Here is a 72,089-nt window from a genome sequence, read left to right as displayed (position 1 = left end):
GATGTTGGGACCTCTATATTGAGAGGTAGTCTTTTGTGATCTCCATATAGAACGTTAGGATTTTGGGACCACAATATTGATCGGTATTATTTTGGGACCACAATATTGAACGGTAGGATTTTGGGACCACAATATTGAACGGTAGGATTTTGGGACCATATTAGTTTGGGACCAAAATATTGAACGTTAGGATTTTGGGACCACAATATTAAACGGTATTATTTTTGGACCACAATATTGAACGGTAGGATTGTGGGACCACAATAGTTAACAGTAGGATTTTGGGACCACGATATTGAACGGTATTATTGTGGGACCACAATATTGAAGAGTAATATTATGGGACCACAATATTGAACGGTAGGATTTTGGGAGCGTATTAGTTTGGGACCACAATATTGAACGTTAGTATTTTGGGATCACAATATTGATCGGTAATGTTTTGGGACCACCATATTGAACGTTAGGATTTTGGGACTACAATATTGAACGGTATTATTTTGGGACCACCATATTTGTAGGATTTTGGGACCACAATATTGAACGTTTTTTTTGGGATTTTTAACGGCAGGACTTTGGGACCACAATATTGAAAGGTAGGATTTATGGACCAGCATATTGAACGTAAGGATTTTAGGACCACAATATTGAACGTAAGGATTTTAGGACCACAATATTGAACAGTATTATTTTTGGACCACAATATTGAACGGTAGAATTCTGGGACCACAATATTGAACGGTAGAATTTTGGGACCACAATATTGAACGGTATTATTTTGGGACCACAATATTGAATTGTAGGATTCTGGGACCACAATAGTGAATTTTAGGATTTTGGGACAACCATATTGAACGGTAGTATTTTGGGAACACAATATTGAACGGTAGGATTTTGGGACCATATTAGTTTGGGACAAAAATATTGCACGTTAGGATTTTGGGACCACAATATTGAACGGTATTATTTTGGGACCACAATATTGAACGGTAGGATTTTGGGACTACCATATTGGACGTTAGGATTTTGGGACCAAAATATTGAACGTGGTAGTCTTGGGAACACAGTGTTGAACGGTAGGATTTTGGGACTACAATATTGAACGGTATTATTTTAGGAACAACCATATTTAACAGTAGGATTTTGGGACCACAATATTGAACGGTAGGATTTTGGGACCTCAATATTGAACGGGATTATTTTGGACCACCATATTAGACGGTAGGAATTTTGTTACCTCCATATAAAACGTGGGGATTCTAGGACCTCTATATTGATAAGTAGTCTTTTTTTACCTCCATATTGAACGGTAGGACCACAATAATCAACGTTGGGATTTTGGGACCACAATATTGAACGGTAGGACTTTGGGACCACAATATTGAACGTTAGGATTTTGGGACCACAATATTGAACGGTATTGTTTTGGGACAACAATATTGAACGGTAGGATTTTGGGACCACAATAAAGAACGTTAGGATTTTGGAACCACAATATTGGACGGTATTCTTTGGGACAACAATATTGAACGTTAGGATTTTGGGACCACAATATAGCAGGGTAGGATTTTTGGACCACAATATTGAACTGTATGATTTTTGGACCACAATATTGAACGGTAGGATTTTGGGTACACCAAATTGAACGGTATTATTTTGGGACCACAATATTGAACGGTATTATTTTGGGACCACAATATTGAACGGTCGGATTTGTGGAGCACAATATTGAACGTTAGGATTTTAGGACCACAGTATTGAACGGTATTATATTGGAACCACAATATTGAACGGTAGGATTCTGGGACCAAAATAGTGAACGATAGAATTTTTGGACCACCATATTGAACGGTATTATTTTGGGACTAAAAAATTGAACGGTAGGATTTTGGGAGTATATCAGTTTGGGACCAAAATATTGAACTGTAGGATTTGGGGACCATATTAGTTTGGGACCACAATATTGAACGTTAGGATTTTGAGAACACAATATTGAACGGTATTATCTTGGGACAACTATATTGAACAGTAGGATTTTAGGACCACAATATTGAACGGTAGGATTTTGGGACTATAATATTGAACGTAAGGATTTTGGGACCTCTATATTGAGAGGTAGTCTTTTGGAACCTCCATATAGAAAGGTAGGATTTAAGGACCTCTATATTGAGAGGTTGTCTTTTGGGACCTCCATATAGAACGGAAGGATTTTGGACCACAATATTGAACATTCGAATTTTGAGAGCACAATATTGAACGGTAGGATTGTGGGACCACAATACTGAACTGTATTAGTTTGGGACCACAATATTGAACGGTAGGATTTTGGGACCACAATATCAAACGGTATTATTTTTTGACCACAATATTGAACGGTATGATTTTTGGACCACAATAGTGAACGTTAGGATTTTGGCACCACCATATTGAACGGTAAGATTTTAGGACCACAATATTGAACGTAAGGATTTTGGGACAACAATATTGAACGGTAATATTTTGGGACCACAATATTGAACGGTAGAATTTTGGGACCATAATATTGAGCGGTATTATTTTGGGACCACAACATAATATTGAGCGGTATTATTTTGGAACAACCATAATGGTAAGATTTTTGGACCACAATATTGAATGTTTTGATTTTCGGACCATAATATTGAACATAAGGATTTTGGGACCACAATATTGAACGGTATTATTTTGGGACCACAATATGCACGGTAGGATATTGGGACCACAATATTGAACATTCGGATTTTGGGACTACAATAGTTTTCGTTGGGATTTTGGGACCACAATATTGAACGGTATTATTTTGGGACCACAATATTGAACGTTAGGATTTTGGGACCACAATGTTGACTGGTATTTTTTAGAGACCACCATATTGAACGGTAGTATTTTGGGACCACAGTATTGAACATAAGGATTTTGGGACCACAATATTTAACGGTAGAATTTTGGGACCACAATATTGAACGGTATTATTTTAAGACCACCATATTGAACAGTATTATTTTGGGACCACAATATTTAACGGTATGATTTTCGGACCACATTAGTTTTGAACCACAATATTGAACGGTAGGATTTTGGGACCACAATATTGTTCGGTATTATTTAGGGACCACCATATTGAACTGTAGGATTTTGGGACCACAATATTGAACGTGAGGAGTTTGGGACCACAATATGGAACGTAAAGATTTTGGGACCACAATATTGATCGGTATTATTTTGGGACCACAATATTGATCTGTATTATTTTGGGACCACAATTTTGAATGGTAGGATTTTTGGACCACAATATTCAACGGCATTATATTGGGACAACAATATGAACGGTAGCATTTTGGGACCACAATATTGAACGGTAGTATTTTGGGAACACAATATTGAACGGTAGGATTTTGGGACCACAATATTGAACGTTAGGATTTTGGGACCACAATATTAAACAGTATTATTTTGGGACCACAATATTGAACGGTAGAATTGTGGGACCACAATATTGAACGGTATTATTTTGGGACCACAATATTGAACGGTATTATTTTGGGACCACAATATTTAACGGAAGGATTTTGGGACCACATTAGTTTGGAACCACAATATTGAACGGTAGAATTTTGGGACCATAATATTGAACGGTATTATTTTGGGACCAGCATATTGAACGGTAGGATTTTGGGACAACAATATTGAACGGTATTAGTTTGGGACCAAAATATGAACGGGCGGATTTATGGACCACAATATTGAACGGTAGGATTTGGGGACCATATTAGTTTGGGACCACAATATTGAACGTTAGGATTTTGGGACCTCTATATTGAGAGGTAGTCTTTTGGGACCTCCATATAGAACGTTAGAATTTTGGGATCACAATATTGATCGGTATTATTTTGGGACCACCATATTTATGGTAGAATTTTGTGACCACAATATTGAACGGTAGGATTTGGGGACCATATTAGTTTGGGACCAAAATATTGAACGTTAGTATTTTGGGAACACAATATTGAACGGTATTTTTGTGGGACAACAATATTGAACGGTAGCATTTTAGGACCACAGTATTGAACGGTAGGATTTTGGGACCATATTAGTTTGGGACCACAATATTGAATATAAGGATTTTTGGACCTCTATATATAAAGGTAGTCTTTTGGAACCTCCATATAGAACGGTAGGATTTAAGGACCTCTATATTGAAAGGTAGTCATTTGGGACCTCCATATAGAACGGTAGGATTTTGGGACCACAATATTGAATATTTGTATTTTGGGACCACAATATTGAACGGTAGGATTTTGGGACCACAATATGTAACTGTATTAGTTTTGGATCACAATATTGAACGGTAGGATTTTGGGACCATATTAGTTTGGGACCAAAATCTTGAACGTTAGGATTTTGGGACCACAATATTAAATGGTATTATTTTTTGACCACAATATTGAACGGTAGTATTGTGGGACCACAATAGTGAGTGTGAGGATTTTGGGACCACAATATTGAATGGTATTATTTTGGGACCACAATATTGGTGTAGAATTTTGGGACCACAATATTGAGCGGTATTTTTTTGGGACCACAATATTGAACGTTTGATTTTGGGACCACAATATTGAACATTAGAATTTTGGGACCTCAATATTGAACGTTAGGATTTTGGCACCACAATACGGATCGGTATTATTTTGGGACCACAATATTGATCGGTATTTTTTGGGGACCGCAATATTTTTTATGGTGGGATTTTGAGACCACAATATTGAACGGTATTATTTTGGGACCACAATGTGAACGATAGGATTTTGGGACCACAAAAGTGAACGGTATTTTTTTGGGACTACCATATTGAACTGTAGGATTTTGGGACCACAATATTAAACCGTAGGATTTTGGGACCACGTTATTGAACGGTATTCGTTTCAGCCCACAATAGTGAACGTTAGGATTTTGGGACCACAATATTGAACGGTATTATTTTGGGACCACAATATTGAACGATATAAGTTTCGGACCACAATATTGAACGTTAGGATTTTTTGACCACGGTATTGAACATTATTATTTTGGGACCACAATATTAAACGGTAAGATTTTGGGACCACAATATTGAACTGTATTAGTTTGGGACCACAATATTGAACGGTAGGATTTTGGGACCATATTAGTTTGAGACCGAGATATTGAACGTTAGGATTTTGGAACCACAATATTAAACCACAATTGGACCACAATATTGAACTGTAGGATTGTGGGACCACAATATTAACGTAAGGACCACAATATTGAACAGTAATATTATGGGGCCACAATATTGAACTGTAGGATTTTGGGAGCGTATTAGTTTGGGACCACAATATTGAACGTTAGTATTTTGGGACCACAATATTGATCGGTATTATTTTGGGACCACCATATTGAACGTTAGGATTTTGGGACCACAATATTGAACGGTATTATTTGTGACCACCATATTTGTAGGATTTTGGGACCACAATATTGAACGGTATTATTTTGGGACCACCATATTGAACGGCAGGATTTTGGGACCACAATATAGAACGGTAGGATTTTGGGACCACAATATTTCACGTGAATTGTAGGATTTTGGGACTACAATATTGAACGGTATTATTTTGGGATCACAATATGAACGGTAGGATTTTGGGACCACAATATTGAACGGTATTATTTTGGGACCACCATATTGAACGGTAGGATGTTGGGACAACAATATTGAACGTTTGGATTTTTGGACCACGAACGTTTGTGATTTTGTGACCACAATATTGAACAGTAGGATTTTTGGACCACTATGTTGAACGGTATTAGTTTCGGACCACAATAGTGAATGGTATCTTTTTTGGACCACTATTGAACGGTAGGATTTGGGGACCACAATATTGAACGGTATTATTTTGGGACCACAATAGTTAACGGTAGGATTTTGGGACCACATTAGTTATAAACTACAATATTGAACGTATGGATTTTGGGACCATAATTTTCAACGGTATTATTTTGTGCCCAGCATATTGAATGGTAGGATTTTGGGACCACAAATGGAACGGTAGGATGTGGATACCATATCAGTTTGGGACCACAATATTGAACAGTAGGATTTTAGGACCTCTATATTGAGAGGTAGTCTTTTGGGACCTCCATATAGAATGGTAGGATTTTGGGACCACAATATTGAACAGTAGGATTTTGGGACCACTATATTGAACAGTAGGATTTTAGCACCATATTAGTTTGGGACCACAATATTGAACGTATGGATTTTGGGGCCACAATATTTCACGGTAGGATATTGGGACAAGTTTAGTTCGGGACTAAAATATTGAACGCTAGGATTTTGGGACCACAATATTGAACAGTAGGATTTTTAGACCACAATATTTAACGGTATTGTTTTCGGACCACAATATTGAACTTTAGGATTTTGGGACCACAATAGTGAACGGTATCTTTTTTGGACCACAATATTGAATGGTAGGATTTGGGGACCACAATATTGAACGGTATTATTTTGGGACCACAATAGTAAACGGTAGGATTTTGGGACCACATTAGTTTGGAACTACAATATTGAACGTATGAATTTTGGGACCATAATTTTCAACGGTATGATTTTGGGCCCAGCATATTGAACGGTAGGATGTAGGGACCATATTAGTTTGGGAACGGATATTGAACGGTATTATTTAGGGACCACTATATTGAACAGTAGGATTTTAGGACCTCTATATTGAGAGGTAGTCTTTTGGGACCTCCATATAGAATGGTAGGATTGGGACCACAATATTGAACATGAGGGTTTTGGGACCATAATATTGAACGGTAGTATTTTGGGACCACAATAGTGAACGGCATCTTTTTTGGACCACAATATTGAACGGTAGGATTTGGGGACCACAATATTGTACGGTAGGATTTTAGCACCATATTAGTTTGGGACCACAATATTGAACATATGGATTTTGGGGCCACAATATTTAACGGTAGGATTTTGGGACCATATTAGTTTGGGACCAAAATATTGAACATTAGGATTTTGGGACCACAATATTGAACGTAAGGATTTTGGGACCACAATATTGAACGGTATTATTTTGGGACCACAATATTGAACGGTAGGATTTTGGGAGCACAATATTGAACGTTTGGATTTTACGACCACAATATTGAACATTAGGATTTTGGGACCACAATATGAAACGGTAGGATTTTGGGACCATATTAGTTTGGAACCACAATATTGAACGTATTTATTTTTGGACCACAAAATGTTGTGGTCCAAAAATAAATACGTTCACTATTGTGATTCCAAATATTGAACGTATGGATTTTGGGACCATAATTTTCAACGGTATTATTTTGGGCCCAGCATATTGAACGGTAGGATGTGTGGACCATATTAGTTTGGGAACGGTATTATTTTGTGACCACAATATTTAACGGTAGAATTTTGGGACCACAATATTGACCGGTATTATTTTGGGACCACAATAGGAACGGTAGGATTTTTGGACCACAATATTGAACGGTAGGATTTTGGGACCACAATATTGAACGGTGGGATTTTGAGACCACAATATTGAACTGTATTAGTTTGGGACCACAATATTGAACGGTAGGAATTTGGGATCATATAAGTTTGGGACCACAATATTGAATGTATGGATTTTGGGACCACAATATTGTACGGCAGGATTTTGGGACCATATGACTTTGGGACCAAAATATTGAACGTTAGGATTTTGGGACCACAATATTGAACGGTATTATTTTGGGACAACAATATTGAACCGTAGGATTTTGGGACCACAATAGTTAACGTTAGGATTTTAGGACCACAATGCAGAACGGTATTATTTTGGGACCACAATATTGAACAGTAGGATTTTGGGACAACAATATTGAACGTTAGGATTTTGGGACCACAATATTGAACGGTAGAATTTTGGGACCACACTATTGAACGGTAGGATTTTGAGACCACAATATTGAACGGTAGGTTTCTGGGACCAAAATAGGGAACGTTAGGATTTTGGGACCACCATATTGAACGGTATTATTTTGGGACAACAATATTGAACAGTAGAGTTTTGGGAGTATATTAGTTTGGGACCACAATATTGAACGTTAGGATTCTGGGACCACAATATTGAACGTTAGGATTTGTGGACCACAATATTGAACCGTATTATTTTGGGACCACCATATTGAATGGTAGGATTTTGGGACCACATTATTGAACGGTATTATTTTGGGACCACAATATGTAACAGTAGGATTTAGGGACCACAATATTGAACGGTATTATTTTGGGACAACAATATGACCGGATGGATTTTGGGACCACAATATTGAATGGTGGGATTTGGGGACCATATAAGTTTGGGACCACAATATTGAACGTAAGGATTTTGGGACCACAATATTGAACGTTAGGATTTCGGGACCTCTATATTGAGAGGAAGTCTTTTGTGATCTCCATATAGAACGTAAGGATTTTGGGACCACAATATTGATCGGTATTATTTTGGGACCACAATATTGAACGGTAGGATTTTGGGACCACAATATTGAACGGTAGGATGTTGGGACCATATTAGTTTGGGACCACCATATTGAACGTTAGGATTTTGGGAACACAATATTGAACGGTATTATTTTGGGACAACAATATTGAATGGTAGGATTTTAGGACCACAATATTGAACGGTAGGATTTTGGGACCATATTAGTGTTGGACCACAATATTGAACATTAGGATTTTGGGACCATAATATTGAACGGCAGGATTTTGGGACCTCTATATTGAAAGGTAGGCTTTTGGTATCCATATAGAATGGTAGGATTTTGGGACGACAATATTTAACATTAGTATTATGGGACCACAATATTGAATAGGATTTTGGGACCACAATATTGAACTGTATTAGATTGGGACCACAATATTGAACGGTAGGATTTTGGGACCATATTAGTTTGGGACCAAAATATTGAACGTTAGGATTTTGGGACCACAATATTAAACGGTATTATTATTGGACCACAATATCGAACGGTAGGATTGTGGGACCACAATAGTTAACAGTAGGATTTTGGGACTACCATATTGAACGGTATTATTTTGGGACCACAATATTGATCGGTATTATTTTGGGACCACAATATTGGTCGGTATTATTTTGGGACCACAATATTTTATGGTAGGATTTTTGGACCACAAAATTGAACGGTATTATTTTGGGACATCAATATTGAACGGTAGGATTTTGGGACCAAAATATTGAACGGTATTATTTTGGGACAACAATATTGAACGGTAGTATTTTGGGAACACAATATTGAACGGTAGGATTTTGGGACCATATTAGTTTGGGACCAAAATATTGCACGTTAGGATTTTGGGACCACAATATTGAACGGTATTATTTTGGGACCACAATATTGAACGGTAGGATTTTTGGACCACCATATTGAACGGTATTATTTTGGGACCACCATATTGAACAGTATGATTTTGGGACCACAATATTGAACGGTATTATTTTGGGATTACAATATGTAACAGTAGTATTTTGGGACCACAATATTGAACGGAAGGATTTTGGGACCACAATATTGAATGGTAGGATTTTGGGACCACAATATTGAATGGTAGGATTTGGGGACCATAAAATTGAACGGTAATATTTTGGGACCACAATATTGAACGGTAGGATTTTAGGACCACAATATTGAATGGTAGGATTTTGGGACCATATTGGTTTGGGACCACAATATTGAACATTAGGATTTTGGGGACCATAATATTGAACGTTATGATTTTGGGACCTCTATATTGAGAGGTAGTCTTTTGTGATCGCCATATAGAACGTTAGGATTTTGGGACCACAATATTGATCGGTATTATTTTGGGACCACAATATCGAACGGTATGATTTTGGGACCACAATATTAAACGGTAGGATTTGGGGACCATATTAGTTTGGGACCACAATATTGAACGTTAGGATTTCGGGAACACAATATTGAACGGTATTATTTTGGGACAACAATATTGAACGGTAGGATTTTAGCACCACAATATTGAACGGTAGGATTTTGGGACCATATTAGTGTTGGACCACAATATTGAACATTAGGATTTTGGGACCATAATATTGAACGTTATGATTTTGGGACCTCTATATTGAAAGGTAGTCTTTTGGAACCTCCATATAGAACGGTAGGATTTAAGGACCTCTATATTGAGAGGTAGTCTTGTGGGACCTCCATATAGAACGGTAGGATTTTGGGACCACAATATTGAACATTAGTATTATGGGACCACAATATTGAACAGTAGGATTTTGGGACCACAATATTGAACTGTATTAGTTTGGGACCACAATATTGAACGGTAGGATTTTGGGACCATATTAGTTTGGGACCAAAATATTGAACGTTAGGATTTTGGGACCACAATATTAAACGGTATTATTTTTGGACAACAATATTGAACGGTAGGATTGTGGGACCACAATAGTTAACAGTAGGATTTTGGGACCACCATATTGAACGGTATTATTGTGGGACCACAATATTGAAGAGTAATATTATGGGACCACAATATTGAACGGTAGGATTTTGGTAGCGTATTAGTTTGGGAACACAATATTGAACGTTAGGATTTTGGGACCACAATATTGATCGGTAATGTTTTGGGACCACCATATTTGTAGGATTTTGGGACCACAATATTGAACGGTTTTTTTGGGACCACCATATGGCAGGATTTTGAACGGCAGGACTTTGGGACCACAATATTGAAAGGTAGGATTTATGGACCAGCATATTGAACGTAAGGATTTTAGGACCACAATATTGAACGTAAGGATTTTAGGACCACAATATTGAACAGTATTATTTTGGGACCACAATATTTAAGTGTAGAATTTTGGGACCACAATATTGAACGGTAGAATTTTGGGACCACAATATTGAACGGTATTATTTTGGGACTACAATATTGAATGGTAGGATTCTGGGACCACAATAGTGAACGTTAGGATTTTGGGACCACCATATTGAACGGTAGTATTTTGGGAACACAATATTGAACGGTAGGATTTTGGGACGATATTAGTTTGGGACAAAAATATTGCACGTTAGGATTTTGGGACCACAATATTGAACGGTATTATTTTGGGACCACAATATTGAACGGTAGGATTTTGGGACCACCATATTGAACGTTAGGATTTTGGGACCAAAATATTGAACGTGGTAGTCTTGGGAAAACAGTGTTGAACGGTAGGATTTTGGGACTACAATATTGAACGGTATTATTTTAGGAACAACCATATTGAACAGTAGGATTTTGGGACCACAATATTGAACGGTAGGATTTTGGGACCTCAATATTGAACGGGATTATTTTGGACCACCATATTAGACGGTAGGAATTTTTTTACCTCCATATAAAACGTAGTCTTTTTTTACCTCCATATTGAACGGTAGGACCACAATAATGAACGTTGGGATTTTGGGACCACAATATTGAACGGTAGGACTTTGGGACAACAATATTGAACGTTAGGATTTTGGGACCACAATATTGACCGGTATTGTTTTGGGACCACAATATTGAACGGTAGGATTTTGGGACCACAATAAAGAACGTTAGGATTTTGGAACCACAATATTGGACGGTATTCTTTGGGACAACAATATTGAACGTTAGGATTTTGGGACCACAATATAGCACGGTAGGATTTTGGGACCACAATATTGAACTGTATGATTTTTGGACCACAATATTGAACGGTAGGATTTTGGGTACACCATATTGAACTGTATTATTGTGGGACCACAATATTGAACGGTATTATTTTGGGACCACAATATTGAACGGTAGGATTTGTGGAGCACAATATTGAACGTTAGGATTTTAGGACCACAGTATTGAACGGTATTATATTGGAACCACAATATTGAACGGTAGGATTCTGGGACCAAAATAGTGAACCTTAGAATTTTTGGACCACCATATTGAACGGTATTATTTTGGGACTAAAAAATTGAACGGTAGGATTTTGGGAGTATATTAGTTTGGGACCACAATATTGAACGGTAGGATTTGGGGACCATATTAGTTTGGGACCACAATATTGAACGTAAGGATTTTGAGAACACAATATTGAACGGTATTATCTTGGGATAACTATATTGAACAGTAAGATTTTAGGACCACAATATTGAACGGTATGATTTTGGGACTATAATATTGAACGTAAAGATTTTGGGACCTCTATATTGAGAGGTAGTCTTTTGGAACCTCCATATAGAACGGTAGGATTTAAGGACCTCTATATTGAGAGAGAGTGGGACCACAATACAGAACTGTATTAGTTTGGAACCACAATATTGAACGGTAGGATTTTGGGACCATATTAGTTTGAGACCAAAATATTGAACGTTAGGATTTTGGGACCACAATATCAAACGGTATTATTTTTTGACCACAATATTGAACGGTATGATTTTTGGACCACAATAGTGTACGTTAGGATTTTGGCACCACCATATTTAACGGTAAGATTTTAGGACCACAATATTGAACGTAAGGATTTTGGGACAACAATATTTAACGGTAATATTTTGGGACCACAATATTGAACGGTAGAATTTTGGGACCAGAATATTGAGCGGTATTATTTTGGGACCACAACATTGAACGGTATTATTTTGGAACAACCCTAATGGTAAGATTTTTGGACCACAATATTGAACGTTTTTATTTTGGGACCATAATATTGAACATAAGGATTTTGGGACCACAATATTGAACGGTATTATTTTGGGACCACAATATGCACGGTAGGATTTTGGGACCACAATATTGAACATTCGGATTTTGGGACTACAATAGTGTACGTTGGGATTTTGGGACCACAATATTGAACGGTATTATTTTGGGACCACAATATTGAACGTTAGGATTTTGGGACCACAATGTTGACTGGTATTTTTTAGGGACCACCATATTGAACGGTAGGATTTTGGGACCACAGTATTGAACATAAGGATTTTGGGACCACAATATTTAACGGTAGAATTTTGGGACCACAATATTGAACGGTACTATTTTAAGACCACCATATTGAACAGTATTATTTTGGGACCACAATATTTAACGGTAGGATTTTCGGACCACATTAGTTTTGAACCACAATATTGAACGTTAGGATTTTGGCACCACAATATTTAACCACAATTGGACCACAATATTGAACTGTAGGATTGTGGGACCACAATATTAATTAAAGGATTGTGGGACCACAATATTGAACAGTAATATTATGGGGCCACAATATTGAACTGTAGGATTTTGGGAGCGTATTAGTTTGGGACCAACATATTGAACGTTAGTATTTTGGGACCACAATATTGATCGGTATTATTTTGGGACCACCATATTGAACGTTAGGATTTTGGGACCACAATATTGAACGGTATTATTTTGGACCACCATATTTGTAGGATTTTGGGACCACAATATTGAACGGTATTATTTTGGGACCACCATATTGAACGGCAGGATTTTGGGACCACAATATAGAACGGTAGGATTTTGGGACCACAATATTTCACGTGAATTGTAGGATTTTGTGGACTACAATATTGAACGGTATTATTTTGGCATCACAATATGAACGGTAGGATTTTGGGACCACAATATTGAACGGTATTATTTTGGGACCACCATATTGAACGGTAGGATGTTGGGACCACAATATTGAACGTTTGGATTTTTGGACCACAATATTGAACATTAGGATTTTGGGACCACAATATTGAACAGTAGGATTTTTGGACCACTATGTTGAACGGTATTAATTTCGGACCACAATATTGAACTTTAGGATTTTGGGACCACAAAAGTGAACGGTATCTTTTTTGGACCACTATTGAACGGTAGGATTTGGGGACCACAATATTGAACGGTATTATTTTGGGACCACAATAGTTAACGGTAGGATTTTGGGACCACATTAGTTATAAACTACAATATTGAACGTATGGATTTTGGGACCATAATATTCATCGGTATTATTTTGGGCCCAGCATATTGAATTGTAGGATTTTGGGACCACAAATGGAACGGTAGGATGTGGATACCATATCAGTTTGGGACCACAATATTGAACAGTAGGATTTTAGGACCTCTATATTGAGAGGTAGTCTTTTGGGACCTCCATATAGAATGGTAGGATTTTGGGACCACAATATTGAACAGTAGGATTTTGGGACCACTATATTGAACAGTAGGATTTTAGCACCATATTAGTTTGGGACCACAATATTGAACGTAAGGATTATGGGACCACAATATTGAACGGTATTATTTTGGGACCACCATATTGAACGGTAGGATTTTTGGACCACAATATTTAACGGTATTGTTTTCGGACCACAATATTGAACTTTAGGATTTTGGGACCACAATAGTGAACGGTATCTTTTTTGGACCACAATATTGAATGGTAGGATTTGGGGACCACCATATTGAACGGTATTATTTCGGGACCACAAGAGTAAACGGTAGGATTTTGGGACCACATTAGTTTCGAACTACAATATTGAACGTATGGATTTTGGGACCATAATTTTCAACGGTATTATTTTGGGCCCAGCATATTGAACGGTAGGATGTGGGGACCATATTAGTTTGGGAACGGTAGGATTTTGGGACCACAATATTGAACGGTATTATTTAGGGACCACAATATTGAACAGTAGGATTTTAGGACCTCTATATTGAGAGGTAGTCTTTTGGGACCTCCATATAGAATGGTAGGATATGGACCACAATATTGAACATGAGGGTTTTGGGACCACAATATTGAACGGTAGTATTTTGGGACCACAATATTGAACAGTATTAGTTTGGGACCACAATATTGAACGGTAGGATTTTAGCACCATATTAGTTGTGGACCACAATATTGAACATATGGATTTTGGGGCCACAATATTGAACGGTAGGATTTTGGGACCATATTAGTTTGGGACCAAAATATTGAATATTAGGATTTTGGGAACACAATATTGAACGTAAGGATTTTGGGACCACAATATTGAAGGGTAGAATTTTGGGACCACAATATTGAACGTTTGGATTTTACGACCACAATATTGAACATTAGGATTTTGGGACCACAATATGAAACGGTAGGATTTTGGGACCATATTAGTTTGGAACCACAATATTGAACGTATTTATTTTTGGACCACAAAATATTGTGGTCCAAAAATAAATACGTTCAATATTGTGATTCCAAATATTGAACGGTAGAATGTTGGGACCACAATATTGATCGGTATTATTTGGTGACCACAATATTGAACGGTAGAATTTTGGGACAACAATATTGACCGGTATTATTTTGGGACCACAATAGGAACGGTAGGATTTTTTGACCACAATATTGAACGGTAGGATTTTGGGACCACGATGCAGAACGGTATTATTTTGGGACCACAATATTGAACAGTAGGATTTTGGGACAACAATATTGAACGTTAGGATTTTGGGACCACAATATTGAACGGTAGAATTTTGGGACCACACTATTGAACGGTAGGATTTTGAGACCAAAATATTGAACGGTAGGTTTCTGGGACCACAATAGGGAACGTTAGGATTTTGGGACCACCATATTGAACGGTATTATTTTGGGACAACAATATTGAACGGTAGAGTTTTGGGAGTATATTAGTTTGGGACCACAATATTGAACGTTAGGATTCTGGGACCACAATATTGAACGTTAGGATTTTGGGACCACAATATTGAACCGTATTATTTTGGGACCACCATATTGAATGGTAGGATTTTGGGACCACATTATTGAACGGTATTATTTTGTGACCACAATATGTAACAGTAGGATTTTGGGACCACAATATTGAACGGTATTATTTTGGGACCACAATATGACCGGAAGGATTTTGGGACCACAATATTGAATGGTAGGATTTGGGGACCATATAAGTTTGGGACCACAATATTGAACGTTAGGATTTTGGGACCACAATATTGAACGTTAGGATTTTGGGACCTCTATATTGAGAGGTAGTCTTTTGTAATCTCCATATAGAACGTAAGGATTTTGGGACCACAATATTGATCGGTATTATTTTGGGACCACAATATTGAACGGTAGGATTTTGGGACCACAATATTGAACGGTAGGATTTGGGGACCATATTAGTTTGGGACCACCATATTGAACGTTAGGATTTTGGGAACACAATATTGAACGGTATTATTTTGGGACAACAATATTGAACGGTAGGATTTTAGGACCACAATATTGAACGGTAGGATTTCGGGACCATATTAGTGTTGGACAACAATATTGAACATTAGGATTTTGGGACAATAATATTGAACGGCAGGATTTTGGGACCTCTATATTGAAAGGTAGGCTTTTGGGACCTCCATATAGAATGGTAGGATTTTGGGACCACAATATTTAACATTAGTATTATGGGACCACAATATTGAATAGGATTTTGGGACCACAATATTGAACTGTATTAGATTGGGACCACAATATTGAACGGTAGGATTTTGGGACCATATTAGTTTGGGACCAAAATATTGAACGTTAGGTTTTGGGACCACAATATTAAACGGTATTATTATTGGACCACAATATTGAACGGTAGGATTGTGGGACCACAATAGTTAACAGTAGGATTTGTGGACTACCCTATTGAACGGTATTATTGTGGGACCACAATATTGAAGAGTAATATTATGGGACCACAATATTGAACGGTAGGATTTTGGGAGCATATTAGTTTGGGATCACAATATTGAACGTTAGGATTTTGGGACCACAATATTGATCGGTATTATTTTGGGACCACCATATTGAACGTTATGATTTTGGGATTACAATATATAACGGTATTATTTTGGGACCACCATATTGGTAGGATTTTGGTAGGATTATTGAACGGTTTTTTTGGGGACCACCATATTGAACGGCAGGATTTTGGGACCACAATATTGAACAATAGGATTTTCAGACCACCATATTGAACGTAATTATTTTAGCACCACAATATTGAACGTAAGGATTTTGGGACCACAATATTGAACGGTATTATTTTGAGACCACAATATTGGTAAGATTTTGGGACCACAATATTGAAAGTTTTGATTTTGGGACCACAATATTGAACATTAGGATTTTGGGACCACAATATTGAACGTTAGGATTTTGAGACCACAATATTGATCGGTATTATTTTGGGACCACAATATTGATCGGTATTATTTTGGGACCACAATATTGGTCGGTATTATTTTGGGACCACAATATTGAACGGTAGGATTTTGGGACAACAATAGTGAACGGTATTTTTTTGGGACAACAATATTGAACGGTAGAATTTTGGGACCACAATATTGAACGGTATTATTTTGGGACCACAATATTGAACGGTATTATTTTGGGACCACAATATTTAACGGTAGGATTTTGAGACCACATAAGTTGGAACCACAATATTGAGCGTATGGATGTTGGGACCACAATATTGAACGGTATTATTTTGGGACCACAATATTGAACTGTCGGATTTTGGGACCACAATATTGAACGGTATTATTTTGGGACCACAATTGTGAACGGTAGTATTTTGGGAACACAATTTTGAACGGTAGGATTTTGGGACCATATTAGTTTGGGACCAAAATATTGCACATTAGGATTTTGGGACCACAATATTGAACGGTATTATTTTGGGACCACAATATTGAATGGTAGGATTCTGGGACCACAATAGTGAACGTTAGGATTTTGGACCACCATATTGAACGGTAGTATTTTGGGAACACAATATTGAACGGTAGGATTTTGGGACCATATTAGTTTGGGACCAAAATATTGCACGTTAGGATTTTGGGACCACAATATTGAACGGTATTATTTTGGGACCACAATATTGAACGGTAGGATTTTGGGACCACCATATTGAACGGTATGATTTTGGGACCACAATATTGAACGGTATTATTTTGGGACCACAATATGTAACAGTAGGATTTTGGGACCACAATATTGAACGGAAGGATTTTGGGACCACAATATTGAATGGTAGGATTTTGGGACCATATTAGTTTGGGACAACAATATTGAACATTAGGATTTTGGGGACCATAATATTGAACGTTATGATTTTGGGACCTCTATATTGAGAGGTAGTTTTTAGTGATCTCCATATAGAACGTTAGGATTTTGGGACCACAATATTGATCGGTATTATTTTGGGACCACAATATTTAACGGTAGGATTTTGGGACCACAATATTGAACGGTAGGATTTAGGGACCATATTAGTTTGGGACCACAATATTGAACGTTAGGATTTTGGGAACACAATATTGAACGGTATTTTTTTCGGACAACAATATTGAACGGTAGGATTTTAGGACCACAATATTGAACGGTAGGATTTTGGGACCATATTAGTGTAGGACCACAATATTGAACATGAGAATTTTGGGACCATAATATTGAACGTTAGGATTTTGGGACCTCTATATTGAAAGGTAGTCTTTTGGAACCTCCATATAGAACGGTAGGATTTAAGGACCTCTATATTGAGAGGTAGTCTTTTGGGACCTCCATATAGAACGGTAGGATTTTGGGACCAAAATATTGAACATTAGTATTATGGGACCACAATATTGAACAGTAGGATTTTGGGACCACAATATTGAACTGTATTAGTTTGGGACCACAATATTGAACGGTAGGATTTTGGGACCATATTAGTTTTGGACCAAAATATTGAACGTTAGGATTTTGGGACCACAATATTAAACGGTATTATTTTTGGACCACAATATTGAACGGTAGGATTGTGGGACCACAATAGTTAACAGTAGGATTTTGGGACCACCATATTGAAAGGTATTATTGTGGGACCACAATATTGAAGAGTAATATTATGGGACCACAATATTGAACGGTAGGATTTTGGGAGCGTATTAGTTTGGGACCACAATATTGAACGTTAGGATTTTGGGACCACAATATTGATCGGTATTATTAAGGGACCACCATATTGAACGTTAGGATTTTGGGACTACAATATTGAGCGGTATTATTTTGGGACCACCATATTTGTAGGATTTTGGGACCACAATATTGAACGGTTTTTTTTTGGGACCACCATATGGCAGGATTTTGAACGGCAGGACTTTGGGACCATAATATTGAAAGGTAGGATTTATGGACCAGCATATTGAACGTAAGGATTTTAGGACCACAATATTGAACGAAAGGATTTTGGGACCACAATATTGAACAGTATTATTTTGGGACCACAATATTGAACGGTAGAATTTTGGGACCACAATATTGAACGGTAGAATTTTGGGACCACAATATTGAACGGTATTAATTTGGGACCACAATATTGAATGGTAGGATTCTGGGACCACAATAGTGAACGTTAGGATTTTGGGACCACCATATTGAACGGTAGTATTTTGGGACCACCATATTGAACGGTAGTATTTTGGGAACACAATATTGAACGGTAGGATTTTGGGACCATATTAGTTTGGGACAAAAATATTGCACGTTAGGATTTTGGGACCACAATATTGAACGGTATTATTTTGGGACCACAATATTGAACGGTAGGATTTTGGGACCACCATATTGAACATTAGGATTTTGGGACCAAAATATTGAACGTGGTAGTCTTGGGAACACAGTATTGAACGGTAGGATTTTGGGACTACAATATTCAACGGTATTATTTTAGGAACAACCATATTGAACAGTAGGATTTTGGGACCACAATATTGAACTGTAGGATTTTGGGACCTCAATATTGAACGGGATTATTTTGGACCACCATATTAGACGGTAGGAATTTTGTTACCTCCATATAAAACGTGGGGATTCTAGGACCTCTATATTGATAAGTAGTCTTTTTTTACCTCCATATTGAACGGTAGGACAACAATAATGAACGTTGGAATTTTGGGACCACAATATTGAACGGTAGGACTTTGGGACCACAATATTGAACGTTAGGATTTTGGGACCACAATATTGAACGGTATTGTTTTGGGGCCACAATATTGAACGGTAGGATTTTGGGACCACAATAAAGAACGTTAGGATTTTGGAACCACAATATTGGATGGTATTCTTTGGGACAACAATATTGCACGTTAGGATTTTGGGACCACAATATAGCACGGTAGGATTTTGGGACCACAATATTGAACTGTATGATTTTTGGACCACAATATTGAACGGTAGGATTTTGGGTACACCATATTGAACGGTATTATTTTGGGACCACAATATTGAACGGTATTATTTTGGGACCACAATATTGAACGGTCGGATTTGTGGAGCACAATATTGAACGTTAGGATTTTAGGACCACAGTATTGAACGGTATTATATTGGAACCACAATATTGAACGGTAGGATTCTGGGACCAAAATAGTGAACGTTAGAATTTTTGGACCACCATATTGAACGGTATTATTTTGGGACTAAAAAATTGAACGGTAGGATTTTGGGAGTATATTAGTTTGGGACCACAATATTGAACGGTAGGTTTTGGGGACCATATTAGTTTGGGACCACAATAGTGAACGTTAGGATTTTGAGAACACAATATTGAACGGTATTATTTTGGGACAACTATATTGAACAGTAGGATTTTAGGACCACAATATTGAACGGTAGGATTTTGGGACTATAATATTGAACGTAAGGATTTTGGGACCTCTATATTAAGAGGTAGTCTTTTGAAACCTCCATATAGAAAGGTAGGATTTAAGGAACTCTATATTGAGAGGTTGTCTTTTGGGACCTCCATATAGAACGGAAGGATTTTGGACCACAATATTGAACATTCGAATTTTGAGAGCACAATATTGAACGGTAGGATTGTGGGACCACAATATTGAACTGTATTAGTTTGGGACCACAATATTGAATGGTAGGATTTTGGGACCATATTAGTTTGAGACCAAAATATTGAACGTTAGGATTTTGCGACCACAATATCAAACGGTATTATTTTTTTACCACAATATTGAACGGTATGATTTTTGGACCACAATAGTGAACGTTAGGATTTTAGCACCACCATATTGAACGGTAAGATTTTAGGACCACAATATTGAACGTAAGGATTTTGGGACAACAATATTGAACGGTAATATTTTGGGACCACAATATTGAACGGTAGAATTTTGGGACCATAATATTTAGCGGTATTATTTTGGGACCACAACATTGAACGGTATTATTTTGGAACAACCATAATGGTAAGATTTTTGGACCACAATATTGAACGTTTTGATTTTGGGACCATAATATTGAACATAAGGATTTTGGGACCACAATATTGAACGGTATTATTTTGGGACCACAATATGCACGGTAGGATTTTGGGACCACAATATTGAACATTCGGATTTTGGGACTACAATAGTTTACGTTGGGATTTTGGGACAACAATATTGAACGTTAGGAATTTGGGACCACAATGTTGACTGGTATTTTTTAGGGACATCCATATTGAACGGTAGGATTTTGGGACCACAGTATTGAACATAAGGATTTTGGGACCACAATATTTAACGGTAGAATTTTGGGACCACAATATTGAACGGTATTATTTTAAGACCACCATATTGAACGGTATTATTTTGGGACCACAATATTTAACGGTAGGATTTTCGGACCACATTAGTTTTGAACCACAATATTGAACGGTAGGATTTTGGGACCACAATATTGTTCGGTATTATGTAGGGACCACCATATTGAACTGTAGGATATTGGGACCACAATATTGAACGTGAGGAGTTTGGGACCACAATATGGAACGTAAAGATTTTGGGACCACAATATTGATCGGTATTATTTTGGGACCACAATATTGATCTGTATTATTTTGGGACCACAATTTTGAATGGTAGGATTTTGGGACCACAATATTCAACGGCATTATATTGGGACCACAATATGAACGGTAGCATTTTGGGACCACAATATTGAACGGTATTATTTTGGGACCACAATATTGAACGGTAGGATTTTGGGACCACAATATTGAACGTTAGGATTTTGGGACCACAATATTAAACGGTATTATTTTGGGACCACAATATTGAACGGTAGAATTGTGGGACCACAATATGGAACGGTATTATTTTGGGACCACAATATTGAACGGTATTATTTTGGGACCACAATATTTAACGGTAGGATTTTGGGACCACATTAGTTTGGAACCACATTATTGAACGGTAGAATTTTGGGACCATAATATTGAACGGTATTATTTTGGGACCAGCATATTGAACGGTAGGATTTGTGGGCAACAATATTGAACGGTATTATTTTGGGACCAAAATATGAACGGAAGGATTTATGGACCACAATATTGAACGGTAGGATTTGGGGACCATATTAGTTTGGGACCACAATATTGAACGTTAGGATTTTGGGACCTCTATATTGAGAGGTAGTCTTTTGGGACCTCCATATAGAACGTTAGGATTTTGGGATCACAATATTGATCAGTATTATTTTGGGACCACAATATTGATCGGTATTATTTTGGGACCACAATATTGGTCGGTATTATTTTGGGACCACAATATTTTATGGTAGGATTTTTGGACCACAATATTGAACGGTATTATTTTGGGACTACAATATTAAACGGTAGGATTTTGGGACCACAATAGTGAACGGTATTTTTTTGGAACAACCATATTGAATGGTAGGATTTTGGGACCACAAATGGAACGGTAGGATGTGGATACCATATCAGTTTGGGACCACAATATTGAACAGTAGGATTTTAGGACCTCTATATTGAGAGGTATTCTTTGCAGACCTCCATATAGAAATGTAGGATTTAGGGACCACAATATTGAACAGTAGGATTTTGGGACCACTATATTGAACAGTAGGATTTTAGCACCATATTAGTTTGGGACCACAATATTGAACGTATGGATTTTGGGGCCACAATATTTCACGGTAGGATTTTGGGACAAGTTTAGTTCGGGTCTAAAATATTGAACATTAGGATTTTGGGACCACAATATTGAACGTAAGGATTTTGGGACCACAATATTGAACGGTATTATTTTGGGACCACCATATTGAACGGTAGGATGTTGGGACCACAATATTTAACGGTATTGTTTTCGGAGGACAATATTGAACTTTAGGATTTTGGGACCACAATAGTGAACGGTATCTTTTTTGGACCACAATATTGAATGGTAGGATTTGGGGACCACCATATTGAACGGTATTATTTTGGGACCACAAGAGTAAACGGTAGGATTTTGGGACCACATTAGTTTGGAACTACAATATTGAACGTATGGATTTTGGGACCATAATTTTCAACGGTATTATTTTGAGCCCAGCATATTGAACGGTAGGATGTGGGGACCATATTAGTTTGGGAACGGTTGGATTTTGGGACCACAATATTGAACGGTATTATTTAGGGACCACAATATTGAACAGTAGGATTTTAGGACCTCTATATTGAGAGGTAGTCTTTTGGGACCTCCATATAGAATGGTAGGATTGGGACCACAATATTGAACATGAGGGTTTTGGGACCACAATATTGAACGGTAGTATTTTGGGACCACAATATTGAACAGTATTAGTTTGGGACCACAATATTGAACGGTAGGATTTTAGCACCATATTAGTTGTGGACCACAATATTGAACATATGGATTTTGGGGCCACAATATTTAACGGTAGGATTTTGGGACCCTATTAGTTTGGGACCAAAATATTGAACATTAGGATTTTGGGAACACAATATTGAACGTAAGGATTTTGGGACCACAATATGTAACGGTATTATTTTGGGACCACAATATTGAACGGTAGAATTTTGGGACCACAATATTGAACGTTTGGATTTTACGACCACAATATTGAACATTAGGATTTTGGGACCACAATATGAAACGGTAGGATTTTGGGACCATATTAGTTTTGAACCACAATATTGAACGTATTTATTTTTGGACCACAAAATATTGTGGTCCAAAAATAAATACGTTCACTATTGTGATTCCAAATATTGAACGGTAGAATTTTGGGACCACAATATTGATCGGTATTATTTTGTGACCACAATATTGAACGGTAGAATTTTTGGACCACAATATTGAACGGTATTATTTTGGGACCACAATAGGAACGGTAGGATTTTTGGACCACAATATTGAACGGTAGGATTTTGGGACCACAATGCAGAACGGTATTATTTTGGGACCACAATATTGAACAGTAGGATTTTGGGACAACAATATTGAACGTTAGGATTTTGGGACCACAATATTGAACGGTAGAATTTTGGGACCACACTATTGAACGGTAGGATTTTGAGACCACAATATTGAACGGTAGGTTTCTGGGACCACAATAGGGAACGTTAGGATTTTGGGACCACCATATTGAACGGTATTATTTTGGGACAACAATATTGAACGGTAGAGTTTTGGGAGTATATTAGTTTGGGACCACAATATTGAACGTTAGGATTCTGGGACCACAATATTGAACGTAAGGATTTAGGGACCACAATATTGAACCGTATATTTTTGGGGACCACCATATTGAATGGTAGGATTTTGGGACCACATTATTGAACGGTATTATTTTGGGACCACAATATGTAACAGTAGGATTTTGGGACCACAATATTGAACGGTATTATTTTGGGACCACAATATGACCGGAAGGATTTTGGGACCACAATATTGAATGGTAGGATTTTGGGACCATATAAGTTTGGGACCACAATATTGAACGTTAGGATTTTGGGACCACAATATTGAACGTTAGGATTTTGGGACCTCTATATTGAGAGGTAGTCTTTTGTAATCTCCATATAGAACGTAAGGATTTTGGGACCACAATATTGATCGGTATTATTTTGGGACCACAATATTGAACGGTAGGATTTATGGACCACAATATTGAACGGTAGGATTTGGGGACCATATTAGTTTGGGACCACCATATTGAACGTTAGGATTTTGGGAACACAATATTGAACGGTATTATTTTGGGACAACAATATTGAACGGTAGGATTTTAGGACCACAATATTGAACGGTAGGATTTCGGGACCATATTAGTGTTGGACCACAATATTGAACATTAGGATTTTGGGACAATAATATTGAACGGCAGGATTTTGGGACCTCTATATTGAAAGGTAGGCTTTTGGGACCTCCATATAGAATGGTAGGATTTTGGGACCACAATATTGAATAGGATTTTGGGACCACCATATTGAACGGTAGTATTTTGGGACCACAATATTGAACGGTAGGATTTTGGGACCATATTAGTTTGGGACCAAAATATTGCACGTTAGGATTTTGGGATCACAATATTGAACGGTATTATTTTGGGACCACAATATTGAACGGTAGGATTTTGGGACCACCATATTGAACGGTATTATTTTGGGACCACCATATTGAACAGTATGATTTTGGGACCACAATATTGAACGGTATTATTTTGGGACCACAATATGTAACAGTAGGATTTTGGGACCACAATATTGAACGGAAGGATTTTGGGACCACAATATTGAATGGTAGGATTTTGGGACCACAATATTGAATGGTAGGATTTGGGGACCACAATATTGAACGGTAATATTTTGAGACCACAATATTGAACGGTAGGATTTTAGGACCACAATATTGAATGGTAGAATTTTGGGACCATATTAGTTTGGGCCCACAATATAGAACATAAGTATTTTGGGGACCAAATTATTGAACGTTATGATTTTGGGACCTCTATATTGAGAGGTAGTCTTTTGTGATCTCCATATAGAACGTTAGGATTTTGGGTCCACAATATTGAACGGTAGAATTTTGGGACCACAATATTGAACGGTATTATTTTGGGACCACAATATTGAATGGTAGGATTCTGGGACCACAATAGTGAACGTTAGGATTTTGGGACCACCATATTGAACGGTAGTATTTTGGGAACACAATATTGAACGGTAGGATTATTTTTGACCACCATATTAGACGGTAGGAATTTTGTTACCTCCATATAAAACGTGGGGATTCTAGGACCTCTATATTGATAAGTAGTCTTTTTTTACCTCCATATTGAACGGTAGGACCACAATAATGAACGTTGGAATTTTGGGACCACAATATTGAACGGTAGGACTTTGGGACCACAATATTGAACGTTAGGATTTTAGGACCACAATATTGAACGGTATTGTTTTGGGGCCACAATATTGAACGGTAGGATTTTTGGACCACAATAAAGAACGTTAGGATTTTGGAACCACAATATTGGACGGTATTCTTTGGGACAACAATATTGAACGTTAGGATTATGGGACCACAATATAGCACGGTAGGATTTTGGGACAACAATATTGAACTGTATGATTTTTGGACCACAATATTGAACGTTAGGATTTTGGGTACACCATATTGAACGGTATTATTTTGGGACCACAATATTGAACGGTATTATTTTGGGACCACAATATTGAACGGTAGGATTTGTGGAGCACAATATTGAACGTTAGGATTTTAGGACCACAGTATTGAACGGTATTATATTGGAACCACAATATTGAACGGTAGGATTCTGGGACCAAAATAGTGAACGTTAGAATTTTTTGACCACCATATTGAACGGTATTATTTTGGGACTAAAAAATTGAACGGTAGGATTTTGGGAGTATATTAGTTTGGGACCACAATATTGAACGGTAGGTTTTGGGGACCATATTAGTTTGGGACCACAATATTGAACGTTAGATTTTTTAGAACACAATATTGAACGGTATTATTTTGGGACAACTATATTGAACAGTAGGATTTCAGGACCACAATAGTGAACGGTAGGATTTTGGGACTATAATATTGAACGTAAGGATTTTGGGACCTCTATATTGAGAGGTAGTCTTTTGAAACCTCCATATAGAAAGGTAGGATTTAAGGACCTCTATATTGAGAGGTTGTCTTTTGGGACCTCCATATAGAACGGAAGGATTTTGGACCACAATATTGAACATTCGAATTTTGAGAGCACAATATGTAACGGTAGGATTGTGGGACCACAATATTGAACTGTATTAGTTTGGGACCACAATATTGCACGGTAGGATTTTGGGACCATATTAGTTTGAGACCAAAACATTGAACGTTAGGATTTTGCGACCACAATATCAAACGGTATTATTTTTTTACCACAATATTGAACGGTATGATTTTTGGACCACAATAGTGAACGTTAGGATTTTGGCACCACCATATTGAACGGTAAGATTTTAGGACCACAATATTGAACGTAAGGATTTTGGGACAACAATATTGAACGGTAATATTTTGGGACCACAATATTGAACGGTAGAATTTTGGGACCATAATATTTAGCGGTATTATTTTGGGACCACAACATTGAACGGTATTATTTTGGAACAACCATAATGGTAAGATTTTTGGAAGGATTTTCGGAAGGATTTTGGACCACAATATTGAACATTCGAATTTTGAGAGCACAATATGTAACGGTAGGATTGTGGGACCACAATATTGAACTGTATTAGTTTGGGACCACAATATTGCACGGTAGGATTTTGGGACCATATTAGTTTGAGACCAAAACATTGAACGTTAGGATTTTGCGACCACAATATCAAACGGTATTATTTTTTTACCACAATATTGAACGGTATGATTTTTGGACCACAATAGTGAACGTTAGGATTTTGGCACCACCATATTGAACGGTAAGATTTTAGGACCACAATATTGAACGTAAGGATTTTGGGACAACAATATTGAACGGTAATATTTTGGGACCACAATATTGAACGGTAGAATTTTGGGACCATAATATTTAGCGGTGTTATTTTGGGACCACAACATTGAACGGTATTATTTTGGAACAACCATAATGGTAAGATTTTTGGACCACAATATTGAACGTTTTGATTTTGGGACCATAATATTGAACATAAGGATTTTGGGACCACAATATTGAACGGTATTATTTTGGGACCACAATATGCACGGTAGGATTTTGGGACCACAATATTGAACATTCGGATTTTGGGACTACAATAGTTTACGTTGGGATTTTGGGACCACAATATTGAACGGTATTATTTTGGGACCACAATATTGAACGTTAGGATTTTGGGACCACAATGTTGACTGGTATTTTTTAGGGACCACCATATTGAACGGTAGGATTTTGGGACCACAGTATTGAACATAAGGATTTTGGGACCACAATATTTAACGGTAGAATTTTGGGACCACAATATTGAACGGTATTATTTTAAGACCACCATATTGAACAGTATTATTTTGGGACCACAATATTTAACGGTAGGATTTTCGGACCACATTAGTTTTGAACCACAATATTGAACTGTAGGATTTTGGGACCACAATATTGTTCGGTATTATTTAGGGACCACCATATTGAACTGTAGGATATTGGGACCACAATATTGAACGTGAGGAGTTTGGGACCACAATATGGAACGTAAAGATTTTGGGACCACAATATTGATCGGTATTATTTTAGGACCACAATATTGATCTGTATTATTTTGGGACCACAATTTTGAATGGTAGGATTTTGGGACCACAATATTTAACGGCATTATATTGGGACCACAATATGAACGGTATTATTTTGGGACCACAATATTGAACGGTAGGATTTTGGGACCACAATATTGAACGTTATGATTTTGGGACCACAATATTAAACGGTATTATTTTGGGACAACAATATTGAACGGTAGAATTGTGGGACCACAATATTGAACGGTATTATTTTGGGACCACAATATTGAACGGTATTATTTTGGGACCACAATATTTAACGGTAGGATTTTGGGACCACATTAGTTTGGAACCACAATATTGAACGGTAGAATTTTGGGACCATAATATTGAACGGTATTTTTTTGGGACCAGCATATTGAACGGTAGGATTTGTGGACAACAATATTGAACGGTATTATTTTGGGACAAAATATGAACGGAAGGATTTATGGACAACAATATTGAACGGTAGGATTTGGGGACCATATTAGTTTGGGACCACAATATTGAACGTTAGGATTTTGGGACCTCTATATTGAGAGGTAGTCTTTTGGGACCTCCATATAGAACGTTAGGATTTTGGGATCACAATATTGATCGGTATTATTTTGGGACCACAATATTGATCGGTATTATTTTGGGACCACAATATTGGTCGGTATTATTTTGGGACCACAATATTTTATGGTAGGATTTTTGGACCACAATATTGAACGGTATTATTTTGGGACCACAATATTGAACGGTAGGATTTTGGGACCACAATAGTGAACGGTATTTTTTTGGAACAACTATATTGAACGGTAGGATTTTGGGACCACAATATTGAACGGGGGTATTTTGGGACAACAATATTGAACGGTAGAATTTTGGGACCACAATATTGAACGGTATTATTTTGGGACCACAATATTGAACGGTATTATTTTGGGACCACAATATTTAACGGTAGGATTTTTAGACCACATTAGTTGGAACCACAATATTGAGCGTATGGATGTTGGGACCAAAATATTGAACGGTATTATTTTGGGACCACAATATTGAACTGTCGGATTTTGGGACCACCATATTGAACGGTATTATTTTTGGACCACAATTGTGAACGGTAGTATTTTTGGAACACAATATTGAACGGTAGGATTTTGGAACCATATTAGTTTGGGACCAAAATATTGCACGGTAGGATTTTGGGACCACAATATTGAACGGTATTATTTTGGGACCACAATATTGAACGGTAGGATTTTGGGACCACCATATTGAACGGTATTATTTTGGGACCACCATATTGAACAGTATGATGTTGGGACCACAATATTGAACGGTATTATTTTGGGACCACAATATGTAATGGTAGGATTTTGGGACCACAATATTGAATGGTAGGATTTGGGCACCACAATATTGAACGGTAGGATTTTAGGACCACAATATTGAACGGTAGGATTTTGGGACCATATTAGTGTTGGACCACAATATTGAACATTAGGATTTTGGGACCATAATATTGAACGTTAGGATTTTGGGACCTCTATATTGAAAGGTAGTCTTTTGGGACCTCCATATAGAACGGTAGGATTTTGGGACCACAATATTGAACATTAGTATTATGGGACCACAATATTATGAACAGTAGGATTTTGGGACCACAATATTGAACTGTATTAGTTTGGGACCACAATATCGAACGGTAGGATTTTGGGACCATATTAGTTTGGGACCAAAATATTGAACGTTAGGATTTTAAGACCACAATATTAAACGGTATTATTTTTGGACCACAATATTGAACGGTAGGATTGTGGGACCACAATAGTTAACAGTAGGATTTTGGGACCACCATATTGAACGGTATTATTGTGGGACCACAATATTGAAGAGTAATATTATGGGACCACAATATTGAACGGTAGGATTTTGGGAGCGTATTAGTTTGGGACCACAATATTGAACGTTAGGATTTTGGGACCACAATATTGATCGGTATTATTTTGGGACCACCATATTGAACGTTAGGATTTTGGGACTACAATATTGACCGGTATTATTTTGGGACCACCATATTTGTAGGATTTTGGGACCACAATATTGAACGGTTTTTTTTTGGGACCACCATATGGCAGGATTTTGAACGGCAGGACTTTGGGACCACAATATTGAAAGGTAGGATTTATGGACCAGCATATTGAACGTAAGGATTTTAGGACCACAATATTGAACGTAAGGATTTTGGGACCACAATATTGAACAGTATTATTTTGGGACCACAATATTGAACGGTAGAATTTTGGGACCACAATATTGAACGGTAGAATTTTGGGACCACAATATTGAACGGTATTATTTTGGGACCACAATATTGAACGTTTTGATTTTGGGACCACAATAGTGAACGTTAGGATTTTGGGACCACCATATTGAACGGTAGTATTTTGGGAACACAATATTGAACGGTAAGATTTTGGGACCATATTAGTTTGGGACAAAAATATTGCACGTTAGGATTTTGGGACCACAATATTGAACGGTATTATTTTGGGACCACAATATTGAACGGTAGGATTTTGGGACCACCATATTGAACGTTAGGATTTTGGGACCAAAATATTGAACGTGGTAGTCTTGGGAACACAGTATTGAACGGTAGGATTTTCGGACTACAATATTCAACGGTATTATTTTAGGAACAACCATATTGAACAGTAGGATTTTGGGACTACAATATTGAACGGTAGGATTTTGGGACCTCAATATTGAACGGGATTATTTTGGACCACCATATTAGACGGTAGGAATTTTGTTACCTCCATATAAAACGTGGGGATTCTAGGACCTCTATATTGATAAGTAGTCTTTTTTTACCTCCATATTGAACGGTAGGACCACAATAATGAACGTTGGAATTTTGGGACCACAATATTGAACGGTAGGACTTTGGGACCACAATATTGAACGTTAGGATTTTGGGACCACAATATTGAACGGTATTGTTTTGGGGCCACAATATTGAACGGTAGGATTTTGGGACCACAATAAAGGACGTTAGGATTTTGGGACCACAATATTGAACTGTATGATTTTTGGACCACAATATTGAACGGTAGTATTTTGGGTACACCATATTGAACGGTATTATTTTGGGACCACAATATTGAACGGTATTATTTTGGGACCACAATATTGAACGGTAGGATTTGTGGAGCACAATATTGAACGTTAGAATTTTAGGACCACAGTATTGAACGGTATTATATTGGAACCACAATATTGAACGGTAGGATTCTGGGACCAAAATAGTGAACGTTAGAATTTTTGAACCACCATATTGAACGGTATTATTTTGGGACTAAAAAATTGAACGGTAGGATTTTGGGAGTATATTAGTTTGGGACCACAATATTGAACGGTAGGATTTGGGGACCATATTAGTTTGGGACCACAATATTGAACGTAAGGATTTGGAGAACACAATATTGAACGGTATTATTTTGGGACAACTATATTGAACAGTAGGATTTTAGGACCACAATATTGAACGGTAGGATTTTGGGACTATAATATTGAACGTAAGGATTTTGGGACCTCTATATTGAGAGGTAGTCTTTTGGAACCTCCATATAGAAAGGTAGGATTTAAGGACCTCTATATTGAGAGGTTGTCTTTTGGGACCTCCATATAGAACGGAAGGATTTTGGACCACAATATTGAACATTCGAATTTTGAGAGCACAATATTGAACGGTAGGATTGTGGGACCACAATATTGAACTGTATTAGTTTGGGACCACAATATTGCACGGTAGGATTTTGGGACCATATTAGTTTGAGACCAAAATATTGAACGTTAGGATTTTGCGACCACAATATCAAACGGTATTATTTTTTTACCACAATATTGAACGGTATGATTTTTGGACCACAATAGTGAACGTTAGGATTTTGGCACCACCATATTGAACGGTAAGATTTTAGGACCACAATATTGAACGTAAGGATTTTGGGACAACAATATTGAACGGTAATATTTTGGGACCACAATATTGAACGGTTGAATTTTGGGACCATAATATTGAGCGGTATTATTTTGGGACCACAACATTGAACGGTATTATTTTGGAACAACCATAATGGTAAGAGTTTTGGACCACAATATTGAACGTTTTGATTTTGGGACCATAATATTGAACATAAGGATTTTGGGACCACAATATTGAACATTCGGATTTTGGGACTACAATAGTTTACGTTGGGATTTTGGGACCACAATATTGAACGGTATTATTTTGGGACCACAATATTGAACGTTAGGATTTTGGGACCACAATGTTGACTGGTATTTTTTAGGGACCACCATATTGAACGGTAGGATTTTGGGACCACAGTATTGAACATAAGGATATTGGGACCACAATATTTAACGGTAGAATTTTGGGACCACAATATTGAACGGTATTATTTTAAGACCACCATATTGAACAGTATTATTTTGGGACCACAATATTTAACGGTAGGATTTTCGGACCACATTAGTTTTGAACCACAATATTGAACGGTAGGATTTTGGGACCACAATATTGTTCGGAATTATTTAGGGACCACCATATTGAACTGTAGGATTTTGGGACAACAATATTGAATGTGAGGAGTTTGGGACCACAATATGGAACGTAAAGATTTTGGGACCACAATATTGATCGGTATTATTTTGGGACCACAATATTGATCTGTATTATTTTGGGACCACAATTTTGAATGGTAGGATTTTGGGACCACAATATTCAACGGCATTATATTGGGACCACAATATGAACGGTAGCATTTTGGGACCACAATATTGAACGGTATTATTTTGGGACCACAATATTGAACGGTAGGATTTTGGGACCACAATATTGAACGTTAGGATTTTGGGACCACAATATTAAACGGTATTATTTTGGGACCAAAATATTGAACGGTAGAATTGTGGGACCACAATATTGAACGGTATTATTTTGGGACCACAATATTGAACGGTATTATTTTGGGACCACAATATTTAACGGTGGGATTTTGGGACCACATTAGTTTGTAACAACAATATTGAACGGTAGAATTTTGGGACCATAATATTGAACGGTATTATTTTGGGACCAGCATATTGAACGGTAGGATTTTGGGACAATATTAAACGGTATTATTTTGGGACCAAAATATGAACGGAAGGATTTATGGACCACAATATTGAACGGTAGGATTTGGGGGCCATATTAGTTTGGGACCACAATATTGAACGTTAGGATTTTGGGACCTCTATATTGAGAGGTAGTCTTTTATGACCTCCATATAGAACGTTAGGATTTTGGGATCACAATATTGATCGGTATTATTTTGGGACCACCATATTTATTGTAGAATTTTGGGACCACAATATTGAACGGTAGGATTTGGGGACCATATTAGTTTGGGACCACAATATTGAACGTTAGTATTTTGGGAACACAATATTGAACGGTATTTTTTTGGGACAACAATATTGAACGGTAGCATTTTAGGACCACAGTATTGAACGGTAGGATTTTGGGACCATATTAGTTTGGGACCACAATATTGAATATAAGGATTTTTGGACCTCCATATATAAAGGTAGTCTTTTGGAACCTCCATATAGAACGGTAGGATTTAAGGACCTCTATATTTAAAGGTAGTCATTTGGGACCTCCATATAGAACGGTAGGATTTTGGGACGACAATATTGAACATTTGTATTTTGGGACCACAATATTGAACGGTAGGGTTTTTGGACCACAATATGTAACTGTATTAGTTTGGGATCACAATATTGAACGGTAGGATTTTGGGACCATATTAGTTTGGGACCAAAATCTTGAACGTTAGGATTTTGGGACCACAATATAAAATGGTATTATTTTTGGACCACAATATTGAACGGTAGTATTGTGGGACCACAATAGTGAGTGTAAGGATTTTGGGACCACAATATTGAACGGTATTATTTTGGGACCACAATATTGGTGTAGAATTTTGGGACCACAATATTGAGCGGTATTATTTTGGGACCACAATATTGAACGTTTTGATTTTGGGACCACAATATTGAACATTAGAATTTTGGGACCACAATATTGAACGTTAGGATTTTGCCACCACAATACTGATCGGTATTTTTTTGGGACCACAATATTGATCGGTATTTTTTTGGGACCGCAATATTTTATGGTAGGATTTTGAGACCACAATATTGAACGGTATTATTTTGGGACCACAATATGAACGATAGGATTTTGGGACCACAAAAGTGAACGGTATTTTTTGGGACTACCATATTGAACTGTAGGATTTTGGGACCACAATATTGAACCGTAGGATTTATGGACCACGATATTGAACGGTATTCGTTTCAGCCCACAATAGTGAACGTTAGGATTTTGGGACCACAATATTGAACGGTATTATTTTGGGACCACAATATTGAACGATATAAGTTTCGGACCACAATATTGAACGTTATGATTTTGGGATCACGGTATTGAACATTATTATTTAGGGACCACAATATTAAACGTTAAGATTTTGGGACCACAATATTGAACTGTATTAGTTTGGGACCACAATATTGAACGGTAGGATTTTGGGACCATATTAATTTGGGACCGAGATATTGAACGTTAGGATTTTGGAACCACAATATTAAACGGTATTATTTTTGGACCACAATATTGAACTGTAGGATTGTTGGACCACAATATTAACGTAAGGATTGTGGGACCACAATATTGAACAGTAATATTATGGGGCCACAATATTGAACTGTAGGATTTTTGGAGCGTATTAGTTTGGGACCACAATATTGAACGTTAGTATTTTGGGACCACAATATTGATCGGTATTATTTTGGGACCACCATATTGAACGTTAGGATTTTGGGACAACAATATTGAACGGTATTATTTTGTGGCCACCATATTGAACGGCAGGATTTTGGGACCACAATATAGAACGGTAGGATTTTGGGACCACAATATTTCACGTTAATTGTAGGATTTTGGGACTACAATATTGAACGGTAATGTTTTGGGATCACAATATGAACGGTAGGATTTTGGGACCACAATATTGAACGGTATTATTTTGGGACCACCATATTGAACGGTAGGATGTTGGGACCACAATATTGAACGTTTGGATTTATGGACCACAATATTGAACATTAGGATTTTGGGACCACAATATTGAACAGTAGGATTTTTGGACCACTATGTTGAACGGTATTAGTTTCGGACCACAATATTGAACTTTAGGATTTTGGGACCACAATAGTGAACGGTATCTTTTTTGGACCACTATTGAACGGTAGGATTTGGGGACCACAATATTGAACGGTATTATTTTGGGACCACAATAGTTAACGGTAGGATTTTGGGACCACATTAGTTATAAACTACGATATTGAACGTATGGATTTTGGGACCATAATTTTCAACGGTATTATTTTGGGCCCAGCATATTGAATGGAAGGATTTTGGGACCACAAATGGAACGGTAGGATGTGGATACCATATTAGTTTGGGACCACAATATTGAACAGTAGGATTTTAGGACCTCTATATTGAGAGGTAGTCTTTTGGGACCTCCATATAGAATGGTAGGATTTTGGGACCACAATATTGAACAGTAGGATTTTGGGACCACTATATTGAACGGTAGGATTTTAGCACCATATTAGTTTGGGACCACAATATTGAACGTATGGATTTTGGGGCCACAATATTTCACGGTAGGATTTTGGGACAAGTTTTGTTCGGGACTAAAATATTGAACATTAGGATTTTGGGACCACAATATTGAACGTAAGGATTTTGGGACCACAATATTGAACGGTATTATTTTGGGACCACCATATTGAACGGTAGGATTTTGGGACCACAATATTGAACAGTAGGATTTTGGGACCACAATATTTAACGGTATTGTTTTCGGACCACAATATTGAATGGTAGGATTTGGGGACCACAATATTGAACGGTATTTTTTTGGGACAACAATAGTAAACGGTAGGATTTTAGGACCACATTAGTTTGGAACTACAATATGTAACGTATGGATTTTGGGACCATAATTTTCAACGGTATTATTTTGGGCCCAGCATATTGAACGGTAGGATGTGGGGACCATATTTGTTTGGGAACGGTAGGATTTTGGGACCACAATATTGAACGGTATAAGTTAGGGACCACAATATTGAACAGTAGGATTTTAGGACCTCTATATTGAGAGGTAGTCTTTTGGGACCTCCATATAGAATGGTAGGATTGGGACCACAATATTGAACATGAGGGTTTTGGGACCACAATATTGAACGGTAGTATTTTGGGACCACAATATTGAACAGTATTAGTTTGGGACCACAATATTGAACGGTAGGATTTTAGCACCATATTAGTATGGGACCACAATATTGAACGTATGTATTTTTGGGCCACAATATTTAACGGTAATATTTTGGGACCATATTAGCTTGGGACCAAAATATTGAACATTAGGATTTTGGGACCACAATATTGAACGTAAGGATTTTGGGACCACAATATTGAACAGTATTATTTTGGGACCACAATATTGAACGGTAGGATTTTGGGACCACAATATTGAACGTTTGGATTTTACGACCACAATATTGAACATTAGGATTTTGGGACCACAATATGAAACGGTAGGATTTTGGGACCATATTAGTTTGGAACCACAATATTGAACGTATTTGTTTTTGGACCACAAAATATTGTGGTCCAAAAATAAATACGTTTACTATTGTGATTCCAAATATTGAACGGTAGAATTTTGGGACCACAATATTGATCGGTATTATTTTGTGACCACAAATTGAACGGTAGAATTTTGGGACCACAATATTGACCGGTATTATTTTGGGACCACAATAGGAACGGTAGGATTTTTGGACCACAATATTGAACGGTAGGATTTTGGGACCACAATATTGAACGGTGGGATTTTGAGACCACAATATTGAACTGTATTAGTTTGGGACCACAATATTGAACGGTAGGAATTTGGGATCATATAAGTTTGGGACCACAATATTGAATGTATGGATTTTAAGACCACAATATTGAACGGCAGGATTTTGGGACCATATGACTTTGGGACCAAAATATTGAACGTTAGGATTTTGGGACCACAATATTGAACGGTATTATTTTGGGACAACAATATTGAACCGTAGGATTTTGGGACCACAATAGTTAACGTTAGGATTTTAGGACCACAATGCAGAACGGTATTATTTTGGGACCACAATATTGAACAGTAGGATTTTGGGACAACAATATTGAACGTTAGGATTTTGGGACCACAATATTGAACGGTATAGTTTTGGGACCACAATATTGAACGGTAGGATTTTGAGACCACAATATTGAACGGTAGGATTCTGGGACCACAATAGTGAACGTTAGGATTTTGGGACCACCATATTGAACGGTATTGTTTTGGGACAACAATATTGAACGGTAGAGTTTTGGGAGTATATTAGTTTGGGACCACAATATTGAACGTTAGGATTCTGGGACCACAATATTGAACGTTAGGATTTTGGGACCACAATATTGAACCGTATTATTTTGGGACCACCATATTGAATGGTAGGATTTTGGGACCACATTATTGAACGGTATTATTTCGGGACCACAATATGTAACAGTAGGATTTTGGGACCACAATATTGAACGGTATTATTTTGGGACCACAATGTGACCGGAAGGATTTTGGGACCACAATATTGAATGGTAGGATTTGGGGACCATATAAGTTTGGGACCACAATATTGAACGTAAGGATTTTTGGACCACAATATTGAACGTTAGGATTTTGGGACCTCTATATTGAGAGGTAGTCTTTTGTGATCTCCATATAGAACGTAAGGATTTTGAGACCACAATATTGATCGGTATTATTTTGGGACCACAATATTGAACGGTAGAATTTTCGGACCACAATATTGAACGGTATTATTTTGGGACCACAATATTGAACGGTATTATTTTGGGACCACAATATTTAACGGTAGGATTTTGAGACCACATTAGTTGGAACCACAATATTGAGCGTATGGATGTTGGGACCACAATATTGAACGGTATTATTTTGGGACCACAATATTGAACTGTCGGATTTTGGGACCACAATATTGAACGGTATTATTTTGGGACCAAAATTGTGAACGGTAGTATTTTGGGAACACAATATTGAACGGTAGGATTTTGGGACCATATTAGTTTGGGACCAAAATATTGCACATTAGGATTTTGGGACCACAATATTGAACGGTATTATTTTGGGACCACAATATTGAATTGTAGGATTCTGGGACCACAATAGTGAACGTTAGGATTTTGGGACCATATTAGTTTGGGACCAAAATATTGCACGTTAGGATTTTGGGACCACAATATTGAACGGTATTATTTTGGGACCACAATATTGAACGGTAGGATTTTGGGACCACCATATTGAACGGTATTATTTTGGGACCACCATATTGAACAGTATGATTTTGGGACCACAATATTGAACGGTATTATTTTGGGACCACAATATGTAACAGTAGGATTTTGGGACCACAATATTTAACGGAAGGATTTTGGGACCACAATATTGAATGGTAGGATTTTGGGACCACAATATTGAATGGTAGGATTTGGGGACCACAATATTGAACGGTAATATTTTGGGACCACAATATTGAACGGTAGGATTTTTGGACCACAATATTGAATGGTAGGATTTTGGGACCATATTAGTTTGGGACCACAATATTGAACATTAGGATTTTGGGGACCATAATATTGAACGTTATGATTTTGGGACCTCTATATTGAGAGGTAGTCTTTTGTGATCTCCATATAGAACGTTAGGATTTTGGGACCACAATATTGATCGGTATTATTTTCGGACCACAATATTGAACGGTAGGATTTTTGGACCACAATATTGAACGGTAGGATTTGGGGACCATATTAGTTTGGGACCACAATATTGAACGTTAGGATTTTGGGAACACAATATTGAACGGTATTATTTTGGGACAACAATATTGAACGGTAGGATTTTAGGACCACAATATTGAACGGTAGGATTTTGGGACCATATTAGTGTTGAACCACAATATTGAACATTAGGATTTTGGGACCATAATATTGAACGTTAGGATTTTTGGACCTCTATATTTAAAGGTAGTCTTTTGGAACCTCCATATAGAACGGTAGGATTTAAGGACCTCTATATTGAGAGGTAGTCTTTTGGGACCCCCTTAGAGAACGGTAGGATTTTGGGACCACAATATTGAACATTAGTATTATGGGACCACAATATTGAACAGTAGGATTTTGGGACCACAATATTGAACTGTATTAGTTTGGGTACACAATATTGAACGGTAGGATTTTGGGACCATATTAGTTTGGGACCAAAATATTGAACGTTAGGATTTTGGGACCACAATATTAAACGGTATTATTTTTGGACCACAATATTGAACGTAAGGATTGTGGGACCACAATAGTTTACAGTAGGATTTTGGGACCACCATATTGAACGGTATTATTGTGGGACCACAATATTGAAGAGTAATATTATGGGACCACAATATTGAACGGTAGGATTTTGGGAGCGTATTAGTTTGGGACCACAATATTGAACGTTAGGATTTTGGGACCACAATATTGATCGGTATTATTTTGGGACCACCATATTGAACGTTAGGATTTTGGGACTACAATATTGAACGGTATTATTTTGGGACCACCATATTTGTAGGATTTTGGGACCACAATATTGAACGGTTTTTTTTGGGGACCACCATATGGCAGGATTTTGAACGGCAGGATTTTGGGACCACAATATTGAAAGGTAGGATTTATGGACCAGCATATTGAACGTAAGGATTTTAGGACCACAACATTGAACGTAAGGATTTTGGGACCACAATATTTAACAGTATTATTTTGGGACCACAATATTGAACGGTAGAATTGTGGGACCACAATATTGAACGGTATTATTTTGGGACCACAATATTGGTAAGATTTTGGGACCACAATATTGAACGTTTTGATTTTGGGACCACAATATTGAACATTAGGATTTTGGGACCACAATATTGAACGTTAGGATTTTGAGACCACAATATTGATCGGTATTATTTTGGGACCACAGTATTGATCGGTATTATTTTGGGACCACAATATTGATCGGTATTTTTTGGGGTCCACAATATTTTATGGTAGGATTTTTTGACCACCGTATTGAACGGTATTATATTGGGACCACAATATGAACGGTAGGATGTTGGGACCACAATAGTGAACGGTATTTTTTTGGAACCATTATAGTGAACGGTAGGATTTTGGGACCACAATATGTAACGGTAGGATGTTTGGACCACAATATTGAACGTTTTTATTGCGAGATGTTACATCATTTTGTTTGTGAATAATGTAATCTAAATATGAATTTTCTTGGAAACTATTAGGCTTCTTGAGTACGATGATGTTGTACTTGATTTCGGAGGAATTCAACTGCTTCTTAAGATCATCTGCAATTAGGCAAACTGCATTTGTTATGGATTGTCATGATGGAAGTGTTCTTATTCCACAACCTAACAATCTCCATCCTCAGTTTCTGATAGTCCCCTAGTTTCTCACTGGTAAATTTATGGCGTTCGGGAAAGCCGAATCAATAAGTTAGCGTCCATTGATATTTTTATTCACAACTACAATATCCGGTTTCATGTGAGTTATCTCACGGTCATACTGAACCATGAAATCCTAAAGTATCTCAACGTCCTGATTTTCCACTAGCCCTTCTGGGTTATGTGACTATTTGGCACAAACTTCAATACAGACTTGCACATACTTTGTCATGGCAGTATTATTAATTCACAAGGAGCTTTCACACAGGTCATCAAAGACCCCTCCTTTAAATCAGCGTGTGGTTTCCTGGAAGCTAAGTGACAATAAGTCTCCCCAGTTTTTCAGTACTCTCCACCTCTTTCGATAACATTTGCAAATAAATGTGCATTATCGCAACAGTTGCTTTTCATTGATTTCTCTTTGGCACTGGCCCTTGGTCTTCACCAGGATTTGAGTGGCAATAAGCCGCCTAAAGATCCTAGTTCTCTTCACACTTGTCGAGCGGAGGTCTGGTCAGTGCTTTTTTTGGTCTTTCCTTCCTCCTTGACTTTACTCGGCTATTCAGTTTCGCACTTTGGGGGGGGGGCAGTGATGTAGTAATGGGGGAGGATAGAGTGGGGGAAGAGAACTTATAGGAATCTAACTTCATGTTCTCGGCTCCGTGTAGCCTTTAATGATTTGTATTCGCAACAGTTTGTCTAGCCCGCGATTGTGGTTCATGTGTGTGAGTCTCTACATTTAAGGGTTTTCCTTAATATTTCAGCTGTTTTCATTAGTGTTATTCGTTGTATCTTTTAAGTCATTTCTCTGATTTCAATTTGAAAATTTTTCGGGACTGTTCCTAATGCTCCTACTGTTATAGATATAATCTTGATTTTCTTCATCATCCATATCCCTTTCAGCTCTCTGGCAAACTCTGTGTATTTGCTCCGTTTCTTCCTTTTCTTTAATATTCACCCTGTGGTCAGCTGAAACAGCAAAGTTTACGATTTGACAGGACTTTCTTTTTTGTTAATTATTACGACATCCGGTCTTCTTGCTTGGGTGGGTCTATCAGTTTGTATGTCCATGCCCCATAAGATTTTGTGTTTCTCGTTTTCAAGTAATGTTGCCGGCTTATGTTGTACCACTGTTCTGTGCGTTGGAGATGTAGTTGTTTGCATAATTTCCAGTGTACTGCCCTTCCCACTTGGTCATGTTTGTTCTTGTATTCATTTTGGGAGAGTTTGCTGCATTCGCCTACTATATGGTTTATAATTTCGTCTCTTTGTCCACAGGGTCTACATTTATTGTATTTTTGTGTTTTCTCGACCTTAGCTTTGATGTGATTGGTTCTTATCGAGTTATCTTGTACTGCAGTTATTAGGAATTCAATTTCTCGGTTTACATGTCTTTTTTTTTTTGCACCCGTGTTCAAGTGTTTTCGTTATTCCCATCTTTGGTTATTTTTACGAATCTTCTGTATAGTTGTTTCTCTTCTTATTTTTCTTTATTCGTCTTATCCTTTGTATCTCTGTTTTTTGTTTTGTTGACGTTTTCAGTGCCTTTCGCTGCCATAATTATCCTTTAAGTGTTTTGTATTATGTATTTTTCTAGTTCTTTTTTGTGTCCTTCACAGTCTTCTATACAATTATTATTATTATTATTATTATTATTATTATTATTATTATTATTATTATTATTATTATTATTGATACTAGTAATAAAAGTAAACTATGCGGAGCATTGTAAGAAACCCCATGGGATTTCAACAAGTTCTTACTTGTAAGTTTTAATACTGGTTGTATAGGATGTACATACCATCCATAAAATCGTAGATAAAATATACGAGTCATTCAATTACGTCAGCAATAAATAAAATTCAATCAGTGACTATCTTTGTCATCATAAACTAATCTTGATAACTATATCTCGTTGTATTAAAAACAATGTTATTTTGCCACAAACAAGTCACAGTACCACTAATTTGTTAAAGACTACTATTTTGGACCAGATTTGCAGTGATACTATGTAGGGAATGAGGCAGCGAAATGTCTGTTCACATTACATTTTTACTTCTGCATGTCAAGGGAAGTGGAAGGCCGGGAGGGAATTCCAAACTCTAGCAGTTCGAGGGGAGAAGCTATTAGAGTAGAAGGCTTTACGGCCTCTGGTAATGTCCATAGTGTAGAGGTGGAATTTTGCTGCTTGTCGGGGTTGTCGGGATTATTTACGTTAATTGGGCACTCTGAGTCATTCAGAGCACCTTACATTAAAATACCTGTAAAACACACACAAGGACGCAAAATTGCAGTGATGGGACAGAGGTTGGAGCTTAGTTGAAAAAGTGGAATTTATTAAATTTTTTGGTTCTATCAAAGTGGGAGAGACTAGTGGTAGATGCGCGAGCCCGGATGTGGCAACAATATTCTATGCATTGATGAATAGTGGCTTTGTAGAGATGCAGAATGTTGCATTATTGATGATTAGGAAAGAAACTTTCATTGTAATAAGAAAATATATGTGGTTCTTTGCGGAAATAAATACATTATTCTTTGATTTCGCTCGGCACCAACAGAATATAGACCACTGTTGAGATGACGTATTCGCTATTAACTAAGATATAGCTTTGATCCTGCTCAGGTGTAGGCGATCTACTCTCCTATGCGTTGTTTTCTCCTTTTAAGAAAGGGTGACTTTCTAAATGCATGGCACATCTCTACTGTGGAATGAAAACTGTACTGACAAGGCATTTTCTAAAAGCCAAAGTGCTATTTCTCTAGAATACTGGTGCTTAAAATAGTGCTTCCTACCCTTTTCTCCATTACGTCAATATGGGACAAAGATAAATATTCTTACTTCTTGGCTTTTTATCTAAGAGCAGAGTGTAGTATCCGTTATGATACTACACTTCATCTTTCTCGTATACGATTAATCAATAAAAACTCCTAAACTTAGGAAAATCTCATTTCTGTCCATCTCCCGGTTGCCCCTTTTGGGGAGCTAGATTTCCTCTACATTAAACAGACCTAATGTAAGTAAATAATAAACATGTCCATCAATTAAAAAGATTAGTCTTTTGCAAGAAGTTTAACTAAAGTAAAAATTCGAATTCCATTTGCCTTTTGGATAGAAGCAAAGTGCAGTATCGGTTCTAATAGGACACGCCATTATTTTCGTCCTCGCTCGGTAAAGGATGCAATGAATTATGAATCCTTTTGAAACTGACATAAAATTAAAAATTTGTTCGAATCCAGAGTTCCCCTCATTAAGGAGCAGAATTCTTTCCCACATCAAAACACGTACCTTGTGCCTAATTTTGATCTAGTGAAGAAGCGAATAAATAAAAACACTAGAAAAGAAAATAACGATGAAATAGACAACATATTAAGTTCTCAAGTAAACATTATTTTTATTATGGAGTTTTAATTGATTTATGTTCATTGGATATGTCAAATAATTAATTAATACGAAGTATGTTGAAGCAAACAGGAATAATAATCGTAAAATTGAAATTTCTTTAATATTTCTGATTGTTTTTGTTTCATAATTTATTATATATACATCTCCCCCCCCTCTCTCTCTCTCTCTCTCTATATATATATATATATATGTATATATATATATATACACGCAAACACACACACAAACAAACACACACACAAACAAACACACACACACATATGGAGTATTGCTGTCACATTTGGGCTGGTGCATCTGCTACTAGTCTCTCGCTCCTAGACAAGGTTCAAAAGAGAGTCGCAAACATGATAGGCCCTGAACTGGCATCTAAGCTTCAGCCTCTGTCCCATCGACGAAATGTTGCATCCCTCTGCCTGTTCTACAAGTATTTTAGTGGTGAATGCTCTGACGAACTGCAATCACTTGTGCCCCCACGACGTGAGCACCCTCGACAAACCCGACAGGCTGCTAAATCCTACCCCCACACTGTAGAGATCCCTAGATGTAAAAGATTATTCTACCCCAATAGTTTCTTCTCCAGAACCACTAGACTTTGGAATTCCATTTCAGGTCCCTGCTTCCCCAACAGTACTGACGCGCAGAAGTTCAAGTGTAACGTGAACCGACATCTTGCTGCCCAAATCCCTACATAGTACCCCAGTAGTTTTTGCCCCTGATAGGAGCCCCCTACACAAAAGTGGCAATTTGCCTTGTTTCGGGTGAAAACGTAATATATATATATACATATATATATATATATATATATATATATATATATATTTATTTATACAACGGACTTTGGTAGACATAATATTGCGATGTACACATAAAAATATATAAAACATAACTTATATTGCCAGTAACAGTATATACAACGATTAAACGATCGCACACATTGAAGTGTTCTCACATTTAATATAATTATTTAAATTAATCACCCTGAGGCATCCAAACAATTTGTGTCGTTTTTTTTTTTTGTTTTTTTTTTGTTTTTGTTTTTTTTTTTTGTTTTGGTCTTTAGTTCAACTGCACAGCCAAATCAGCCATCTTTTTTCTATTTGTTGCAAACGAAAATCAATAAAAAATTTCCAGCGCCATTTTGCCCCCAAAACACAATTCTCATTAAGTTTAACTGCTAATAATTTACACTTTTCTCCTGGAACATCCTGGCTGGTAAAAACATCATAGTCATGAGTTTTAATAACAAAATTCTGCTGGAACCTACTTTACAGAGTTGTTTACTAGAAAATTGAATATATATATATATATATATATATATATATATATATATATATATATATATAGGGTGGAACGATAAAATTTTCGCCATGTAACAGACGATATGATTCCATTTCCGTTTGATGAAAAGCATTTTTTCTTGTGGCAAACCATCTACTGGTTTTCCAGTGGTGTACAAATTCCAAGAGCGACAGAAGCATTCTATCATGTCTGAAAGCGAGACAATGTTCAACACGCGAGATCGGAGATGCGTCGCTGTAACAACTCATGTTCTCTATCGATCCAAGTTATGAAAACAGGACCGTTGCCAGCAATATCAAAATGCTCCGGTTGATTGCCACGAATAACAGGAGTGTGTATGAAAAGGGATGTTATAAAAACAAAGTTTCCCGTCAGAGTTATGGTTTCAAGTGAGGGAACATCATGCCACCTCTCATCTTTGAAGTGGGCGTGAAAGTTAACATCAAAGTTTACCTGGGTGTGATGGAGAGTGTGCTGACCCACTGCTCAAATGAGATGGTCGTTAGCAAACCATGGGTGTGGTCGCTGGACTCGGAGCCGTCCAACGTCAAAAGAGACCCAGGCTTGGCTCCAAAAAGGAATGCTACAACTGTTTACCTATCTCCTACTGGCCTCTCTACTTCTCCGACCTGAACCTACTGGACTACTTTGTTTTATCACACGTCGAGAACATCACCAACCTAACCTCCCTTGAGACCAAAGCCAGCCTAATCGCCACCATCCTTCAAGTTTTCGCCGCGCTCTCGGAAAAGGCATGCTCAATTCCGGACCGGTATTGAGGTGGTGATTGCGGATGAAGGCAGCTATATTGAATGAATGTCAGCTCTGCTACAAAATCAAGTCATCTGATTTGATGCTTTACAATAATAGTTTTAAAATAAAGCTGTGGTGCAGTTTTTTTTTTAGGGCGACAACTTTATCATTCAACCCTGTATCTTTTCTCTACAATTATATAAATGCAACTTGTCTGTGTTAGTGAGTTCGTTCTTTATAGACTCCGAAACAGCTGAACAGATTCACTTTAAAATTTACAGAACTTTAGTGCATAAGTCTGGGAGTGATCTCAGTAAAATTTTGTCTCAGAATACCCCCGATAATTGCCGATAATCGAAATCGTTATTTTAATTTATCTATCATCGGTAAAGCCATTTTTTCCATGTCGTTGTTTAGCAAGAACGATAGATCAACGGGCCGTGAACATTCTACTGTGGGTAAGTTGATAGCGCATTTATTTTGCATGACGTGATCAATAGGATCAAACTCTGCATGTATTTTTTTTTTGTTGTCATTAACTGCAAAAGAATTTTATAAAACTTTATAATTTATTTTATGTTTTTTTTTTGCATGACGTGGTCTGTAGGTTCAAACCCCGCACGTAAATTTCTCGATTTTTTTTTTCGTAAACTGGTAAAAAGCAACAGGAGGTTCTCTAGAGTATAATGTAGAATAACATCTATTTTGGACTAAGTTACTGCATGGAAACATGTGAAGCTTCCTCCAGGGCAATTTCTCAGATTTCGATGACAATAAAAATATAGGAGTGTGAAATATTCGTTGACCATCATTCAATCCCAGGCAACGTGTTGCTGAGGCTCAGCTTGTGTAAATGGAACCCCCGCCAAAGAAAAAAAAATCATTTCTTTAAGAAAGAATAAGTGTGACAAGCTGTTTTTTTTAAATTTGTTTTTTCAGTATAAAAAATATCCGTAAGATAATTAATATGTATTTATTGAATTGCGGACTGTTATACTCATCTTCTAAAGCTGTTGTTTTCTGACAATCTGCGAATACGTAAGTATAGGCGGAATGAAAACTAGGTAGATGAATGTCGTTCTAAAGTCTAAACATAATAAATTTGTATGTGGCATCTGTTGTTGCAAACCTACGGTTCTTTGATCCACAGAGAAATTTCTGCAATCAAAATATTATATATATATATATATATATATATATATATATATATATATATATATATATATATATATATATATATATATATATATATATATATAATGTTTGTACGGTTGGAGTTCTCGATAGAGGACAGAAATTTATATAGTATGTTTATTATACAAACATTATTGGTTACATATGTGCATACCTGTTTTAGTGGAACCTCATGTCATAGAGACCATCTTATCAGACTGAAAATTTGCCTATATTTTCGGTCTGAAACATGTATGCACATATATAATCGATACTGTTTGTATAGTAATCGTACTATATATATATATATATATATATATATATATATATATACGGCACAGGATTAATTGCGTGGGCACGCCGTTTTTTGCCGGATTATCGAAATTAAGAAACGATCATTCTGGCCAGTACAAGATGGGTGACTATTTGTGAATAGCTATCTATATGATGAAAATTGAAAAAAAAAATAACACCGATGAAAAAGGGACAAACCAAAATTATATGATCGTCAACGCATCGTCTTTCTTTCAAGACTTCCTCTAAATTATTGATTAAAAAAAAATAATGCAGTAAAATATTTTATAATAGTGTACTGGTATTTTATTTCTGTAAATTACTATATTTTTCTATTTTGGAATATCTCTTTACGAAATAATGTTGAAGCTTGTCCGAATGGTTATGAAACGATTGTAACGCCAAAGAAATACACCATATAATAATTAAAAAAAAAACATGTGATATATGGCTGTCTTGGTTTTTTTGTAGAATTATAATATACTATACAATCAAACATATATTTAATATAATGCAACTTCAATCAATGGCTAGAGAAAGATGGTAGTCTAGCTACACTGATGAGTTCTGATAAAACGAAACAGTATCGTATGTGGGTGACTATATATTAAGATCCCCTGTTTGGATTGAGCACTATCGTAAATGTAAATGTTATGAGCGAATGTGTATTTAATAGACATTTTATGAGTCATTTAGGAGCACCGATACATGGTCCAATGGTTGGAACTACCGACTATTAACGCGATAGTTCTAGTGCCAATCCACGGCTAGGGAAAGATGCTAGTCTAGCCGCACTATGAGTTGTGATACAACGAAACAGTACTTTATGTGGATGACTATCTAATAAGCCTCCCCTTCTTTGGATGGAGCACTGTCGTAAATATTTCTCACCCGCTGCTTATTTGGTTATATAGCGAGGTACGCTGTTTGTTTGTAAAAGAACTAGCAGCTCGAGTACTGTAAAAGCGATGGGCGAATGTTTTTAATGGACATTTTATGAGACGTTTACGAGCACCGATCCATGGTCTAGTGGTTGGAACTGCCGACTATCAACGCGATTTTTGCTGGTTCAATCCACGGCTAACCGCACTGATGAGTTGTGATACAATGAAACAGTACTGTATGTCGATGACTATATATAATATAATAGAAACACACATACACACACACACACATTTATATATGTGTGTGTATATATTGAATGTAAAAGTGTCTTTTATAAGATTAACCGAAAACTAACAGTTTTCATAGGTTCTCAGTGCCAAATAAGGATTTATAAATAGCAATTATAATTAATTTGACTTGCAGTCGCGTTTAGACGGTTTGACATTTCTTTAGGAGCTAAACAAATGATATAACAAGATTATTGTTTTCAACTTCTAATGGCCAATTAATTAGATGAAACTCGATTGTAATTGTTGTCGCTAGAGTTAAAGAGATGGAATTCAAAACACAAAAATACCAGACACGAAATTGCAACAGTCGTTACAACACTGTTGCATTTCAACACTTGGACAAGACCTAAACGTATCTTTAAAATAATATCAAACGAGGATATCATTTCTATTTGGTTTCAATTAAAATAACCTTTTAATCAAAGTCTATATTTATTATATTTATATTTTTGTTGTTGCTGTTGCTGTTGTTGTTGTTGTTGTTGTTGTTGTTGTTTATTTAGCGTAAACATGTCTCGGCGTTGCCCGAGGTAAAGAATAAAATATTTATTTTAAGTAAACGAATACGGATCGTAGATCATTAAACTTAAAATAACTAATAGTAAAAAACAACTATTTACCTATTTATAAACTATAAGATAAAATAAAACCTATTTACCTATTCTCACCGCTCAAAAGAAAGTAATCAGAGAAGCAAACTGGCTCCCCACCCCGAATAAATAAATAAAGAAGAAACAGAAGTTGGAGACGAAAAGTTTAATAGCTGCAGTATGTGTTATGGAACTCGCTCCAGACAAAGCATGAATCCACTTAATGTAAATTTGAGCAAACTAGGACGAAATATGATTATCGCAAAGAAAGAGATGTGTATTGACGTTAATTTTTAAATGACTAAGCTTAAAAATAGGGGGGGGGAGTCATGAGGAAGTGAGTACCGACAACTTGCAGTTCTTGTAAAAAAAAGCTATTGGAAGAGGGAGTTGCATTATAATGAAATATCAAAACAGCACATTTATGGAGACCACTAGATGAATGAGTTAAACGAGTTGAAACAAAAGAAGCAGAAATAGATAAAATAATTTTGAAGAACACACACCATAATAGTATTTGTAGAAAAAGCCTAAGACAAGAAACATTCGGTTTGTGAGGGACAGGCTGCAGAGAATAAAATAGAGTGTGGCCAATCAAATTGCAGATACGTTTCTGTATTTTATCAAGAAATCTGAAACAGGACAGAGGTTCACCAGTCGAACCATGACAGCAATATTGCATGCATGGTTTGATAGCAGATATGTAGAGATAAAGAATAGCTTAATGGTGTGAGAAAATACATAGAACGATTATAGAGAAGCCATTTCACGAAAAGCAGAAATAGAAGTGAGTCTAATATATGTACTCAAAAAAAAATCAGAGTCGATTTTTCCTCATAAGCAGAGTCATCTATAAGAATCTCCAAGTTAAAAAAGGGACACGTACAGTTTAAAGACACAACACGTGTCTTTACATGATTCAACGAAACAACCCATTTTGTGTCCCAGACTACGACTCAACCCAGATCAACTTCTAGATTAGCTGAATATTTCAACTGATGCGAGGGAGATGGGCGAGAAGCTATGCCAGAATAGAAAGTGATATCATCAGCATATATATTAATTTTCTGAACAATGTTCTCTCTAGAAAGTAATTTATATAGAGAGGAAACAGAGCGCCGAGTAAATAACACCAGCCTTAATAGAAAAATAAATTGAAGAGTCACCATGCAGAGTTACTCGCATGCTTTGATCAGAAAAAAAAGACGTAATGATATCAAAAGTTTACCACCAATACCATAACCTAGAAATTTATATAAAAGACCAGAATGTCATACACTGATCAACGTCTTCGAAATGTCGAATACAGTAGCTCTACCCTCTCCAGAATTATCCGTAAACTGACAGATCCGCTCAGCTATAATAGTTAAAATATCAACAGTTGAACGAAAACTACAAAATCCACACTAAACAGATTTTCTGGAAAATCAACAAGCTTGTCGTTGTTTCACCGTCCAATCAATTTGTTGATAACAGCAATAAAACCAGGACGATGATTACGTCGTGCCTTCAATAAGTTTCAAGACTTTTTCGTATGGGCATTTTTATTGATATTACACACATAAAAATCTAGTCCCCTTCGAAGTAATCTCCTCCGGCTGCAATACGCTTATTGTACCGTTCCAACAATTCTGGGGGGCTTTATAGTTGTCTTCTTACGTGAGCGTGTCTTTCATCTCCTCAATTGTCTCATAACGACAGCCGCTAAGGTTTTCCTTGAGCTTAGGGAATAACCAAAACTTCACAGGGAGCAAGATCTGAACTAAAGGGAGAGTGAGGAACTGTCTTGATGCCCATCTTTGTCAAATAGTCTGTGACAAGGGTGGAGTTGTGGACTGGTACATTGTCCTGGTGGAAGTGCCACTGACCCGATTTTAAGAGTGTTAGGCTCTTCTGACAGAATCTCATCCCGAGCTCCCTTAAAACCTCAACATAATATTCCTTTTGGACTATCTGTCCAGTGGAAAGCCAATGTATGTAGATCATGCCCGTGCTGTCAAAAAAAGGGCTCATGAATGAATGATGTATGAATTTGCTATGTTTGGCCTTCTTAGTCTAGATAAGTCAACATGCTTCTTCTGGGAACTCTGTTTCTTGGTCTCTAGGTTATAGCAGTAGATCCAGCTTTTACTGCAGGTCACCAGAGCATCAAGAAGAGAATACTAAAGGTCGCAGGTAGCAAGGCCTGGACTATAGGGAGGGTGGAGAGCTGTCTTGATGCCGATGGTCAAATCGTCTGTGACAAAGATGGAGTTGTAGACTAGTACATTGTTCTGATAGAAATACTATTGACCTCATTTCAAGAGTACTGGCCTATTTCGACGGAATCTTTGCCTGAAATCCCTTAAAACCTTAAAATAGTATCCCTTATTGACTGTCTGTCCAATAGAACCCAGTGCAGATAAATCATGCCCATGCTGTCAAAAAAAAAAATAAATAAAAAATAAAAAAAAGGTATCATCATAAGTTTCTGGGTGGATTTGCTCTGTCTTGCCTTCTTCGGTCTTCCACTGGGAACTCTGTTTCTTGATCGGTGGGCCATAGAAGTAGATCAAGATTTCATCGCAGGTCACCAGAGCATCAAGAACTGCGGGATCTGAATTACTCAAATCAACAATCTCCTTGTTGTCACGACAAGTCTTTCTTTCTGATTTTCTCTGACCACCCGTGGGACAAATTTCGCGCAAAGCTCCTGCATGTTCAGTTCCTCGCGAATAACTGTATGTACAGTTCACTGTTCACTTATTGTCGACGGTTCTTATCCCTGAGACTTTTTATTTGTTCAATCAATTCTGGTCTTCTGACTTCCTTACCCCTCACACACCTCTTATAATCCCTCAAAGACCCCCTCCTTTACTAGAATAGCTTATGACATTCGACAATTCATGCTCGATTCATGCAGTATGGGCTAACATGCTCGATTCATTGCAAGATGGGCGAAAAGCAGTCTGAAGAATTCCATGCATTTCAGTGGCATTTTTTCCAAGTTTCAAACAGCATTTTATTGCATATCGTTCTGCTAAAGTGCCCTGACATCCAGATTGCATTTTGAAACTCACCACCTGTGACCATAAGGCTTTAATAGGATGTATTCCAATTCCTGCTGTAGCTGTTCATTTGAACTTGAAAGCATACAAATTGGTCAGTCATCTCATAACATGTATCGCAATGACATACTAAATTTCGAAGAGTCTACGACAATTTTAAATGACTGCACAAAAATGTCTGCAAACTTATTGAAGGCACTGCGTATTTATTAATTAATGTCGAATTATTAAAATTTCACAAATACTTGAGTTATCTGAATTTTTAGGACAGGTTTCCATCTCCTTCCTATTCTTTTGGCATAAAAATGACATCACCATAAGGAAAAAGAGAAAATGTATTAAAATAACGTGTAAAAAGACCAGAAGACGTTCGAGAGGACAAAGGTTAGAGAGAAGGAGCACAATCGCGTTTTTTTTTCGGGAAAGTACTCGAATATAAAATTCCGTTGTTATAACGGTAAAAATGTCAGTAAAGTTATCACTTGTCTTCTGCTTCTTTGCGACGAAATCTGCTACAACCTGACAGGTGCAAAGGTTCTACATGTAAACGCAAGTAATGTTACAGATGTAAGGAAATAAACGAGAATAAAGAACTTAATAGAGCTTTTCCCTTGCAATTTAATAAATTATGCATGCATTGCAAAAGATTGAATTAACTTGAAACACTGTCTTCTTATTTTACCGTCGGTGCGAGAAATGGACATCACTTTACCATTTTTTTGAAAGCGCAATCCACGCTTCAACATCGCCCTAATAAAAAAAAAATTGCAGCAGCGTAATACCGTTTCCTCATTAGATCGGATATATTCACAGAGGGTTACTAAACCCTGCACCTGGAAATATGTTTAGACCTGGCAACGTCAGGCATAAACAACTAATATATATATATATATATATATATATATATATATATATATATATATATATATATATATATATATATGGTTGGCTGGTTGTTTTTGTTTTACGGCATATCAACCCTTTTAAGGTCATTTAATGCCGAATCCAGTGATTTTGAAGAAATTTTTTTTAATAGAATATATTTGTTTTGCTTTTTTCAAGTCGGTTTCTATTTAACACATAGTTGGGACCCTAACAGGCACTACTACTTTGAGTCAGAGTGGACCTGGGAACAATGACAATTAAAGGGTGGGTCCACACTCCCCAAAGTCCGCAAGCTGGGGCCTTACCATCGGATATAGTTAAGGTCATATCCAGGACCTATATATATATATATATATATATATATATATATATATATATATATATATATATATACATATATATATATATATGCACACATATATATATGCATATATATATATATATATATATATATATATATATAACGTTTTTATTTATATAGGTAGATATTAAATAGAATTTAAAATTAAAATATCTACTAATGGAAATTAAAGATCGAAAAAAATAAATAAGAAATAATTAATAGAATTTTTTTAAATTATATTTATTTATTTTTTATCTTTATTTTTCATTACTAGGCATTTAAATTTCAAATTTTATATTTAAATGTCATAAATTATTAAGATCAAGAAAACACAGCCTAATCCTCCGTGCATAAGGTCGTCTAATGTTTTATTAATTAAATTAGATACATTCTCAATTTTACTTTTATAACTATATATGCACATATGTGCATGTATGTGTGTGTATTTGTTTGAGTGGGTTGCTGATACGCATATAAGTGTGTATGTATTTGCCTGACTGAAGACCCTATGTGCGACTTTGTCTTTGTCCACCTCTTGCGCCGACCTTTTTCTTTCTTTCTTTCTTTCCTTTTTTATGTTTCCTCTATGGAAGACAAAACTCATATTTTTGATACATTAACTTCCAACCCTTAATCAAAGATGATTTCAAATGTTTTCACCCACCTCCGACTTCCTATAGCAATGTAATCATGCTGACCCCTTTTTCCTTCTTCCGTTTCCACGTTCTTTCTTGTTCTTTTTCTTTTTTTTTGTTTCATTTCCTTTTAATTCCTCCTTTTTATCCCGTTAAGTTTTGTCTAAATTGTCACTTAACATATAACCCCCACGTTTAAAAATAGCATTATAACATTTTATTTTTATAAATAATTTTTTTTTATTTCTTCCATTTGAGAACCAGATGCTTTCATTGACACAAAAGCTCTATTAAATTGCCTAACGAGGACTTTATCGGAAACATTAGCAAGTTCAGTGTAGCAAAAGTATTCGTCGTTGACTGGGCTCAAAACAGCCTACAGAAAATGGACTCTAATTTATGAAAGTATGATAGGTTGTGTAAAGGAAGGGTAAAAAGGAGATAGCTTCGAATTTGGAGGTATCATAACCAAAGCAAAATATGATGAAAGTAAAAATAAAATAGATAACCGCCATAATTTATTATACCATACCTGTTCACACTGAAACACTTATCACAATATTCTGTGGATCTATATTAAAATACCTTGTTAAACTTTGTGACATATTTCCATTCTATAGATGTAAGGCGCGAACGAACACCCTATAATTTTATTATACCATATTTCTTCAAACTGAAACATAATTATCAAAGTATACTTACGCAGATAGATATAAAAAGTCTTTATTACAGTGTGTGCCTATTTCCATTCTACGGAGGCCACGCGCGAACGCAGACTCCACAATTTTATTATACCATCCCTATTGAATTTAAAACATACTTATCAAAGTATTATTATGTAAATCTGTATCAAAAACTACTTGTAAACTTTTTTTTTTCATTTTTACATTTTTTATTTCCATACTTTGTGGACCAGGCGCGTACGCAGACCCTACAATTTTAATTAATCATCATTATGCCAGATCAAACATACCCATTCCTGTGTCTTGATACATCTTCTATTATTATGTGTGATCAGTTTTCTATAATAGTCAACCATATAGGAGCCTATTCGTGACCAGACACACACACAGACGTTCATCTTTATATCATATTATATATATATATATATATATATATATATATATATTACGTTTCCAAGATTAAGCATAGCTGGCAGTTTTAATTTAATTGAAAATTATAAGATGTTAAAATGTTAAAATGACTGAAGAGTTCTATTAACGGTTTGTGTTGTTTTATCAATCATAGGATACAATTCTAGAAGAATGATAATCACAAACTGTAAACGCAACACAAACTTTACGGTGCTTTTTTTTTAGAATAAATGAATAAGAATATAATCAAGAAAAAAGGATATTTTAATTTTTTTTACATACTTTTCTGAGAAATTTTTCTACCAATTCGTTTACGCTTTAATTCGTCGACTCCATTTTGGACTCCATATTGGACTCCATTTTGAATGTTTTCGGTGAATTCCTGTAGAGTTCTAGGTTGGTTGATAGAAAATTTTTCTCTGAGAGAACTTCACACAAAAGTTGCTAACACCCTAAGTATTGATCTAAATGAAAACATATCATTTTTCATAAATACGTTCCTTTTAATTTTTGTGCTATTTTAAAAATAAACGATCATTTATTGTGTTCCTGATTATGTGTAAAAATCCCATTAAACTACTATAAAAACTATTATAAAAATATCCCATTAAACTACTATAAAAATGCCAATAAGCCTACTATTAAATTTTTTATCATATATATATATATATATATATATATATATATATATATATATATATATATATATATATGTGTGTGTGTGTGTGTGTGTGTGTGTGTGTCAGTGAGTCTGTTTGTGTCTGTGTCTGTGTCTATGTACTGATTAAAAATTGATAAATCTGAACCGAGTGATTAATTTGATATTCTCGTAAGGAGTGAATAATATTATATACGTTTGAATTCATAAAGTCCGGCTTGGCTAAATGCAGTGAATTTAATTTAGATTGGTTTGAAGCGACACTCGAGTCCATTCACGCTGTAAGTTGAAAGAGACGCACATGGAAATTAACGGACTAATTATATATTCGCTTAATTGGAAGCGTACTAAGAAACGGTGCGCAATGCGTGCGTTTATAAGCGTGCGTGGGAGACAACGGACGATGCGCAGAAGAGCGATCGATTAGAAACTCGCCGAGCTAGAAAGATTAAAAATAATATATATATATATATATATATATATATATATATATATATATATATATATATATATATATATATATATAAACACGCTGGGTTAGACAAAAATTGATGAAAATAAGTATACACTGTTTGATATGTATTACTCTACATATAAATTGGACCGTAACCAAACAATTTATAAGTCGTTGTAATCTATTACTGAAATATAATTCTTACAAAAATGAATATAAAAGGTTTATATCATAAACTTTTATTCGGAATTCAATATTGGTGCTAGCATTTGACATTAACTTTTCAAGACGCCTGGAAACCGCATCAACTAATTTCACAAAGTTAGAAAACAGATAAAAATCCGATGACTCCAACGTAACAATTTCTTTTTATTGTGACTACTTAGCAGCCCTGCTTTCGATTAAAAGCGGATTGGAATCTTTTCTGGAAGTCTGATTATCCCATATACCAAGTTTAAAAGTCTGTAGGTACTAAATTCGTCCTCTCGCAGACAATTTTAACTTTTATAGATACATAGATGATTGCAAAAGTACAGCATTAAAAAAGCGAAACACTTTTATTTCGCTATTCATCACGTGTCTGAACTTAATCATAATTGACAGTCTATCTAAACTCAATTGTAAATTATAGGTAGGTCTATGACAAGAGAATATTCTTTTCATTAGTTTGACTCTCAAGTATACATCGGTTTATATCTTATATGTTTTTGTATAGCATGATGTGGTTCTCGATTGGTTAACTGTGTCTAACTGTGTCGGATATATACTCGAGAGTCAAAACAATGAAAAACATATTCTCTTGTCATAGCCTTAATAATAAGATGCTTAAATGACTATAGACGTTTGTTTGTATGGCATAATCGCGTTGACACACCGGTTCTCATCAGATCATCGAAGTTAAGCAACGTCGAGCTTGGTTAGTACCAGATGGGCGACCATTTGGGAATTCTTGACGCTGTATGCTCTCTCCGCTTATCTCGGCATTTGTTTCCAGTCGTCCTGTACATGTGTTTAGCTTAGCACTGGTACTTAACAATGCCGACTCAGGAGAGGTGTAGTTGGAGATTGCGCACCTCCTGCCACAAAAATTTCATGCGCAGGCATCCATTCGTTGGTATCCATAGTCTGTCAAAGCCTGAGGGAGCCCCTATATAGAGATTTGTTTACGGTGCGTGTAGATTAGTAAGTATAGAACTAAACTGGAGAAGAGTGATAGTCACAAATTGCAAACGGAGGACGAACTTTATTCTTTTTCGAATAAATAAAAAATATTTTATTCATGAAAAATATTATCTCCATTTTCAACTTCGAATTTCTGCTTTTTTTCCCCCAAAATTTATCCATGACAGATTTCTTGATCATTCGATTATGCTTTAATTAATCGACTGTATTTCCGATGTTCTCAAACAATTCCTGTAGAGTTCCGGGTTTGTTGATGCAAACTTTTTTCTTTGAAAGAACCCTACAAAAATGTTGTTAACACACTGAGGGTTTATCTTACTTAAAAGATGCTATATTTCATGAATAATTTCGTTTCAATTTTTATAGTATTTCAACAAACGATACTTGTCTTCATGATATTATGTAAAACTTCCATTAAACTACCATAAAAATACCATAAATCTACCATAAAAATACCATTAATCTACTATTAAAAATCAAGAATCTATAAAAAGTTAAATCTTTAAAGCTTCCTACTGACTTTACTAATGTGTTAACAGTTATCAACCTAATATAAACCCCCCCATTTGAAGATTAGGATAACGAGATAGAGAGATATAGAGATGAATGGCAATCGGAAGCATATTACTCTTATTGTCAAAAATATCCTTAATGGAATGTGACGCAACAGTGAAATAAATGAACAGTATCAAAATTCCCGCCCCACATACATTAGAATAATATTTCACTAAAAATTCAAAGTATGAAGAGATTTTAATCGCTATGCTTTAACCTGTTTTAAAATAATATTTGTATAAATAAAAATAATTATAACTACTGAAACGTAATGTGCATTATTGAGCACAATTACACACATACAGTAAGGATTCGTCGGATTTTAACTTTGCGAATATAAACTCATCTGAAATTACAATGAAATTATACATTAGTTTACTTGTTAATTGCGCTACATTGTAAAAACCTCCACGTTTTTTAATTGTGCTTGAATTTGCTGAACCAAGAAGTCTCCGGCGCGGTTTATTTGAAATAAATGTAACTATTTTTGCTTGTTTAAAGTCAACGGTGTGATTATGCTGCAATGAATGAGAGCGTAAGTCATTAGAGAATTGCTCTTTCTTAATTCAGAATTAATTTTAGAACTGCGCGCCTGTGGAATTGTCTTCCGTTTTCCTGCTTTCCAGCTGTCTATAATATGGTTGTCTTCAAGTCCAACGTGAACAAGTTTCTAATGAGCCGTTTCACTTAAATTAACAAATTTACCGAATTTTCATTACTATTGATTACTATACTGTCCTTTTGACTACTGTACACTCTTTAACCCTTATCCTTGAATGGCCTATCGGCCTTGATAAGTGGTGACGCCTATACAAAAAAACAAAAAAACAAATAAAATTATCTTTTATCTTAATTGAACCTTACGCTGGGTTTCAGCAACGTATATATGATGGCAAAGAATCGTGTATATGGCTGCATTGGAAACTAGTTTGTTTTGGAAATGTTTTGTTCTTTTTAATATGTGTCTTATAGTTTGTAATATGGTTTATATGATTGGTATTCTTTGTATGTTAGTGTGTTGCAAATTATTGTATTATTGGTGTGTGTGTGTGTGTGTGTGCGTGTGTGTGTGTGTGTGGGTAAAAGAAGGTGTCTGTTTATGAGAGAAAAGTCTGGTGTATATTATTTTTGTTTATCCTGGAAAATATTTGTGTGGCTTTTCGCTTAGCACTTAATATGAAATATGTGGGACATTGCAAGGTTTGCAAAGTGTTTTTGAGGTATTTGAATTCTTCGTCCAGATATTCTGGACTGCAAATTCTGAATATTAACTGCATTCATACCTTTAAAAAAATATTAACGAATATATGACGTAAATAATAATCTCTCTCTCTTTAACAATGCAAGTACCCCCCTTTTCTGAATTTCCAACGTCTTTTACAATTTCTGAAATAAAATAGTGTCACACTTTGCACATAGCGAATTTTTTCAAATATTTGTACTGGTGTTTTTGTTTTCTTAATCTCATTCACTCAGAGGAAGTCTCGAAATAAAGACGAACGTTGATGAACACATAACTCGGTTTGTTCCCTTTTATTCTATTTTGTCGGAGTACTGATTCCATTATTGTCATCATATGTATATATATATATATATATATATATATATATATATATTTGATTGAGATTGTCGGACTGACTTCCCCATCTTGGTTGTTGCTGTCACAACGTTTCGGCCGTTTTGCCCTCCGGCCTTCGTAAGGTGAACGGTTTGTTAGGAGTCTCGAACCCAACCCTTTATTATTATTATGGGGGTACCGTGTTCGGACTCCAGCTAGGCTTTGGGACATAGTTGCTGATTCTCTGTTTTTCAATATTACTTTTTCACTACCTTCGTTCAGGATTGAACTCAGCACCTTTGGGTAACTGTAAACTTTGATACAACGTCTAGGACCACTCGGCCATATGTCACTAGTCGTGAAACAGTTAACAGATAAAAATCCGATAACCCCCCCCAATTTCCTATTTTTTTAAATTTGACCATTTAGAAGTTGTTTTTCCTTACGCAAACTGATTAAAGTTTTCCACATATACAAATGTTTTTCCCTTTAGATAAAACATTCGTTGACTATATAGGTCGTCCTCACACTCACATATTCTCACTTTTACAGATATATAGATAATTTAAATGTACATAATTAAAAAAAAGCGAAATATTTTCAGTTCGCTATTCATTAGGTATCTTACATAAGCACAGCTAGCAGTCTTAATTTAATTGAAAATTATAGGATGTTAAAATGACTGAAGAGTTTTCCTGACGATTTATGTAGGTTTGGTAACTATAGGATACAATTCTAGAAGAATGATAGGCACAAACTGTAAACGCATGACAAAATTTACTGAGCTTTTTTTGTGAATTAATCTATATATAATTTTTCCTACTATCTGTCTGTGTGTGTGACGCGGTTTATCTCAGCCTACAAGCAACCAACTCAGACAAGTTATGTACCAAAATGAAGCTTATGAACGAGCGGATGTTTTAGTGATATTTATATCCATGTTAGGTGTATGGAAATGCAACAAAAAAAAAATGCAAAAAATGCAACAAAAAAATGCAAAAAATGAAAAAGTTTCATTTTTAGTGCGTTCTCCATCTCTGTATCTATAGATTTATATACCTATATATCTATAGATTTATATACCTATATATCTATATATCTGTGCCTATATGTGGTCGACAGAACTTTCTGTGTATCTATATAGTAGGCCTATATTTCTATAGATCTGTGTCTATGTCTATATACCTTTCTGTGGTCTATATATCTATATGCTTATAATGTCCTATGTATCTATCTATGTGTGTCTATGTGTGTGTCTATGTGTCTATGTAAGTCTCTCTATCTGTCCATGTCTAATATTCAATTTCACCAACATCATTTTATTCTATAGTATTATGATTCCAGCGATCACTATGCCTAAAAAGACGGAAATGTTCGTTGGGTCGGAAAACGAATCAAGCTGTGAAATCTCAAGAGAAAAGACGACAAATGTCTCCAGAGTCAAAAAGTGAAGGCTTGAGAGAAATCGGCAAGCCACAGCTGATGCGAGGCGACAGGAGTCACCACACATCAGGGATGAAAGACTTCAAAGACATCGGCAGGCCACTGCTAATGCGAGGCGACAGGAGGCACCACGCATCAGGGATAAAAGGCTGCAAGAGACTCGGGAGGCCATTGCTAATGCGAGGCGAGGGGAGTCACTACACACCAGGAGTTTATGGCGTGATCAGGACAGAAGACAGACAGCTGATCGACGAGAGCACCAGAGAAAATAACTAGGCCTTTCTCACAATAAAGCACGTGCTGCTGAAAAAAAAATCCTCTCTTGAGACCAATTGGTTTCCTACTCCAGTGTTGGATCTCTCATCACTGAAGACGGCGCAGCCTCCCCAATGGCCATAGTATGCCCAAGTTGTCATGCGATTACATGGAAACATGAAGCAAGAGGCATGTGTAGTAAGAACGGAAACGTTGTCCCACCCACATTCCTGATCATCCTGATCCATTGAAATAACTTTGGGGAGGAAATCATCCCTGCTCTGCATGCTTCCTCAAGTACACTCGGCAGATAAAAAATTCTCTAGCAATGGCCTGTCTCAAAGTCGATCACCCACCAGGACCACCTGGACACAATGGATGGCAACCAAAAGTCACCATACAAGGAAAGGTATCCATACTGATGGGGGGGGATGCAGCCAGATGTAGTACAAGAACCCAAGTTTGCCCAGCTTTATGTCATGGACCCTGATCATGCTAAAAAAAAGAATGAAGTCAGGCTAGCTACTGTAACCCTACCAGCATCAGCTACTGCCCATAAAAAGCAGATTCTCCAGAACCTCATTGATATTCTTCAGCAGCATCTGAGCGACTGGAACCTTTATGCCCATGAATTTAAGATGGCCTGTTAGATTCTCCGGCAAGAGAATCCACAACAATTAAATCTGGTGCTGGATGAAAGAAAACGACCCATTGGAGAGCACTGAAGGAGATACAACCTATGACTGAAAGAAATCTCAGTCCTGATGAGTGATGAGACAGTAGAAATACTTTCGTGTTGAACATTTCCTTGCTGCTGTTTCTTCCACTGTTGTTGTTTCTTTCATGCAAATAAAAATTGTGTAAATATAATGTACTTACTCGCTTTTCTTTCACAATATGCAGCCATCTGGCTGCAACGGGGCTACTTGTGAATAAGAATTAATCCATTTAAAAAAAAAACTATTTTAAATGTTTTAAATTTGAAACTTTTCAACTTCACAAATTCATGCTTTTTTTCCAGAATTATACAAAACGAATTTCCCGATCATTAGTTTACGCTTTAATACATCGACTTCATTTCCGATGTTATCGTTCAATTCCTGTAGAGTTCAAGGGTTGTTGATGTAAAAAAGTTACCTGAGAGAATTCAACACTAAAGTTGCTAACACACTGGGTATTGATCTAATTTAAAACATGTTATTTTGTTAATTTTAATTTTTGTGATATTTTTGAAAAACGATCATTTATTGTCTCCCTGATAATGTGTAAAAATTCCGTTAAGCTACTATTAATATATATATATATATATATATATATATGTTTTATTTTTTTTTGTTACCGTATCTTTCTGTTAAGTTACATTATTGTTTCTGCTACCCGGCCGTTTTTTTTGGTCGTCTGTTGCTTCCTCAGACTTTTACAGAACCCGGGTTTACAGGTTTCTGTAAAAGTCTGAGGAAGCTACAGACGGCCCCCTCCAAAAACGGCCGGGTAGCAGAAACAATAATGTAACTTAACAGAAAGATACGGTAATAAAAAAATAAAACGCATATTTGCTCTACAACAGTATTGAGCACTTTCTCCAGTTTTTATTAATTACCATTTACACTATATATATATATATATATATATATATATATATATATATATATATATATATATATATATGGATGTTTTAAAAAGCTAAGAACAATGCATAAAGCACGGGAGGCGCAAGAGGAAAGAAAAGACAAACAAACAAATAGACGGGTATGTTCCAGTAAAGACATGTTTAATTATTTATTTATTTATCACTTCTTCTCTCATTACATAATTATTTGCAACCAAGTTAATGGTATTTTCGGTGTATATAAAGTCCGTTGGTTGTGTCGAACTTTGCTTAATTAATTAATATATTTATATAAAATCTTATTCTAAACAGCAAATATATTTTTCAACAACGACTATAAGGGAAAGTATAAGTTTATTCCACAGTTTGCTAAAAAAGTGAAAGAAAAATTTATTTACTCTCAAAATCTTATTCGTAACTTAATATAAAAAAATTACAGCGTTATTTTATTTACTCTGTTAACTTTTTTTTTACATAGGCATAACCACTTATCAAGGACCAGAGACGACTGGAAGATAATGGTTAAAGAGTATACAGTAGTCAATTGGACAATATAGTAATCGTTAGTAATGGAAATTCGGTAAATTTGTTAACTTGCAATTAATTAACATTAGCAGGTGAGGGGCGCCCGGCTTTGTCCGGCCGTAAACTATTTTTATTGTCCAGATTCTGTATATACAGAGTGACCCCAAAAAACGGCCACCGACTCTTATTAGGCCCCGTTTCTTAGTGTTTTGTCCGAATGAAATGAAACTTTGGTGATAACTAGTTTATTATATTCAAAACATCACATCAAAACACTAGGGTCTTTGGCCTTTTTCTACAGCATATGTTCTAGATGGCCTCCATTTAGCTTTTGTTTTTTTGGGTCACCTTGTATCATAGTAGAACCCCGGGATACGGCATCAAAAATCAGTAACAAAATACAGCACAGTATGTAATATACATGCATAAAATCAAATAACGTAAAAATTACACCGTAAGGTGGGGTAAATACCGTAACCAGGGGCCAGAAAATGTATCGTATTCCACATCGTAACGTGAATAAAAAAAAACATATTTTAGGGACACCGTATCCCCGGGTTCTACTGTGTTATAGATTCGTGATTAAAGAAGAAAAAAGTATGTGGGTGCCATCAGTTAGAATCGAAACCGAAAGCAAAACTGAAGCACACAAAGCTGGTGCCGTTACCAGCGCACCAACGCGACACGCATATGAATTGATTAAAAATTAAAAATAAGAGGAGATGAATGTACAAAATGTATAACTGTTTTAATTTTTTTTTTTTTTTTACATATTTTTGACTTCTTAAAAATTCTTTAAAACGGCTAATGACCAATAAAACGGTCCATAAAAAAATCCAATCATTTGAAGCCCCTAGCGCTGCTCTGCGACTTTTAGTTCCAGAGAGATAGAGTTTTAAAATAAAGAGACAGACAGAAAGACAGAAATTCACATAGCCTTTTATATATTAGATTTGTTTAGTAAGAAGAAATGAAGTAAAATGTTTTCATTTAGTTTATCCTTTAATGTCTTGTTTTCTCTTTTTACTTTCCGCGTTGTTTTTGGCCAATCACAACGAAGCCATTATTCAATAACTTCATTTATTTCTCACTTTCTTTCGTAAGTAAAAATAATGAAATTTCTATGTTATACTTCTCCAATTATTTTACAGACCAGTTTAAACAATAATTAATGTCGCCACTATTGTATGGGGTCACTTCCGTTTGTATGTCAATTAAGCCCGGTAATATATATATATATATATATATATGCGAGATTGGTATTTGTCGGCATTTATTCAGATTGGTATTAGCTATACAAATGACTCATTTATAGTTTTTCTTTCAGTTTTTAATAATAAATAAATAAATAAATGAATACGCCTATGTAACGTTGCTAGGCAATCACGAAACGAACAGGATGAAATTAACTTTGCTTTTAGCGCTGATAGAAAAATTGTATTATTTTCATTAAGTGAAGAATAATTAATGAGACGTATAAGAGTTTGTGTTTTTGGTTTGTTTGCAATCAGAAAATTTTAATTAACTTCATTAGAATCCTCATTAAATTCATTCATTAATGATACACATACATTTTTCCCTGCATACCAATCGAGTCGAGAAGGAAACATCTAAACTAATCGAGTTGAGTTGGAAGATATGATGATTGCGGACTCATTTTATGAGCATTTCAAGTGCTTGACTCTTTGTTAAAGTAAGCACGCACGGTTATTGCGTGAAGCTTTGATATTTGCAGCAAGGCATTCCCATCTCTACTATGCAGTATAGTCGAACGACTCTTCTGGTTCTGGATGGTATTCACCCAAGGTTTCAGTCAGTGGAAGCTCCGATATTATTGTATTGTCGAACCATCTTTACGGCATTTCGCGCGGAATCATATATTTAAAAACTAGCCTGGGTGCCCGGCGTTGCCCGGATGTTTTGAGGTACGTGTTGAGCAAAAAGTGGTAGTAGGCAGGGAGGCTCGAACCCGTACCGCGAAGGGGAAAAAGAACGTGAAAAAGAAACCCCAAAATAAAAACGTGACGTCTTTGCTGTTGCGTCCATCGCCAAACCGGAAGTGTCGAAGATTTAAATAAAAGCTAGACAATCTAAAAGAGGGGATGACTTTCGAAAGTATCGGCGAAAAAGTGACCCCCCTTGTAGAAAAGTGCTCAGTTGGGGGTAAAGGAACTAATGTTTTAGCGAATATTTGTCATCTGAAGGGCCGAACTTCAAAACAATAGCGACTTCGTGAAAATCCGTCGTCTCTGTCGAAAGGTTTAGGCAAACATACATACATACATACATACATACATACATACATACACACATACATACATACATTTAAACAGACAGGTGAGATTTATATTGAACATGTTCCGGTAGCCATAAAAACGTAGAAGTCTTTTGTGCTGCCTATTGAACATTGAACATTTCGGAGTCTGTAAGTAAGAATTGATTATAGGTATCAATTTACCCGTTTTGTTACCAATATATTTGAACAGCTGTTGCCTCAACTTTCGGATCTTTATAGATATTCGCTTTTAGATGACCTTCGTCAATGGTCTCCCAAATCATATCCTTAGATGATTCGTATACATTTATACCGACGACGTCATAAACTATGGCAACACTTTAAAAGGCCGACAATGACCGAGACGTTTATGATTCTCTCTCTTCTGATCCTGAGAACGTGCTGCAATAGGGGAAAAGATGGTTGGTTTATTTTAATATATAAACACCAAACTTCTTTTCTTCCATCATAATCGCTCTGAACCCTATCACGTCCTAACTGAAATTAATGGCTCTCGTCTTGGGGATGCTCCCTGTTTTGATAAGCTTCTGGGGCTGATCTTCACTCCTGATCTGAAATGGAACACATAAATCAAATCTGTTGCCATGATCGCTAGCAAAATGGTTGGATCACTCTAGCGCTTCACTAGGTATCTCACTCTCGATACATTATCTTTACAAGAGCCAGGTACGCCCTACAATGGAGTACATCTGTGTGGAGCTACTCGACAAGCCTTATCCAGCCTTGATAGTGTTCAAAACAGATCTTGAAACCTAGTAAGTGATGCCCTTTTCTCTTCCCTGAACTCTTTTTCCCACAGAAGACACATTGTGAGCCTGTCTCTGTTCGATCGTTATTTTCATCGCAAGTGCTCGACTTAACTCCAATCCATCATCCCCTATTGCAAAACTTTTGCAAAAACACTAGCTATAACCACTATATACGGTTTTACCAACCCCCTTGCTGTGCCTACATCTAAACACAGATTCCATGAACAACGTTATTTTCTCAGAACTGCCCGTTTGTGAACACTGTCCCATTGGCCTGCTTCCCGGATGAATACAACCTTCAAATTTAATGCATACAAGTTCTTACTGAGCCGCCGTCATAAATAATCAAATTCTATCCGATTTCCACCATTAACGATTACTACACTGCTACCTTGCATTCATTAACACTTATCCTCGAGAGGCCTTCGGTACTTGATAAACGGTACTTGATAAACGGTGATTTCAAAATAAAATAAAAAAGATGAGTACTCTTAGTAAATTAATTTTTATTATATATTGTTTCTCTATATTCATAATGTAAAGTAGTATATATATGTGTGTGTGCGTGCGTGTGCGTGCGTGCGTGCGTGTGTGTGTGTGTGTGTGTGTGTAATGAAACAGTTAGTGGATGCTTACTATATAAAGCCCTCTTTTTTGGGTGGAGTACTGACACAAATGATTTCGCCTGCTACTTAATTAGTATAACGTGAAGTTGTTTGTAAATAGACAAACAAATCGAGAACTTTAAAAGTGACGTTTATATTAATAGACATTCCATGAGATTGTTTGCAGGCCTCGATTCCATGTGACAATAGGTAAAACAATCTACTATAAACTAGATGGTTGTAGGTTCAATGTCTGACTCGGGAAGGGTGCTAGTCTAGCCGTATTGAAAAGCTGTGATACAGCAAAACAGTGTACTTGCAAATCAGAAAAGTAGCAGTCAGAATGTTTATATAAATAGACGTTTCATGAGATTGTTTGCATGCGCCGATTCTAGGGCCAATAGTTAGAGCTGTCGATTATCACCTAGATTGTTATTTATGTATTTTAAATTTAACTTCTTATATTAATTTATTTAGGTTGTCGCTACCAAGTTTTTCAGTTTTATTTCTTGGAAGTGAAATGTACCTTTCTTTTTATTTTAGGTTTGTAAGCAGTCAAACGGAAATAACCATTGTCAACTCAATACCACAGAATCATTTTCAACTTATTCAATCATAATTGGATTTCAGTTGACTGAGTCTAAAGTTATTTATTTTTTCCTTAGGTTATCCTATTTTACTGACCCATTCTAATTAATTTTTCATTTGAGATGTTCTTTGCTGTTTTCAATCCAATATCATATTCATATTTATCATCACTTATCCAGGTTTCTCCAAATGTTCTCCGTGTTTTATTCAATCAGTATTTAGCTATGGCTATCTCATTTTTCAATATAAACCAGACTATTGCATTCAAGTGTTTTAATCCATTCAGTATGCTGTAATAGTTATTTTTAGATGTTTGTTCTACACAACAGATATTTATTTTGTGTTATATGATTAATACGCGTTCACTAACATCTTTAGTTGGTTGGTTGTTTTTGTTTTACGGCATATCAACCTTTTTCAGGTTATTTAATGCCGAATCTAGTTATTTTGAGGAACGATTTTTAATGGAGTATATTTGTTTTTTTAAGTTGGATTCTATTTAACCCATAGTTGGGACCCTAACAGGTACTACCACTCCGGGTCAGAGTGGATCTGGGAGCAATGGCAATCAAAGGGTGGCTCCACACTCTCCAAGGCCCGCAAGGTGGGGCCTCACCATCGGATATAGTTTTAGGTCATATCCAGGACCACTAACGTTTTTAGTAAACCGATTCAAGCTAACTGGGTCGCTTTAACGTTGAATATTCTTACATATTATACAAAGGTTAATGAGCTAAATATCAAAGTCTACTTAATATATTTATCAACATTTGTAATACTACTAAATCTTAATTCATTTATTCATGCTATCTTGTCATTTCTTCCTACTCCCCTCCACTCTTGATTTACTACAGGTTCCATTTTACTATCCTTTAGATTTCTTATGCGTTTGTCAAAGTCAATACTCTCTAGTGTTCTATAATTCAAGTACTGCAGTTACCCCTTTTAAATATAATACCGTATTCTTATATTTATTAATTCTGCAACATTACAACAAAACAATGAAAGTCTTGAATCCATGTAATTATGTTCTCTCCTTCCCATTTTCACAAGAATATAAATAGAGATGAAGTCAATCAAAATATTCCGAAGAGATAAAATAATTTATATCATTTATTCTCTACTTCACTACTGGTATGGTTTATCTCAACGTTTTGTCATTGGTTGATAAGTATTTGTTCTAGTTACATTTAATTCTATAGTTGTAATTTCTCTGGTAAATTATATTCACACTGGTATCTTTCAAACATTCATCAAATATACTTATTCTAAGTACTTAATAGCTGGTTTCAAATTGACATTTGCTTGAGTTAATTTTGTTCTTCTAAGATATTTAGTTATTATTATGAACTCATGGGGCATCGATTAGTTTGGCTGACATTCAGTTATCTTTAATTTTTATCAATTGACTATACCAACTATTAATTATTATTTTACGACGGATAATGTATACCTTAAATCACAGTTTCATAATATCGATTTTATCTAAATTCTATATTGTTTGTTTTGTTTTACGGTATATCAACCCTTTTTCGAGTTATTTAATGCCGAATCCAGTGATTTGGGAACAGTTTTTATGCTTCAAGTTCTTTATATCTTCAAATATTTATTTGTAGAGTTTGGTTTTGTTGTTTTGTTTTATGGCATATCAACCCGTTTCAGGTTATTTAATACTGAATCCAGTTATTTTGGAAATAGTATTCAAGTTGCATCCAGTTATTTTGTAGAAGGTTTTTATTCTTCAAGCTCTTGGTATCTTCAATCGCTTATTTGTCGTGTTTGGTTTGGTTGTTTTATAGTGGATTTTATTGTTTTCTTCCTTGTCGTGCAGGACATGAATGAGCTTTGCAATGAGAGAAGAAAAAGGGATACAGTATTAATGTTTGGTACATTTTAAGTTAGAAAACCAACCAGGAAGTGAGGGAGATAGAAAGAGAAAAGGGGAATGGAAAGAAGGAAAAGGAGGTAAAGGTAGGTTGTAATATTTGGTTTTGCAGATCATAATAAAGTTTTACAAAAGGAAATAAAAGAACCCCCCACCACCAAAAGCATCCATGTTTGGTGCATTTCATCTCAGGAAGCCAATACCTTCAGACAACCTGATCTGGTAGCATCAGAAATTCTATATGTACTATTTATTCACGATTTTCCGTTTAAGGTGTTCAGCTTGCTGTACTTGTTATATTACATGTATGTAACCTATTTTATTTAATTAATTAATTTATTTATTTATCCTGCCTATAACATACCAGCATGTATTTATTTATTTAATTATTTATTTACACCTATAACATATATATATATAGCATTTATAAATTTATGGAGTAATCTATCATTTGTAAATTATGATTTTCAGGGTCCTGTACGTTTGTTTATTTCTGTTGATTTGGATTCCATTATATTCATTGAATCACACTGCTGTTCTATATATGTATCTACTATCTTATATATTTAGAGTACTTGGTCCTTAACATAATAAGCGTAAGTGTAGGATTTAAATACTAGGTTGCCATAATTTACTTATATTTTATTCAGTTGTTATGAATTGAGTTTATATTATAATTCGACCCTGGTTAACCATCGCCACTATCATTAGTTATCTTAAATGATTATATTTAATCCAGTTTAAGTCGGGACAATAAGTATCTATTCCTATGCAAGCCCTATTGGATTAAGTCCTTGAGAATTATTATATTACAGCATATGTGCTATTCGATCCCCCCAAAGGCATCCAGTGTGCTTGGAAATTTTCCAAATTGATATTTAATTATTTTTAATATAAAAACTTTATCTATGAAAACCATTTTAGCCATTATGATTGATATATATACAAACTGAGTAACGTTTCAAGCCAATGATTAACCTATATATATATATATATATATATATATATATATATATATATATTGTTGTGGGGGAATCACCCTCTAAATGGACTGTTCTATCAATGATATAAACAATAGACCTTTTGATCCTAGGTGTGGATTAAACACCAGAGCGAACCTCGCCTGCTCGGTGACGTTTACTACTCTTTTCAGTTGTAACCTTTTTACGTTGTTGTTCCAGTAATAAATTGTTTAAACTCTATTTCGTTGTTCTGTTTTCTTTGTGGCTTATTGCAAGCCATAACACTGGCGACATTGGATTCGGAGGTCGTACTCACGTTTAAAAACAGTGTTCTAAACACTGACGACATTGGATTCAAGGAGCATACTAAAATCGAAACCAGTAAGGACATTGAAAAAAAATTACTCGCGTTGAAATAGTATTCTAATAATACTAACGACGTCGGACTCAAATGTTATCAAGCCTAAGGAAGTGTCTAACATAACACTTGCAACTGCAAGGTTCACGGTAACTAAAAAAAAAAGAAAATGAAAACGCAGGTCATTACGGAAAAAAGAGTTAAATAGAAAAAAGTTCGTCACGACTTTCAAAGGTAGCGCTGTACTTT

This window comes from Euprymna scolopes, chromosome 33, assembly GCF_053919585.1.
Source record: "Euprymna scolopes isolate OS-2025 chromosome 33, ASM5391958v1, whole genome shotgun sequence".
In the NCBI taxonomy this organism is placed as follows: domain Eukaryota; kingdom Metazoa; phylum Mollusca; class Cephalopoda; order Sepiida; family Sepiolidae; genus Euprymna; species Euprymna scolopes.
The sequence above is the reverse complement of the archived record's forward strand: the minus strand, read 5'-3'. Positions refer to the sequence as shown.